Source organism: Sorex araneus, chromosome 6 (assembly GCF_027595985.1).
Source record: "Sorex araneus isolate mSorAra2 chromosome 6, mSorAra2.pri, whole genome shotgun sequence".
NCBI lineage: Eukaryota > Metazoa > Chordata > Mammalia > Eulipotyphla > Soricidae > Sorex > Sorex araneus.
The window spans coordinates 152,907,141-152,979,229 of NC_073307.1; the positions used below are offsets into that span (position 1 = coordinate 152,907,141).

The 72,089-nt window shown below is 36.8% G+C and overlaps 6 protein-coding genes across 6 annotated transcripts; 1 reads left to right on the forward strand and 5 right to left on the reverse strand.

The window, feature by feature from the left end:
• Nucleotides 1-4,651: 4,651 nt before the first annotated feature.
• On the forward strand, nt 4,652-16,462 carry LOC101550736 (olfactory receptor 1094-like). Its single transcript, XM_012935743.2, has 2 exons — nt 4,652-4,676; nt 15,438-16,462. The coding sequence occupies exons 1-2, from the start codon at nt 4,652-4,654 to the stop codon at nt 16,460-16,462; spliced, it is 1,050 nt and encodes a 349-aa protein (XP_012791197.2).
• An 8,744-nt stretch (nt 16,463-25,206) lies between these two features.
• LOC101551267 (olfactory receptor 5T3-like) lies at nt 25,207-26,175 on the reverse strand. Its single transcript, XM_004621736.2, has one exon. It carries the CDS (start codon nt 26,173-26,175, stop codon nt 25,207-25,209), a length of 969 nt encoding a protein of 322 aa, XP_004621793.2.
• Nucleotides 26,176-35,688: 9,513 nt separating this feature from the next.
• Nucleotides 35,689-36,642, reverse strand: LOC101551535 (olfactory receptor 8I2-like). Its single transcript, XM_004621737.2, has one exon. The coding sequence runs from the start codon at nt 36,640-36,642 to the stop codon at nt 35,689-35,691; it is 954 nt and encodes a 317-aa protein (XP_004621794.2).
• A 9,508-nt stretch (nt 36,643-46,150) lies between these two features.
• Nucleotides 46,151-47,107, reverse strand: LOC101551799 (olfactory receptor 1052-like). Its single transcript, XM_004621738.2, has one exon. The coding sequence runs from the start codon at nt 47,105-47,107 to the stop codon at nt 46,151-46,153; it is 957 nt and encodes a 318-aa protein (XP_004621795.2).
• Nucleotides 47,108-60,489: 13,382 nt separating this feature from the next.
• LOC101552064 (olfactory receptor 8I2-like) lies at nt 60,490-61,443 on the reverse strand. Its single transcript, XM_004621739.2, has one exon. It carries the CDS (start codon nt 61,441-61,443, stop codon nt 60,490-60,492), a length of 954 nt encoding a protein of 317 aa, XP_004621796.2.
• Nucleotides 61,444-70,988: 9,545 nt separating this feature from the next.
• On the reverse strand, nt 70,989-71,960 carry LOC101556138 (olfactory receptor 1094-like). Its single transcript, XM_012935941.2, has one exon. The coding sequence runs from the start codon at nt 71,958-71,960 to the stop codon at nt 70,989-70,991; it is 972 nt and encodes a 323-aa protein (XP_012791395.2).
• Nucleotides 71,961-72,089: the final 129 nt, after the last annotated feature.

Below are 72,089 nucleotides of genomic sequence, written 5' to 3' on the forward strand. Positions count from 1 at the left end.
AGAGACCTAATCATGTAAAAGGAAATGAGTAAGTATAGATTTTAAACAATATTTGAAGTAATTTCCTTTAAATGAATTAATTGTTATATAAATAATATAATCTATTGATATAATTAGACTTGCACCATTACATAGTGTATTATCTAAAAATTAGATAATATGGACCCAGGACAATATTTTTTCCAGGATAACATTACTAAATTCATGGGATAAAAAGGTAGTTGCAATATTCAGTAAGATATTTTAATTTTTACATATATGTAGTATGCATACTTTACTAAATTTTAATAACCACTTTCATCAGATTAAATCCCACAGGTATCATGATGTGTATTAATTTTATTCTATATTTTAAAAGAAATGTATATAAAAGAGAAAATGTTTCAAAACATACAAAGTTTATGACCTGATGTTAACAATGATGAACTATAGCAACAAAATCACATCCAGATCACCACAATCTCAACTACTATGTTGCAGTGAGCTTAATTTTGCTTTGGAAATATGAAAAGCTAAAGAAAAGTTGCATGTTTGTTTTAGTTGTTCTAAAAAAGATGATACAGGTTATCTATTACTATATCAATATCACTATATTGAAAATGTTGAGCATGATATAAATGACTATGACACTTAGAAACTTTTATTATAAGGTCAACTTTTAATTTATATAGACATGCATCAAAATCACAACTTTCATGGAACTTAGAATACCCAAGTATCTTAGGTTCAAGAGTGAAACAATTTAAATAGGTGGAGAAAATAACAACAGCCTTTATGCTGCAGTGAAAGTGGACTGGTGCACACATATTATTTCTGCTTGGTATTGGGAACTGGAGCAATCGCACAGCGGGTAGGGCGTTCGCCTTGCATGTGACCGACTCAGGTTCAATTCCTTGGTCCCTCTTGGAGAGCCCAGGGAGCTACCAAGAGTATCCCGCCCGCACGGCAGAGCCTGACAAGCTACCTGAGGCATATTCAATATGCCAAAAACAGTAACAACAAGTCTCACAATGGAGACGTTATTGGTGCCCGCTCGAGTAGATCGATGAACAATGAGAGGACAATGCTACAGTGCTACAGTGAGTCTCACAGCTACCAGGAAGTGCCAGAGACAAGATTCCATTCAGAGTTCCATTCAGAGCAAATACATTCCCCCCTGCCTCTGGGGCCAAGAGATACAGCAATGCAGTCAGGGTGTTTGCCTTGCATGCAGCCAACCTGAGTTCAATTTCTGGCACCCCATGTGGAACTTTGAGCACCTGAGCATCGCCATCAGTGACCCCAGGAATAAGAGTTCAATAAAGCTAGTATGTCACTGTCACTGTCACTGTCATCCCGTTGCTCATTGATTTGTTCGAGTGGGCACCAGTAACGTCTCTCATTGAGAGACTTATTGTTACTGTTTTTGGCATATCCAATCTACCATACGGGCTCAATACTCTCGGTAGCTTGCCGGGCTCTCCGAGAGGGGCGGAGGAATCGAACTCGGGTTGGCCGCGTGAAAGGAGAACACCCAACCATTGTGCTATCGCAAGTTAGTATGACCCCAAACAAAAACTAAAACAAGAAAAAAACAAACATTTTCTCTGCCATTTTTTGTCTGTCATAATTGTTATTATTTTTTTTAATTTTTACTGTATACTGTCATCCCGTTGCTCATCAATTCACTCGAGCGGGCACCAGTAACGTCTCCATTGTGAGATTTGTGGTTACTATTTTTGGCATATTGAATACGCCTCAGGTAGCTTGCCAGGCTCTCCGAGAGGGCCAGAGGAGCAGAACCCGAGTCATCCGAGTGCAAGGCAATGCCCTACCGCTGTGCAATCGCTCCAGCAAATTTTTTATTTTAATTTTTAAATTTTTATTAAAGAACCATAATTTACAATGTTACTGATAGTTGCATTGTTACACACACAATAATTCAACACCACTCCTTTCACCAATGTCAATTTCCCTGTACCAGCATTTCCACATTCCCTCCCCACACCAACATCCGCTCCAGCCTATCAACTTGACAGGTGCATAAAAAGCTTCAGTGGCTGCAGTTCAGATCTCATGTTTTCAGTCTTTTTGAGTCTGTGTTTGGGGCATATGGCTCTACCCCTTACTCATATCACTGGCATAACTGAAGCCCTGATGCCTGTTCACCCATTACTTGATATTCTCTCCCTCCCTCCCCCAGTCCTGAATTATTTCCTTCTCTGTCCATTTCCTCTCTAAATACTGGGGTCAAGAGTGATCTAGGCAATCTCTTTGACTACTATGCATTTCCTTATCCAATATTCTATAATTCACAGATAGGTGATATCATCCTGTGTTTGTCTTTCTTTTTCTGACCTCATTCAATATCTTACTTTCCCGTTCCAACTATTTTGCAGCGACTTGCATTCTCCTCTTTTAAAATTGCATCCCTTCATTCTGTTACTGACCTTACTCCCACCTCCGGTGAAATGAGTAATTCCAAGTGATTTCTGCATCTCTTACTTCACAAAATAAACTTAACATAATTCTTATTTCTTTATTATGTCAAAATCAAAAGCATCAGATTAGTTGACTGGTCAATATTTTGTTACTGTCTCTCTATAAATGTTCTTATTCTTTTATTTTTAAATGTTCTGCTATCTTCCGTAAGATAACTAAAACACAGAACTCTATTTAGAGTGTTTTCATTATTCTACAATCATAAATTTAAAATTTTGGATTGACTTTGTTTTATGTAGATTTAAAAATAAAAATTAGAAAACACTGCCCATGTGTCCTAATAATATATTCTACTCCTCTATGCAATGGTGATTATTTAGTACTGAGGAATTAAAAATATATTTCACCTTGATATTTTAGGTTCTATCTCTTAAAATATTTAGCAAATAATCTCAGAATTACTCTTACCTGTGGAACAGCAACTCTATAGTTCGGTGCATTTTTATTTCGCTTCTTTTAATTTGCTTATATCTATTTACTCCACCCTGATATAACCCACAGGGGACAGTCTCATGTGAATTTGTCCCAAATGCATTATCATTCAAAACAGCAATATGAAAATCAACTAAATAATAAAAAATGGTTTGGGAATAATTTATAATATGTCTATATGTATAAAAGATGCCTTAAGAAAAAAACAACATGTGTATATTTAACATCCAGAGAAAGTGCAGTAGATAAAGTCCTTGCCTTGCATATAGCTGAACTTGGTTTCATCCCTCTCATGTATATGACCCCTGGATCACCTCCAGGAAAACCCCTGAACACAGAGCTGGGAGTATTTCCTGAGTACCACATGTGTGGCTTAAACACATCCCACACAAACACTGTGTGTGTGTATTTTAAAAACAGATAAGTACCCTTAAGACCTGAGACATACTCGATAGCTCTAATACTGGCTTAGAATTAAGTTCCTGAGAGTCATCTTCCAAATCCTATCAAACTCAGGTATTTTATATCACAAGATAGGTTAATATGGTAAACTATAATATCTCTTACAGAATCTAGAAGACAGAGTTAGAATCGAACAAATCCATTATCTGTCCACTCAAATGATATTATGCTGTGGTTTATTTGACTCATTTGAGGAGCACATTCAGTGGTGCTCTGGGACTACTTTCAACTCTCATCTCAAAGGCCGTTCCTGATGATGCTTGGGGAACCGTACAGATTGGGGACTGAGCCCAGGGCTTCAACATGCAATATATGTTCTCTAGCTCTTTGAGACATCTCGCAAGCCTAGACTCTGTGGTTTGAATCAACAATGGGACCAATGACAGAGAGATAGAGCAGCAAATATGGTACCTGCCTTGTATGTGGCTCACACAGGTTCATTCGGCACCCCATAAGCGCCCTCAGTTTCAGCAGGAATGATTCTTGAACACAGGCAGGAGTAAGTCCTGACTATCTCCAAGTGTGCACCCGTCCAAAGAAATTAAAAAGAAACAAGTTATATTCTGAGCAAGTAGTATATAGGCAAGATATATTTACATTTAAGAAACACTGGCTAAGTAAAATAAGTCAAAATAGAAAGACAAATGTCAGAGTACTTGATTAACATGTGAGATGCTGAGAATAAAACCAGGCAATAGACAAAACCAATGAAGAACAAATCCTTGGCTACAGAACTGTGGTTATCAGTGGGTGAAAGCAGAGAGAGGTATTGAAAGTCCAGCATATTGGGCTTGAAGGCTATTGGTACATTGGTGGTGGGCGCAAAATATAAACAGTCTTGTAACCAATGTTACAACAGAAACATAAACAACAATTTCAAAAATTGAAAAAAAATAGCAGGTAGAAAATGTTCCTGAATAGTTTATATTTGATAAATAAATTTAAAATGATATAGAATTCATTGAAATGTACAGAGTAATAAAGTATTAAAAAAAATCACCCTATCACTGTATCACTGTCATCCCATTGTTCACCGATTTGCTCGAGTGGGCACCAGTAACGTCTCCATTGTGAAACTTGTTTGTTACTGGTTTTGGCATATTGAATATGCCACGGATAGCTTGCCAGGCCATGCTACAAAATATATTAATTTTTTAATGCTTCAATAAAATAAAATGTTTCAGAAATGTGATTGCTAAGTGACCGAAAATTTTCAAAGGTGACAGAAAACTTAGAAGTATCCCTCAGAAAGAAATTTCCAGAGTTACTTGATTAAATGACAAAAGTGAGTAATGACAAAAGTGAGTAGTCACAATTGAAATAATAATTAGGAAATAATCACTATCATCCTGTTTTTCATTGATTTACTCAAGCGGGTGCCAGTAATGTTTCCATTTGCCCTAGCCCTAAGATTTTAGCAGCTTCCCCTTGCTCGTCTTTCTCTCTTAGGGTCAGGGGAATGAGACCTGTTATTGTTACTGTTTTTGGTATAAATCAAATATGCCATAAACATGCCATAAATCAAAAGCTTGCCAGGCTCTTTCTTCTGGTCGCGATACTCTCAGTGGCTTGCCAGGCTCTCCAAGAGACATATGTATATATTTCCCTCTATGATTTTATAGAAAATGGGTAGGGAGTGTCTTATGATGTGTCATGCGGCTGAAGGAAAATAATATATATATATATATATATATAAAAAGATAAACTTGTCTCAAGCAAACAAAGAATTTGATAAAAACAGAGATCTAAAAGTACTTTCTAACTTCTTAAATGATAAAAGTGATAAAAATGAAGAAAATAGGAATTTGATAAAAACAGACCTAAAAGTACTTTCTAACTTCTTAAATGGTAAAAATATGACCTGTGATAAAACATTACAATAATTAGTTTAGGCTTATTGGGTTACTCCCTTCACAGTGCTCCCATTCCTGTGTTTATTTGTAGCTTCTTTCTTAGTGTTCTGTTGACTTGTAAATATTGTTTTTCTCTTCTCCTTGAGTCTTTTGCATAGTTTATTCAGAGCAATGTCCTTTTTGTATGGACACTGGAAGACTTAGCAAATGCTATGCTTTTGTAACCTGGGAGTCATTTGACTCTACAGGATATTTTCCTCCTGGGCATCTGTTTTCTCGACCTAAGTGAGTTGTATGCTACCCTGGCATCGAGATGGGCCTGGCCAAAGTGCCTAATGCTTAACTACAAGTTAAGAGCTTGATCATCAACAAATGTTGTCATGATCCAAACAGTGATAACTAGATTCGGACCCTGCTAGGTTTAGGAATGATTAATCTGGCCTAAGTGCTATGGTCTCAGTCTGTGACAAGATGTTGCCAGGAGAGCTGCCTTGCCAGCCTCAATGTATCTCTTGCTATGTCCATACAAAAATAACTAGGATTAAGATGTTAATGAGTGTTTGGACTATGGAAAGGAGAAAAACACTTAAGAGTCAGGAAGGGCTTTGGAATGCCCAGCCCTCAGGAAAGGCTTTCTTATGATGATTTGCTACCTGGCTGTGTGTAGCCTAGGGGCAAGGGGGAGAGAGAAAGAGGGAGGAGAAAGACAAGAGAATCCAGAGATGCTGCAATAGATCCAGAGAGAGGATGGGGAGCTAGGAGTGCGGGAGATGAAAAAGATGGAAGATCGAATAAACGGTAACTAATCAGCAACCAGCTTGGTCCTCATTCTTCCTTCACCTGTCCTTGACCACCGGCTGTCCCGATCGATCCAGCCCATACACAGCGGTTCCAGAGCACCGAATGTGGGCAGTGAGACAGAGCTGCCTGGTGAGCTTGCGAATGCACACGCCCATTGGCGAGCTTTAGTATTTTACTGTTGGTATATAAGAAAAAGATGATAAACTGATACAGAAGTTTTCAAGAAATATGAGTTTGAGCCAGAGAGAGAGAGAAAGAGAGGGAGAGGGAGAGAGTTCAAAGGCTGGAGTGCATGCTTTTGCTTTGTATGTTTGTTCCTTAGTACCACATGGTCCTCAAACATTACACTGGAAGTAGTCATGAGCACTTCTGGGTATACAAACACATACTAAATATATATATATATATATATATACACATATATACATAATATATTCCACCTGCACGGCAGAACCTGGCAAGGTACCCGTGGCATTTTCAATATGCCAAAATCAGTAACAACAAGTCTCACAATGGAGATGTTACTGGTGCCCACTTGAGCAAAATTGATGACAGTGGGACAATAGTGCTACAGTGCAGTGCTATTCCAGCAGGGGTTGTAATTTAATTATGCTACTGGGGCCCTTCAGTGCCCAGATCCACCAAAGCCACCTCAGTGGTTCTCAGGGGCCTCCAGGAACAGACTGAGCAGTGATTGGGTGACTGTGATGCTGAGGTTCGATCTGGGCTTGCCAGCCAGCACAGCATGCACCATTAGTCCGGACTATTTCTAAGAGATAACATGCCCCTGGGATTGCCTTTAATTAACTGATCTTTTTACTCCGAATTAAACTACCAATACTATTGTCTTCTTTGTTTCTTTCTTTAATCCTGTTTTCTTTATTCTTAAAATTCAAACACCATTACCAGTATTTCATTTTACTAATTTAAAGTCCTTGGATATTGAGTTGAGGCTTTTATGGATTCTCTAAACTGTTTTGAAACATGGTAAGACACTATTTCACAGATCACCACATAGAGTTTCTAAGACAAATTAATCCTCAGTAGATATCAGAGTTTGTCTTTCTCTCTTCCATATTTCTCAAATCCTAATTTTTCATTGCACAGTAATTTTCTAGAAAACACCATCCCATGCTATCAGTTATTCATCATATATTCATGTCCTATCTCCTTTTTTCTCAATGAGCTTGTTTATTCCTAATATCTGAGCAGCAATTGCAATGGAGTTTTCTTTATTACAATGTGTCTGAATTATGTCACAGTTCTCATATTTTGTTATGCATTTGTACACACAAGTCTGAGTGAACTAGGGTTTGTTCTCTAGAGGAGAAAATTCTGGATTTCAGGTCATTTGTTGTTGATTCATCAGCTCAGTGTACCAGAGTTAGAACTATGTCTTGTGTCATTAAATTTACTTGCCTGTCTTAAACATATCTTTTTTCTGTCAGTGCTCATATTATTTTTTTTCAATTTTATTTGAGTCACTTCGTTTTACGTATGGCTAATGGCAGGGTTTCACATGCACAATATCCCTAGACCTTGCAGTGTACTTCTCCTTCTGCCCTTTGTCATAGTGACACCCTTTGCCCCACCCTGCACCCACCCACTGAGATCAATGACCATTTTATAGCAAAGTTTAAAGTGCTTTAATAAACATTTTAATTGCACCGTTCATTGTTTCAGAATATTCACTTGTGCTGGAAAAAAAATAAAATTCTCTTGCTATTTTCCTGTCCCAAAAGAGAATTAATGTGTTTTCTCCTTGGAGCATCCCTATGGACTTTAAGAAGAGCTCTAGGATGTGATATAAGAGTTTGAACACTTACTATTCAGAAGGTGTCTTAACTTAACAGTTTATTGCTCAGGTAAGAGGGGAAAATGTGGGGCTGGAGTGATAGCACAGCGGGTGGGGTGTTTGCCTTGCACACAGCTGACCGGGGTTTGATTCCCAGCATCCCATATGGTCCCCTGAGTGCCACCAGGGGGTGATTCCTGAGTGCAGATCCAGGAGTAATCCCTATGCATCGTGGGGTGTGACCCAAAAAGAAAAAAAAGAGAAGGGAAAAATGTGATTTATAAAATGTCACAACCTAAAATTTTGGATCTCTTACTAGCGTCTGTGTTTAATATTATATCTGTGTTAGTTCAGAACTGAATTTAAAAATAAATAAAGGAAATTTGGGGACCATAGAAGAGATAATAGGAAAAACTGCATATATAAGTAAAGTAATTGTGAGTTAGCTATTTTTCTTAACTTACTTGAAGAAAGATAATTTTCAGAATAAAGAAACAGAAATAAGGGTCATACTAAAATTTAGGAGCATTATTAAAAGGGCACATATTTAGTTTGTAGCCCCAAACTGGGTATTTTGAGAATGTAATTTTATATTTTGCATAGGTGTATAAACAAATTTCAATTTAATTCTACAATTAACTAATTCATCAAGAAGCCACTTAAGGTGTGTGTGCTTTTAACTTTGTTTGATAAGGTTTGATGTCTTTACAAAAAAAGATTCAAAAGCATGAAGATGTTATTTTGTAATGTTTGCAAGACATAATGTTTCCATACTTGTGGGGGGAGGGGCAGGAGGCTCAGTTTACAATGCTCAGGGCTTAATCCAAGAATCACTCCTGACAGTGTTCAGGGGACCATATGGGATACCAGGGATCGAACCCAGTTGTTGAGTAGCCTACCACTATATTCTATCTATGGCCCTACTTCTATACTTTTGATATATATTAAAAAGTGCCTTATCAAGTGTAAATAGCTTAAAAAGTAAAACATATAAACATAGACTTCAACCCCGCCTAATTTGTAATCATGTGACCTTGACTAAATTATTAGTCACACCAGTTCTCAGTTTTCACCTCTATAAAAGGATACTAAATTAGTTTGTTACCAGGAAAATATTGGATCATATAAAATAATGTATACAAAAATTTTAACTGTGGTAATGGTTCTTAATATATTTGTTTTTCTGGCATACTCTGATAATCACAGGTAAACATGATCAACCTTGTGAGCAATCACAAGTAAACGAACAGCCTGCTGGGATGTGGGGAGCTTGGGGAGCCGACCCTTATTCCCAACATTGTCAGACATTTGATTCAAGGGGCCTCTTCTATCTTTTCAAATGTCTTTCTATACACAGTAAAGTTCATTTAAACTGTTTCCAGTAGGGGCCAAAGAGATAAGACAGCAGGGAGGACATTTGTCTTGCAACAGGTTTAACAGGGTCCCAGAGCACCACCAGGAGTAATCTCTGAGTATTTCTCTGTGTGACCCAAAAAGAGGGAAAAAAAAAAAAAAAAAAAAAAAAAAAAAAAGTTTAAAAATTTAAAAAACAAACTCTTCTTTTCACTCCAGTAAAGAACCTTGTCAGGGCCCTTTCCTAAGATGAGACTTTCAAAAATGTTTATCCTGTATACTTACACAGTGCTAATCAGATTCAGATCTGTGTAAATGTCAAAAAAGGCTACAAGGTGACCAGTATAATTGGTCACCTTTAAAGTATAGCAAGTCACCTTCTCCAGATGGAACCCTGGCGCCACTGAGCAGCAACTAACACGGCTCCAGGATTCGGGACTGGGACAGATCCGAGCCGCGGGGGCCACTGGAGTGGGGCAGCGCCAGCCCAAAACTCCAAGTGGTCCCGGCCGCTGGAAGTCACGCCCTCGACCCACCCTCGGCGCCATCTTCATGCCACAATCCACAGAGAAGCGGCAGGCATTCTGGTGAGCAACGCGGCCTGGAAAATGCTCCGGACCCGAGTCGGGGCCAGCAACACCGGGGGGCCGGAAGGAGGAGGTGCCGCCAGCACACCTTCTCCAGATGGAACCCTGGCGCCACTGAGCAGCAACTAACACGGCTCCAGGATTCGGGACTGGGACAGATCCGAGCCGCGGGGGCCACTGGAGTGGGGCAGCGCCAGCCCAAAACTCCAAGTGGTCCCGGCCGCTGGAAGTCACGCCCTCGACCCACCCTCGGCGCCATCTTCATGCCACAATCCACAGAGAAGCGGCAGGCATTCTGGTGAGCAACGCGGCCTGGAAAATGCTCCGGACCCGAGTCGGGGCCAGCAACACCGGGGGGCCGGAAGGAGGAGGTGCCGCCAGCACACCTTCTCCAGATGGAACCCTGGCGCCACTGAGCAGCAACTAACACGGCTCCAGGATTCGGGACTGGGACAGATCCGAGCCGCGGGGGCCACTGGAGTGGGGCAGCGCCAGCCCAAAACTCCAAGTGGTCCCGGCCGCTGGAAGTCACGCCCTCGACCCACCCTCGGCGCCATCTTCATGCCACAATCCACAGAGAAGCGGCAGGCATTCTGGTGAGCAACGCGGCCTGGAAAATGCTCCGGACCCGAGTCGGGGCCAGCAACACCGGGGGGCCGGAAGGAGGAGGTGCCGCCAGCACACCTTCTCCAGATGGAACCCTGGCGCCACTGAGCAGCAACTAACACGGCTCCAGGATTCGGGACTGGGACAGATCCGAGCCGCGGGGGCCACTGGAGTGGGGCAGCGCCAGCCCAAAACTCCAAGTGGTCCCGGCCGCTGGAAGTCACGCCCTCGACCCACCCTCGGCGCCATCTTCATGCCACAATCCACAGAGAAGCGGCAGGCATTCTGGTGAGCAACGCGGCCTGGAAAATGCTCCGGACCCGAGTCGGGGCCAGCAACACCGGGGGGCCGGAAGGAGGAGGTGCCGCCAGCACACCTTCTCCAGATGGAACCCTGGCGCCACTGAGCAGCAACTAACACGGCTCCAGGATTCGGGACTGGGACAGATCCGAGCCGCGCGGCCGCTAACGCGGCCGCGCGACCTTTTCTAACACCTGAGAACATACAATCTTTGAATGGAAAACTAATTATCAAATGCCTCCTTATTAGGGTTATCTTTTTTGGGGATATAACTTCCACAACAATAGTGAGTTTTGTGTTGAAATATGGAACTTAATCAAGGTGAAGAGAAAATAAAGTGAGGTTCATCAGTTATACAGTTGGGGTGGAGGGCGGGGGGTATACCGGGGATTTTGGTGGTGGAATATGGGCACTGGTGAAGGGATGGTGTTTGAATACGGTATAAATGAGACATAAACCTGAGAACTCTGTAACTTTCCACATGGTGATAAAATTTAAAAAAAATAAAATAAAATAAATGAAAAAAAAAAAAAAAAAAAAAAAAAAAAAAAAAAAAAAAAAAAAAATAAAGTATAGCAAGTAAATAATTGCTGCCCATTAGCCTCCATTCTCCATTCTTGGAATATACTCTAGGTTTATATATATATATACATACCTGTACGTAAATACAAAAATATGTAAATTTGATATATATGTAATTTATATGATGTACTTATACGTTATATATAACACAAATATTCCATACATATGCTTGTGTATGTATATATATATGTATATATATATATATTATGTTTGTTGTTGGGCTGGAGTGGTAGCACAGTGGATAGGGCATTTGCCTTGCACACAGCCGAACAGGGTTCGATTCCTCCGCCCCTCTTGGAGTGCCCGGCAAGCTATCGAGAGTATCCTGCCCGCATGGCAGAGCCTGGAAAGCTCCTCGTGGCATATTCAATATGCCAAAAACAGTAACAAGTCTCACAATGGAGACATTACTGGTGCCCGCCCCAGCAAATCAATGAACAACAGGAGGACAGTGCTACAGTGTAGTACTACTCTGATGGACACCTAGTCCCTCATGCTTTTTGACTTTATGATAATTTAACAAGTAATTTTCTTTAGCCTTGAATATTAGCAACATTTGTTAAAAATTTAAAACGTCTATCTCCAAAAGGGTACATTTTTATCTCTCTGGTCTCTTTCTCAAAGTGAAATCACTGTATCACTGTAATCCTTTTGTTCATTGATTTGCGTGAGCGGGTGCCGGTAACATCTCCATTAGTCCCTGTTGGGTTCAGGGTCAGGGGAATGAGGCCCATTATTGTTACTGTTTTGGGCATATCGAATACACCATGTGTAGCTTGCCAGGCTCTGCTGTGCGTGCGGGATACTTTCAGTAGCTTGCCGGGCTCTCCAAGAGGGACAGAGGAATAGAACCTGGGTCGGCCACGTGTAAGGCAAACGCCCTACCTGCTGTGTTATCGCTCCAGTCCAGCGAAGTCCATGCTCAAAGTGAAATAGTTGGGCATGATCACAGTTTTCTCTTCTGAAAATATGTTGGAATTTGTTTGAATAGCTTTGATATACTTCTTCAATGATGTAGATACACTGTCTATTATTCTTTCAGTTCCCTACAGCCAAGTACATAATTGCTCTAATAAGACATGATTGGATGAAAATAAACCTTTATTCATAAACTAACTTCTTATACCACATCTTGAATTAGAGAAGAGTTAAGCAAAAAGGTTTTACAGATAGTATCAGGGAACTTTAAGCACACTATTATTTTACTAATATATCCCAGTCTAAAATAAAATAAGAGAAATGCATTTTTAAGGTGTTTGATGCCATAGACTATTTGAACTCATGGGGTTAAATCCCGTGAGAATGTCATTATATACACTGCTTCATATAGAAATGCTATGCAGAACTATAAAGAGCAAATTTTAGGTGCTGGGGAGATAGTACAGACAGTAGGGCATTTGCTTAGCATGTAGCTCACTTTGGGTTGGATCACTGCCACTCCATAGGGTCCCTCAAGCCCTCCTAAATGCAATCCCTAAGTTCCAACGTAGGAGGAATCCGTGTGTACCACCCAAAGTGTGGTTCAAGCCAAAACTAAAAAATCAAATTTAGCTTCTACTTTTCAGTGAATATTTATTTCCAAACGCTTTAAGAAAAAGCATTGCCTTTATAACTTTCTATTTTATTATTAACTAAAATTTGGAAGTCATATTTCACATGCATATGTCCTTGACATAAAAATGAATATTTATTAAAGCTATTATAGTTTTCTTATTAAAATTTAAATTTTCTTTATCTTCTATCAAGGTAACATAAGTCTACAAGAGTGTATTCATTTATTTTGTAGGCGCGTATTTCCACATTACACCTACCATTAACGTGGCAATATTGTCCACAGAGGTCCAATATACATAGTGAAAGCAAATCTTTCTTTCCGTAGCCTCTGCTCCTCCCTACTTGGAGAAATAACCTCAATTCCATGCTTAGAGTCTTCAAGTTTGCTTTTAGTATACATTGTCTTTATCTGGAGTTATTTTATATACACATATGAGTGAGATTTTCCCATATCTTTCTCTTTCTGACTCAATATCAGAATGAGTCTCTCCAGTTGCATGTCAACATACCATATCATCTATAGCAATCATCTGTTACTAAAACTTGAATTGTTTGTACAGAGCTTGGCTATTGTAAAGAATTTAGCAATAAACATAGATATGCATATATCTTTTTGGGGTTAATGGTGCGTTCTCTGGACAGATATCTAAGAGTACATTGCTGGATTGCTTGGTGGTTCTATTTTAACTTGTTTTGATACTCAACATTGTTTTCCATAAATGCTAAGTCAGTTACATTCTAATAAATGGCAAAGGAAGATTCCATTTTCTCTACAACCGTCCCCTCCGACACTTCCCATTTCTGAGCTTTTTCAAATAATTCATTCTTACTGATTTGAGATAATATTCCATTGTCCTTTTTATTTGCTTTTCTGTGATAATAAGTGAAGATGATAATTTTTGCTATTTTGGGCCCACACCTACAAGTCCTCAGGAGCTACCCTTGGTTCAGTGCCTCAGATCACACATGGCTGAGCTCGAGGGGACCATAAAGTGCTAAAGATTGAAATAGGGTGTTCCGTATGCAAAGAATCGTGTGGTCATTGATAGCCCCATAATGAATATTTCTTAGAGCCTCTATTTGCCATTTTCATGCCTTCTTTGGAGCTCCAAAAATCTCCAAAATTTCCTTGCATACTTTCATTTTGTATCACTATGCTCTTTTCTCTCTGCTTAATTCTATATTTTCTCCTTGCCATATTTAGTAAATATTTTATATACAATGCAAAGATAATTATGGGGGTGGGACAAAGAAAGAGATAAACAGACACCAGAAGACAGTGAAACACATGGAGGCAAAAAATAAAGAAATAAGGGGGCTGGAGCAATAGCACAGTAAGTAGGGAGTTTGTCTTGCATGCAGCCAAACCAGGTTCGATTCCCAGCATCCCATATAGTCCCCCGAGCTATCCAGGAGTGATTCCTGAGTGCAAAGCCAGGAGTAACCCCCTAAACATTGCTAACCCAAAAAGCAAAAAAAAAATTTGGGATACCCTCAAATGTACTGACAAATATTATTGATGATTTTATAGGATATTTTATTAATGTAAATATTTTATTAGTATAACCAGAAATGACAAACAGTTTTAAGTGTTCCTGACCCTGTGAATGATAAATATTTTGTTTTTTTAAATACACTTATGTCAACAAACACTGAAGGCATAAAATGATGATACAAGCTGAAAATTAACCTGAAACATTTACTTTGATTTACTTTGGTGCTAAATCTGCAAAACATATAAATATAATAAACTCCACATGGATGTTAAAACATAAAACTTAGTATATAGAAATCAAGAAATAAAATATGAACAAAAGAAAAAAATGCAAAACAGTACTGTTTTTTCCTTTGTATCCCAGAATAATATCTACTGTCTGCTCACAAATGTTACAGAACTACTAGTAAAGCAAAATACTAACTAAAAGTAACAACATAAAAACCCTTTTTTTCTCCACTCCAAATATCAGGTGGAATTATCAATCTCAAACCCTCTTCTATTACCATGTGATATTGTAAAATTCATAATTTTCAGGGCTAGAGAGTTAGTATAACAGGTAGGGCAACTTGCTTTGAATGCAACTGACCCAGGTTCAGTCTCCAACATAACATACAGACCTTCAGCACTGGCAGAATTCTGAATGCAAAGCTAGGAGTAAGCCCTGAACATTACTAGGAATGCCCCCAATTCTCCACGAATATAAAAATGAAGTAATTTTCACCTTTTTTTCATTTAACTATAAATTAGTCTTGTAATAAATGTGTATGTCTTCCATTTAAATAATTTTGAACACTAGGGATGCTTATCATGTAAAATATAAGACAAATTCTTAGTTGTATAAGTTGGGGGAGAGTATTTTAAGATTTTAATATTCTATCCATTAGTACTTTTGAAATTTATAATGATGCATACTAAAGTTGGTAGTATAACTATTTACATTAAATGAATGGGAAAATTTTAAAATCTGCTCATACTGCCAGTATTTTTAACTTGACAAATAGAGTTTACAATTGAATAAAATAATTTCTCTATTTTTTTTGCAGGGCAATTTATCCAACTTTCTCATCTCTACTTAAGTCTTCCTTCACTGAAAAGAATTTCCTCATAACTTCCTAAGAAATAAGCTTTCTCAGATTTTCCCTTAAAATTTAAAATTAAAACTGACATATCAGAAATGTCATCACATGTAGATTTAGCCAGAATGCAGCTGAAAAATGGAACTGAAGTCACTTTTTTTATATTAATGGGCTTCACGGATGATTTTATGATGCAAGTCTTGCTATTTTTAGTGTTTCTTTCGATCTATCTCTTTACTCTGATAGGAAACTTGGGTCTGGTTGTGTTGGTCATTGGGGATTCCAGACTCCACAACCCCATGTACTATTTTCTGAGTGTTTTGTCATTTTTGGATGCCTGCTATTCCTCAGTTGTCACCCCCAAAATGTTGGTCAATTTCCTATCAGAGGATAAAGCCATCTCCTATTATGGCTGCGTAGCACAGATGTTTCTCTTTGTCACATTTGGGTCCACAGAGTGCTTCCTCCTGGCTGCAATGGCTTATGACCGCTATGTGGCCATCTACAACCCTCTCCTGTATACAGTGAGCATGTCACCCAGAGTCTATGTGCCACTCATTGTTGCCTCGTATTTTGGTGGCATTTTAAATGCTTCTGTACATACAGTAGCTACATTTAGCCTGACCTTCTGTGATTCCAATGAAATTAAGCATGTCTTTTGTGACATCCCTCCACTCCTCGCTATTTCTTGTTCTGATACTCACGTCAACCAGCTCCTACTTTTCTACTTTGTGGGATCCATTGAGATAGTGACCATCCTGATTGTCCTTATTTCCTATGCTTTCATCCTGGTGGCAATTCTGAGGATGCGTTCTGCCGATGGGAGACGAAAAGTCTTTTCTACATGTGGCTCTCACCTCACTGGAGTGTCAATCTATCATGGGACAATCCTTTTCATGTATGTGCGACCAAGTTCCAGCTATGCGTTGGAGCATGACATGATAGTGTCAATATTTTACACCATTGTGATCCCCATGCTGAATCCCATCATCTACAGTTTAAGGAACAAAGATGTAAAAGAAGCAACAAAAAAAGTCTTTGGGAAAATTTCATGTATTAATAAAATACACTTTTCATACTGACTATTAAATGTTAAAAATGAACTATGATAATGAACATAATGATAGTTATCAGTATTATCAAAATTTAAAAGTGTGTCAGTTTTTCAGTCTATTAGTTTTAAATATTTCTTTATAAAGAGCATTAGCTATTACATCACATCTATGGTCCAAAAAAGATGAAAAACAGTAATTGCAGAAGATAAAGAAGAGAACCAGTGTTATGTAGAAAAGTTGATTACTGAGAAAGTCCATTGTTTGAGGATAGATAAGAAAGGTTTGGCATATATACAAAATAGACTATGTCTAAGCTTTAAAGAAAAATAAAATTCTTCCATTTACAATTACTTGGGAAGATTTAGATATTGTCTTACTTAGTGAAATAAGCCAAAGAGAAAAAAAATAATATGATTTTTAACATGATTTTATTCATTTGAAGTATTTAAAGAAAACAAGCAAACAGATGAAGTAAAGAAAGCAAAAATGAGCTTTTGACCTCCAAGTTCAATTTGTAGTTACGAGAAGTGAAGAGAAATTGGATGGGGAAGAGATGAAATGTAAACTGGAACAAAAGGGGATAAAAATCTGGTGAAGAACAAACTTGAACTTTCAGTGAAGTTAAATCAATAGGTTTCCACATGTATATTCAATATTACATACCAGAAACATAAAAATTTTTCATGTCTGGCAGGTGATAGGGGCTGAAGTCAATGAGTTGCTTGAGGAAAACTTGATCCCCATTTTCACATAGCTCCTTGGCATTGTATGGAGCAACTTCTGAGCAATGCACAAGGAGTAACTCTTCAGCATCACCAAATGGTTCCTCAAAAATGTTAAAAATAGGGGCTGGAGTGATAGCACAGCAGGTAGGGCACTTGCCTTGCACGCGACCGACCTGGGTTTGAATTCCAGCATCCCATATGGTCCCCTGAGCACTGCCAGGGGTAATTCCTGAATGCAGAGCCAGGAGTAACCCCTGTGCATTGCCGGATGTGAAAAAAGTTAAAAATATTTACAAGGCAGAAAGAGAGTTGGTACAGGGGCATGGTGATTTTCATGCATGATACTAACCCAGTTTTTAATCTCTGGCACCTCATATGGTCCCCTGAGTTCCACGAAAATTAATTCCAGAGCTCAGATCTAGGAGGAAGACCTGTGCACCACTGGGCAGGGCCCCCAAATTCCCTCTCTCTCTACATATACATACATATATCTGTGTACATATATAGTAAAAAACTGTATATGTGCATATACAGTTCAAGAGTTTGTATGTGTGTGTATATGGAGAGAGAGAGAGAGAGAGAGAGAGAGAGAGTTCAAAAAACTTTTTAAAAATAAAATAACATAGCTATACTTCCTCCAATGAAGTTCCCATGTGTGCAGGAAAATCTATCAGCCATCTGCTCCTTAGTTCATTCTGATATTCTGCACACATAAATATATGCACACATAAGTCTGTATGTAATTATCAAAATGTACTGAGAGTGATTATACTTTGTTTTGAACTGCCACAACAGCATTCCAGAGAATGATGACTTCAACAACACAATTTATTTTTCATCATTCTTACTTCTAGAAGTTTAAATTTAAACTGAAGGAAAAACTAACTTTTCTGAGGTTGATCCTCTTCACTGGTAGATATTTATTATGTCTTCAGAGTCATTTCTCTATTTCTGTCTTTTGATCTTAATAGCCTTACGACGCTAATCTTATTAGTTAGGACTAAACTAAAGATTTAATTTTAAATTAATTGACCCTCCAAATCCACCAATCTTAAGAATTAGGCTAAACTTAAGATCTAATTTCAAGTAAATGACCCCACAAAATTCTATCATCAAAGACCATGAAATTCTTTGCATTCTCAGTTATAGGGACTTAGGCCTTGACATAAATAATGTGATATGGTTATATATATGAACACATATGTTTACATGCATTATAAAAACTATATGTTTAAACAAATGTACATAGATAGACATATGTGTATTTACACACATATTCACATTTAATTTAAAATAAGCCTTTTGAACTTTCAAATACATGATAATCAAATGGGACAAACTCATCATTACAATTACAAATGAAGTCACGACTATATCACCAGCGTAAGCATTTATCACCAAATCAATAGCAAAACCACAGCTGACTTGTCAACTTACTTCCCCAAAGAAAATAGCACTTAAATTAATCTCAGAGTACTAGGCTACCCGTTGAACTCAGCTTTTCCAGCAGTCATATCACAGCATCTCAAGAAACAAAGCACATGGATCCGAATTTATGGTGTCGTCAGAATACTGATTTTTGGAGGATGCAGTTCTTTACATTTTGTTATACAGTTTTGTTATACAGTTAATTTGAAATTAAAATTAAAATTCATTTTAATTTCAATGCATTATTGCAACCCCCTATCACAAACACAATATTTTCACATTTTTTCCTCCATGTTGGAAACCTCTCTAAATTGCTAAACATATGATTCACTGCATCACTGTATCACTGTCATCCCATTGCCCATGGATTTGCTCGAGCGGGCACCAGTAACGTCTCCATTGTGAGACTTGATGTTACTGTTTTTGGCATATTGCGTACGTCACAGGTAGCTTGCCAGGCTTTGCCATGCGGGTGAGATACTCTCAGTAGCTTGCTGGGCTCTCTGAAAGGGGTGGAGGAATCACACATATGATTACCTCCTCTAAATGTGTCTATTGTGATAACTGTTCATTGAAGAAGATAACTACTGCAATATGCATTCTAAGTTTCTCATCACATTTGTTCTTTAAAAATACTTTTGTAGAAACCAGGAGATGCTTTAGTGGTAGGCAAAACATCTTTAGATGAAGTAAGTGAGTTTGAGTCCTGACACTTTCTATGTGTGACAAGTATAATCCAGGCAGCTTTGTAGTTCAAATTTGGCAATATCTGCTCTCTGTGTTCCTCAATATCACAACCAATTTCTCGCCCTATTTTAATCATATATATGCAGGTACTTTCAGTAATGAGTGTGTCCCAGACAAGCAATACAACTAAAATCTACACTAGTCATCAAAGGGTGCACGCACCTTTGGTGAACCCCATAAAAAAAAAGGTTGGAGCACCGTGCACATCTGACTCCCACCATTACAACAACATCAGAGGGAAAGAAAGAGGTGATATAATAAAAATGTAAAGAAAAATGCATCCAGTGAAATCACTACTATTTGACAGACTATTTGCTTTAATTTATGTGATATATTATTTCAATGGTGTTTCTGATTCAAAAATGTAAACAATTGCTGCTGAACATATTATTGAGTATATTTTTAAATACCCTTTAAGATATTTAGGTAAGGGGCTGGAACAATAGTACAGCATGTAGGGCATTTGCCTTGCATGCAGCTGACCCGGGTTCGATTCCCAGCATCCTATATGGTCCCCCAGCACCACCAGGAGTAATTCTTGAGTGCAGAGTCAGGAGTAACCCCTGAGCATTGCTGAATGTGACCCAAAAAAAGCACAAAAAAAATTAGGTAAGAAAATGTAGAATATATTTTATTTATATTTTATTTAAATTTTGTTTGGCTTTGGTTTGGGGTTCATACCAGCAGTGTTCAGGAATTACTTCTGGATCTGCACTCAGAAATCACTCCTGATGGTACTGGGAGACTACATGAGGTGCCAGGAATTTAACTCGGGTCGGCCTCAGGCAAGGCAACCCTAAGTGCTCTGTGCCTCTGTGCTCTCTCTCTCTCTCTCTCTCTCTCTCTCTCTCTCTCTCTCTCTCTCTTCTCTCTCTCTCTCTCAGGTCCATATTTTATTTTATTAAGAAATATGTGAAATTGAGAAGGCATTTAGTGTAACTATTATTTGTTTCAGACATTCTGTGTATTTTTGTTTGTTTAAAATATTTTTTCTATCTTTTCTTTTAAGTTTTTTTTTGTTAATTTTTCCTCAGTTTTCTAAGTTGTATATGATGTGGGATAAATTTAGGTACAGGGAGGTTCAGTTTGCAGAAGTCTGTTGAAGCGATCTGAAGAGAACTCCTGCCCTTTCAAATTGGGATGTTTGTAACCCCTAACCCTTCTATGTTCTACTCTTTTGCTGGGTCTCATGCAGAGAACAGAGTGTCCCGGGTGTCTGTTATGACCAGAACCAAACATGCACCTGATCAAAGATTATTTTGATGAATTGTTATTTCTTTCTTTGCACTTCCATGCATCCAGAATGATTACTGCTGAGATTTCACAATCCAGAGGCTAGTTGAAAATAACGCAAGTCTTCTTGTAACTTGCAGACTTTGCATTATCTCTCATCCACATGCTCTTCAAAGACAAATGACTTATTACCTTGATTATTGCTTTAATAAAATATTTTTTTCTATTAAGAAAAACCTGACTATATGCAAAGCACAGAAGTTGGATCCGTCCTGAGTGTGTGCACGCACTCCCGTGTGTATGTGAGAGGTGTGAGGACACTAATTAGAATTTCCTGTATTTGAACTTCTCTGGGATACCCTTCACTAAAACTCAGAATGACAGAATGATAGAGTTTCTCCGCTTACTGCCCTTGTTCTTCCTTTCCTCTATCATGCATCAGTGGTATTTTATTTAGCTAGTAAAAGTTTTTCTACTGAAATGCGTGACTTGCATCTATACATATTTAGTTAGACCATACATTCATTTTCATCAACTATGCTTTCTAAATTTCTATTTCACTTAAGAGTTGCTAATATCTTATTTTTTTTCTAAGTTCTTATTTTGTAATGCTTAAGCGGGGAGAGTTTTAGAAATTTGCTATTTATTTCAAATCATAATGCATTTTTTTCCAGTTATATTTATATAGACACTAGTTCTCACTGATACAGAAAAGTTTTGATAATGTTTTTTACATATACTTGAAAGCATAAGGTTCTTTTGTATTTGTTGAAAATACAAATAAAATTAATAAAATAAAATTATAATAATAACAAAATTATTGTTTTATTAACAACAGATTGTTTTATCATTTTATTTATTAATTTTACTAATATTATATTAATTAATTAATATCTTAATGCAGTCTTATTAATAAAAATAATCTTTTTGAATGTGTTTTAATTATTTTGTACCCTAATGAATATTTTGTTGACTAAAAATATTTAATACATGTGTATTTGGTTTTCCTAATGTTTGATTTATCTTTTCCATGAGAAGATTAGTGAACTTCTCCTAATTATGTTTATTCATGCCTTGCTATATACATAGATAAAATTCATTGCTAAAGCTTTATTGCAAATGCATATCTATCATATAATGAATTATTTCTCTCTTTGGTGCTCCTCCTGCATTTAATATTTGTTGTTTGTTTATATTGCATTGCATATATGTGAATTGTATATTGTATAAATATATAATGTTATGTATTTTCTTTTCATGAATATTATGTAAAACTATATCCACGCCTACTCTAATTAGTGTCTTTGTGCAATATTCTATAACATATAAATTCTAATAAAAATAGTGATAGAATGTTAATGCATTCACAATTACTGTTATATGTTTAGTTTTGAATTTGTCATCAAGTTCATGCTACAAATATGTCATACATACACATTTCTACAGACTTATATGCATTAGATCATGTACACATATTGTCATTATCTTTTGTTTTATTTTTTATCATTAGATTTCAAATTTTTTTATTTTTTATTTTTAAGGACACATTACAATTTCTTTCTTTTATCTATATATTTTCCATTAAGATATTGACATAATAAACATGTAAAGCTCATTCAGAAAATCTTTACTTTGTGGTTGGAGATAAAGTACAGCAGGTAAGGCATTTGTCTTGTACACAGTTGAACCAGGATCAGTCTCCAGAACCCAGATGTTCCTGTGAGGCCCATCAAGACTGATCCCAGGGCACATAGTCAGGAGTAAGTCTTGAATATTTCTAGGTGAGAACCAACACCCAATCCAAAAAGAAAACTTCATTTTGTATTTGTATTTGAATTCTGTTGAATTACACCAATTTAATTTCATCTTGGTCTGAAGATGGCACTGAGAAATGTAGTGTAGTCTTTTTGCCAGTTCTGCAGTCTCAAGATATTATAAATTGTATTATATGCAAGATTTTGTAAATTTAACACAAACTTTAGGCACTAACTTCAATGATGTTGTCCTTAACACTTACATATATAGAAATATGCAACACATATATGTTTATATATGTTTATTATGAACATATTCATATATGAATGCCACTGTCACTGTCACTGTCACTGTCATTCCTTTGTTCACCAATGTGCTCGAGCAGGCACCAGTAACGTTTCCATTGTGAGACTTGTTGTTACTGTTTTTGGCATATCGAATATGCCACAGGTAGCTTGCCAGGCTCTGCCGTGCAGGCGGGGTATCCCAGGAGCTTGCTGGGCTCTCCAGGTCAGCCGTGTGCAAGAGGAAATGAACTACTTCATTTCTTGGACGTAATAAATAGGATTTTTTTTAGACTTAACAAGCCAATAATCTGGATAATGATCTATATGATGCTAAGAATTATATGAATGCACTTTGGTCTTTGGTCAAAAATGATCCCTTGGTGGAAAAAAATATATGATGAGTTCAGACTGATTCCTAGATCTAATAATAAATAGTTAAATGTCATTAAACAGATGATCTAAATTCTCAAAAGTCCTCCTTATCTTCCTGGGTATATGACACATGAACATCCCTGAAAATTTTATAATCTTGTATGCACTGTAGCACTGTAGTACTGTCGTCCCATTGCTCATCAATTTGCTTGAGCAGGCACCAGTAATGTTTCCATGTGAGACTTGTTGTTACCATTTTTGGCATATTAAATGTGTCATGGGTAACTTGCCAGGCTCAGCCATGAGGGCGGGATACTCTCGGTAGTTTGCCTGGCTCTCTGAGAGGAATGGAGGAATCAAACCCAGTCGGCCACATTGAAGAAAATGCCCTACCTGCTGTGCTATGGCTCCAGTCCTATGATTTTAAAAAATAAAAGTATAATTCACAGCAGATTAATAATTCTTTAATAAAATTTACTATGCTTCTAAAAGTTTTACATAGGATACTCATAATCTGTATGAGAAATAGAATTCAGCTCATTAATGTTTTAATAGGTGACATAAAATATTTATAAAGGCATAAGCATTATTGACAAGAGGAGATGGGATGTATAAGATATCAGTGACATTCTCTGCAATGTACTATTAAAATAGACACAAGGCAGAGACAAAGTCAAACATTTTGAGTTGCAAAGGGGCCTGTGTTCTCTTACTGATCCCACACCAATCTGTATATATCTGCTCAAGATACATATATGAGTCACTACACAAGAAACCTGTGAGGAAATTATACAAAATATCTGAGGGACAAAGATCTACACACATATTATATGTTAATATACAGGAGCATTGGCAACTGCATGTGAATGTGAATGGAAAATAAAAGAGTACTCATAGAAAGCCCACCAGTGAAAAATTCATCTATTAAATGAATATAACTCTAAACTGACCTAGAGTCACAGTGACCCCAGGTAAGTTCCAACAGTGTATTTGTTGAAATTGGCCCTCCAAGTCTGCCATGTCCATGAGAATGCAAACAAAACAAAACAAAGATAAACATAGAACAATTTTGAGAAACAGTTCTGAAAACAAAAGTGGTAATATTCACTAAATCAAGTTTAGGAATTTAACATAAAGCTAAAATTTTCAGAAAGTAAAGCATAGGTAAACTGATATGAGACTGAAGATGTGGAATAGCATAGAGCCCTCAAAAATTTGTTCATACACATTTTATTTCAATTTATTGGAGAGGGGTATGTGACTTACTCAGCAATGCTTGGCAAACTCCTGGGGAGGTCCCATGAATAAGTGCCATGGGCCTGACAGTCTTGAGCTGGCACACCAGGTGGTACTGGAGCCACAATAACTCACAATAACTACACAGGGTCAAGGAGAAACATGCAATGTCTGGGAGAAAGCTAAGTATGAGCTCCTGCACTATGAGTTGTTACCTGGCCATAAGAAATAATTTTTGAGACAATATCTGGGAAAATCCTTGGAAAGAGCTTTTTATAAGTTACATTTGAAATATAAAATAGCTTTATTTCACCACCATCACCCCCCCAAAAAAAATAATTGACTCAGTATTCAAAGCACATGTAGTACACTTTTAGGAAATGTGTTGTAGTAAAGGAGGATTCCTGGATCACCCCTGACGCCAGTGTTTAGAGAGAAAGAGAGGGAAAGAAATAGAGCAGGGAGAACAAGAAGTGATGGGTGAACAGGCATCAGTGCTTCAGAGGAAATCTATAAATCTGATAAAGGTGTTTCTACAAGTCTGGAAATAGAGTGTGTTTGAAGACAGGAAAAAAAGAGATGAGTAGCACTTTAGATCTATGTCATAGGAATTCTAGAAAGCAGAAGCAGATTTCAATTGAACTTGAGAACTTGAGAACTTGCTATAAATGATAAGAGGATGTATCAATCTACAAAATGCTAAAGATATAATTTTTAGTTAGGGTGAGTTAAAATCGAATCATACATCATTGACAAAAGCCATAAACTTAACAAGCTTAATATGTATCAGTTTAAACATAGTAGATAGCATTAAAATGCAACTTATTTTATACATTTTTTCTATTGTGATGGTTTTAATTTTTAGAACATTACTCTAGATGTACAGGAACTGTGAAATGAGACCAAGACACTTTTTCCTCTAATTTCTAATTTTTAAGATATAGATTTATCTCTGACAATTTAGTTTGATGCAATTCTGAATGTCTACTTAAAACCCAATGTCTCTCAACAACTTTTTCATGGCTTCTTTTACATCTTTGTTTCTTAAACTGTAGATAATAGGATTCAACATAGGGATCACAATAGTGTAAAATACTGACACTACCATGTCATGAACAGACGCGTTGCCTGAACTGGGCCTCACGTACGTAAATAGAATTGTCCCGTGATAAATCGACACTCCAGTGAGATGAGAGCCACACGTTGAAAAGACTTTTCGTCTTCCTTCAGCAGAACGCATTCTTAGAATCGCCACCAGGATGAAAGCATAGGAGATTAGAACAATCAAAATGGTAACCACCTCAACAGCTCCCACAAGATAAAAGAGCAAAAGCTGGTTAGCATGTGTATCAGAGCAAGAAATAGCAAGGAGTGGAGGGATGTCACAAAAGACGTGTTTAATTTCATTGGATGCACAGTAGGATAGGCTAAAAGTGGCCACCGTGTGTATAACAGCATGCAGGATGCCTGCGATGTAGGAAGCAACAATGAGTGACACATAGACTCTGGGTGACATGCTCACTGAATACAGGAGAGGGTTGTAGATGGCTTCATAACGATCATAGGCCATTGCAGCCAGGAGAAAGCATTCGGTGCTTCCAAAAGACACAAAGAGAAGCATCTGTGCTGCACAGCCATAATAGGAAATGGATTTGTCCTCTGATAGGAAGTTGACTAACATTTTGGGGGTGACAACTGTGGAATAGCAGGCATCCAAAAAGGACAAAACACTCAGAAAATAGTACATGGGGTTGTGGAGCCGAGAATCTACAATGACCAACACAACCAGACCCAGATTTCCTATCACAGTGAAGAGATAGATTGCGAGAAATAGCAGAAACAGTAAGACTTGCATCTCAAAATCATCTGTGAAGCCTGTTAATATGAACACAGTGACTTCTGTCCCATTTTTCAGCTGAACCCTGTGTACATCTACAGCTGATGTCATCCCTGACATTTCAACTTTCTTACATAGAGGTGCAAAGGGAATATCTTTGAAAATAGTTCTCTCAGGTTTCTTCTCAAGCTTGTCTCCTAGTTGGACACAGTGATTTTCTCTGTAGCGATGTTAGATGCAGTGATGTTGACATTAGACACAATTGGTGCATTTTTCAGTCTATACAAATAAAAGAATTGATTCCATTCAGGAGATTGCTGAAATTTATCATATCAACACAATCATTGTCACTGTCATCCCGTTGCTCATCGATTTCTCAAAACAATCATACCAGTTTTAATATTTTGCTTCCAATTAATTTTTCTGTTGACTTTTTGAAATGGTGTTGTTCTTTATGCATTGTCTTACTGCTCACAGAAACCATGAATCTAGAAAGATTTCAATCTGAAAATAATACAATGGAATTTCATAACTACTCGTTCTAGGTTTCATGCAACGTATATTAATGCTAGCTTTTCACTTAGTAGTTACAAATGTTAAATGAACAAGAGAACATCTATGTCACACGAATGTGTTGAATTCAAAGAAAAATAATGAAAGTCGTTTAACTCTCAAATGATCTTGACGTCTGAATGTTGGGATAAGTTAGCTTTGCATCAAAATTTGTCACACAGGATTCACAGTTTTGGAAACATTTTCAAAAGTATTTCACATGTACTTTTCAAAACTTTTTCTCTCCCTTTCTTGGCAATCACCCTAGTTCTTTATATTTCATCCTAGAGAGGTGGCGAGCAGAACAGCAGTATTCTGGAGACAAATACTCTTTGCTTGCAAAAGAAAAAAAAGAGTGCCATATTGTATTTTTGCTTTTCTATACATATCCACAAGTTGTGACAATTGCATTCATTTTTTTGCCATTTTTCACCCTCATACACACAATACAATTCACCAAGTATTAACATACTTTGTAAACAGTTCAGGTAATTGTGCTGTTATTTTTATATTTATATTCATAACAATGTGAGGCATTTTTAAACTGTTTTTAATCATGTGGTCTTCAGATATATCTTTGATAAACAATTCTGATGAATGTTTACCATATATCAAATGTATGTCAACTGTGTATATTTACCCTTTTAAATGCTAAGTTGCTCAGCAAAGTTTTAAAACAACTGTGAAATGTATGCTCTGATTATGGACAATTAAGTTCTTCCAATTTTTTTTGAAGAAATAAAAGCATTTTTAAAATTTTTGCTCCTTTTTACTGAATTTGTGTTTTATTTGCAATTATGCTATTTTCTTTTACCTCTTAGGGTTTCACACTCTTTTTAATTTAGTGGATGAGGAATAAAGAAAAGTCAATGATTTTTTAAAAAAGCTAAGAGTAGCTTGTATTTTAACTGAATCTGTTGCTAAGCACTATAAAATATGTAATAGTTCGTATTTAAGAAGATATCAGTTTGTTGACTTTAGTTTATCCTTTATTATGCCTAAGTTAAAAACATAACGTTTAAAATTATATAAGAATCTGCCAAAAAACATGCACTGCTGAACTGAAGACTTACAAATAGCTGAAACCCATGATGTCAAATATGCTTTAATTTAGCTATATGAAGAGAAGAAACATTAAAAATCAAAAACTGCTGCTCCATAAAAGAGAAATGGTGACATCAAATGAAAGGTGTTTCTAATCAGTATGATAAAGACACACCTTGGATCAAGAACTGTTCCTTTGAGTCACAGAAAATTATAGGGTAAAATATAAAAATTAACATGATTGCAATTCTGAAATATAAGAAATAAAGAAATGGAATAAGTAGATAATATAAAATAGTTGATGTTATATTTATGCATGAATCCAGTCTACTTGTTACTCATAAAGTACATAGAATAAAATATTTTAGTTTGATTTTTAATCTTAGTAAAATATTTTATAAAAATATCTCATGTATTTTAATGCATTCATTAGAGGTATAAAATTATATTTCTATTTTTCAACTAGACAATTCTAGCCTTAAACAAATTGGTGTGCCTGAGATAAGATAATTGTGGAAAGGTCAAGAACATTATATTGAATTGTAAAATCTGATAGTGAAATCTCAGAAAGAACATAAAAGAAAAAGTTACTTCTACTTTGAAAAAAGGAAAACTGATACTAACCAAGTTTTTCTGGTTCAGTTACAATATATCAATAAGTGCAGTATTTACTTTTAAGATCTGTGATAATATTAGTGTTAGTTTAATGTGAAATATGTTGCATAGAAATATGCATTTCAAGTTTTATTTAGTTTCTGCCGTGCAGGCAGGATACTCTTGATAGCTTGCCGGGCTCTCTGAGAGGGACGGAGGAATCAAACCTGGGTTGGCCAAGTACAAGGCAAATGCCCTACCAGCTGTGCTATCGCTCCAGTCCATTTTTTTTAAGATAAAAGTATTTATTGTATTATGTCTTTTTATATTGGAGAAAACTGAGATATAGACTAGACATATAAATTTATCAAGATCATAACACAGTTTATAAGATGTCAACTATTCACTCCAAGATTTCTGTTACTCCTGTTTTATACTATTTCCGCTTCAACTTATAGCAACCCCATTGTGTTCTGCCAAAAAATTTAGCACCCAGAAAAAATATAACAGTTGCATTTAAAATCAAATACATTTTAAGCAATTAGGCTTAGACTTTGAAAAAATGGTGCTACTCTAACGGACATTAGGTAATGAAAAAAAAAAGTTACTCTATTTTTCAATTTCTATGTTAGAGAATAATATTTTTCTTAGGTATCATATACTCAAAAGCTAATAGTTTATTAAGTTTTCTTCACTAAATCATTTATTTAAGCTTTAAGTGTACCCTTCAATTCATTACCTATTTTCTGAACATTATCTTTCATCAAAAAAATTAAATCAAAGTTCTAAATGATAAATTCAGTAATAAATATGTGTAGAAAATCCTATTATATTTCTTTTAAAATTTATTTCTGAAAAAAAATGTTATCTAACTTTAAGTGCAAATGTGAGTCAAGTAGAATCCTCTCTTAAATAAGAAGAAAGGTATTTGTTCTAAATTCAAAAACCAAAAGTGTAGTCTGTAAATTTTTTTATAAATTTATGTAAAACCTTTTCTCTTACCTGTAGAAATGAACTGGCCACTCAACTGAAGTACACTATAGTTTTTATAAGTTGGATTCATATCATCATCATCTTAAGTTGCTTTTAAGGTCATAGTGATATCCCTGAGAGAATTCACATCAATTCTTGGACATAAATATATGAAGATTTTTTGTTTTCAAAATTAAGTTAATGGCTCCGGTTAATGAACTACATGATAAAAGTAGTTACATGAGTAAACTTTGGCTTCTGGTCAAACTATGATCTCCCAATGGAAAAATAAAGATGAATCCACCTTGCTTTTTGCCTCTAATACAAAATGATCACTAACTAGTAACAGGATGATTTACTTACATTCTCAAAATTTCCAGTTTTTCTTCCTGAGCCTATACCTGGAACTTTTGTAAATCTCTGAGTATAATGAAATGATATATTAAATAATTATATAAAATTTATAATGATGTTATTAAAATGACTATTAAGAATGAAAACTATTTTATTAGGTTTACAGAAATTGGAAATCCTGTTTTATTATTAGAAAAGTCAAAGCATTACCTTTTATCTTCTTGACGTCTTTAACATTTTTAAGAACTGTTTCTTGGCAAAATGTTTGCATAAATCCAGGAAATATTTTTTTTCTCTTTATAAAATATAATTTGGGAAATCATTATACCACTGAGAGTTTATCTGCAATGTAATTAAATTATAATACTATTTCAGAATTTAATATCAACCACAACCCCCCAAAAAAAAGTAGTTTAATGCCTTGTTTAAAGGATTCCAACTTCAAAGGTTGAATAATTAACTCAAAATACACATGAACCTAATAGCAAGTAACAATTTCTTATAAGGCCTTAGCACGTGGGCTTAGAGAAGAGTGCATGGGAATGACTTGGGTTCAGTCTCTGGTACCAACAATGGTCCTCTGGATTCTACCAGGAGTGATCCCTGAACACAAACCAAATGTTAAGTTTTAAACATCACAGAATGTGGCCCAAACACCAAAATAAACAAATGAACAAATAAAATCCAGGCATTTGTCATACTAGCTTAATTTAAGAATTTGCTCAATTGCCCAAAATTGTGAGACTTACTCACTCTTTCATATCTGGCTATGAGTGCCTTGATGGATTAGAAACGTTATTAGCTATTGCAGTCCTGAGATTCTTATGGCTAAGAATATGAGTGCTGGAGAACAGATGACTGGTTAAAGAAATTTTGGTACACCTACACAATGGAATACTATGCAGCTGTTAGAAAAGATGAAGTCATGAAATTTGCATGTAAGAGGATCAACATGGAAAGTATCATGTTAAGTAAATGACTCAGAAAGAGAGGGACAGACATAGAAAGATTGCACTCATTTGTAGAATATAAAGTAACAGAATGGGAGACTAAGCTGACCTCACATGCTAGGTGAAGAAGCAGCTCTGGTAGAGAATGGATCACCAAGCAAAAGGTGCTAGGCGGGCCCACTAGGGATGGGAGATACGGGCTGAAAATAGACTACAGACCTAACAAGATGCCTACTTAATACCTCTGTAGCAAACCACAAAAAGAGAGAGTGAGCAAATGGGAATGCCCTGCCACAGAGGCAGGGTGGGGTGAAGGAAACAGGGTGGGGGATGGTGGGAAGAACGCTTGGTTCATTGGTGGTGGAAAATGGGCACTGGTGGAGGGATGGGCACTCAATCATTGTATGACTGAAATGTAAGCATGAAAACCTGAAAGTCTGTAACTTTGTCTCATGGTGATTCACTAATAAAAAAAAAATGTTAGTATAAGGGCAATATCTTTAACCAGACTGGGGAAATATAATATACCTTTTTTCTATTCTTATCTTTGACGGTTGCTCAGTCCCGCAAAAAAGAATCAGAATAGGGATGCAGGGGAGGGACACTGAGAGGAAGTGGACAGCCTTGGTGAAGCTGTGGTGTGGGAATATCTGATGTCCTACCATTAACAGTATTATAAATCATGATGCCTAAAATACAATAGAAATATTTTTAAAAAAATGTTTAAAAAGAATCTGTATAATCATATCCAGCATTACTTGGATTAGGCAGAATAGCTGACCACATTTATTAGTCCCTGTAATTATTTTGTAGATTATAAGTGAGATGATAAAAATCTGTTTCAATAACATGGTTTTCTCAGAGATCAGATAATGATGTCTTAGAGATCAGATCAATCAATTTTTGAAATGTGTGCTTGTAAATTAGACTGCGTCCTTAATTTTCAATATCTGGCAGTGGACCCATCTCAATCATTACAATTTGTAAATTAGATCACTTCTATAGTGGAGATTCTTTTCTTCAGTCTGATCCAATGGAAAAGACTTTTTTCATATCTGGGACTTGACATACACGAACACGCTGACTGGGTCATAATTAGCTCTATTGAATAGAGAATAATCAATGAAAATAACGACATTTATATACGAGGATAAAGTTAGTGAGACTTTGTTTAATTTTCTTAAACAGGTTGCTTCTATTGGGTCATGAGAGTTCATATTTATAATTTTTTCTCTAATAATAAAATAAAATAGAATTCCAGTTATTTCACTCCCATAATGACAGTCCTTCTTCAGGAAACACTACTAGCTTCATAAACCTATGAAGATGCTACAAGTTATATGCTTGTAGCATCTAATATCTAAACAAAGCTACAATTAGAATTTAATAGACTTTATGGTTTTCAGAATTTCTCCAAATCAAAATTAAATATCAACTGGGATATTGGAACAGCTTATATTACCAAAATTACATTCTGAATTTCTCTCTTATAACAGAACCTATTTATCCTCAATTGAAATCAAAATCTCTGATCCAAGTTTAGTGAGAAAAGTGTTCAAAATAATATCTATGGTCTAAAGTTAAATTTTATATTCCACCTGTCCTTAGACATCCCAATTATTAGAATGTCTTCTTCATTTTTTAATATGAAAAGGAGTTGAATTCTTCAAAACACTCACCAATAACAGGGAGATCACTATCAATGAATAAACATGGGAGCTGATTGATCCAGTGGGTAGAGCTATGCCATCCTGCCCTTGCTCTTTTAGTGGAAATCATTTGGTAAAGCATTGAGGGATCCTCTTTAACATTTTCTTAATTTTCACTGTATTCAATATTTTGCCTCATTTGTTTAAGCACTGTCACTGTCACTGTCATCCCGTTGCTCATCAATTTGCTCTAGCGGGCGCCAGTAACATCTCCATTCTTAGACTTGTTACTGTTTTTGGTATAATGAATATGCCACGGGTAGTTTGCCAGGCTCTACCATGCGGGAGAGATACTCTCAGTACCTTGCCAGGCTCTGCGAGAGGGATGAAGGAATTGAACCTGGGTTGGCCTCATGCAAGGCAAATGCCCTTACTCTCTGTGCTATGGCTCCAGCTCTTAGGTAATAGTCTGTAAACATCATGATGGAATTTATGTTTTATGGTTTGGGTTTTCTTTTGAGTTTGGTGGGCATTCCAGGTTGTTCTCTCAGGGCTTACTCATGGCTCTGTGCTCACGGATCACCCCCTGGCAGGCTGGGGGACTTTATGGGATGCCATGTATGGAACCTGCATTAGTTGCTTGAAAGACAAGCATCCTACTTGTTGCATTATGTTGTCAGCACTTGGAATTCGCATTTTTTAAAATTTATTTATTTTATTGAATCACCCTGTGGACGGTTACAAAGCTTTCAGGCTTATGTCTCAGTTATACATTGCTCGAACACCCATCCCTTCATCAGTGCACATATTCCACCACCAAAATCCCCAGTATACCTCCCACCCCTCCACCCCCACCCCCATCTTAATAGGTGATAAATTTCACTTCACTTTCTCTTTACCTTGATTACATTCCATATTTCAACACAAAACTCACTATTGTTGTTGGAGTTTCCCCCCCAAAAAAAAGAGCCCTGCTGAAAAGGAAGCATTTGATAATTAGTTTTCCATTGCTGAGAATGAAGAGATATGAAGATGTGCGGCCCCGATAGAGGCAACGCGGTTTGGGAGTTCTGTATTTTAGTATTTTAGTAACTATGCCCAGGGACATTTATGTTAGAAATTGCATCATTTCCCTTTCTGGGGCAGCATGGGGCTATGACTTATTTCACAGTCTAGAGACATTTCTGCAAGCAGCTGCTGGTACCAAAAGTAGTCTAGCTGGCCTCTAGATCGTGGTCAATCAGCCGCAGAGCGGTCACACAAACGTGTGGCCACCCAGGTCGAATCTCGACGGAGAGGGCGCCGTTATCGCCCTCGTCCTGAGATCACCCACGAGTCCCGCTGTTTGCAATGCATTCATACCTCTTTTATTTTTCCCCTTCCCACGCCTCCAAGTTCATACCTCCTTAATGGTCCTTACAAAATGGCAGGCTCCACGCCGTTTTTCCCCGAAAAGGGGAAAAAAAAAAAAGAAAGAAAGACCTTTTTCCTCGTTGGCCAGCGTGGGGCTATGGCTTAGTTCACAGTCTAGAGACATTTCTGCGAGCAGCTGCTGGTACTCAAAGTAGTCTAGCTGGCCTCCAGATCGCGGTCGATCCTGGAATTTTCATTTTGACACGGTCTGATTATCTTTGTAATTTTAGAGGTATTTATTATACTTAATTTTAAAATGTAGTTCTATTTTCCAAAACATATTTGATTTTGTAATTGTAACCATATGTGTAGATGTTTTTCTAACATCCATCTTTATTTATTTATCTTTATCTACTTCTACATATCTTCTCTAATAGCTTCTTGATATTTTAAGAAGGAAATATCATGTAGCAAATCCTGACAGGCTGTATTGCATTTGCTCAAATTATCAAATAAAAGTTCTTACTTATTTCTGAATAATTTTCTACCTATGTGTGTGAACATAAGAGTAATTCTGACTCTGATAGCAAAAAAACATATGATTTACATTATTTTATTTTCCTTCAATAGTTTTTTTTCTAAATTTACTGTAATATAACAAATTTTATTTCAAATGGACATTTTATATAAAGTGTATTTTCACATGCTAACAATAATGTGAAATAAATAACAAAAGTGATGACCAGTGAAACATGTATTTAACAGAATGAAAAACAATAAGCTCAGTTTATTTTGAAATATAATACATCAAGCATATTTTAAATCTTTTTGTCCAGTATAATAATAATAAGTAATTTTGAGCAAATTTCATAGACTAATGGAGATGCCTTTATAAGATTGACTGCATCACTGTTATCCAGTTTCTCATTGATTGCTCGAGCGGGGGCCAGTAAGTCTCCATTCATCCCTGTCAAGTGCTAGTGTAGCCCAATGGCGTCTGCTAGCTCCAGGAACCTGAAGAGCACATTCTTGTTATTGTTTTTGGCAAATTGAATACAACACGGGTATCTTGCCAAGCTCTGCCATGCGGGCCAGATATCCTCGGTTGTTAGCCAGGCTCTCCGAGAGCTATAGAAAATGAGTAGGGAGTGTCTCCCTAGATTACCTTCAGTAATTTCTAAGACCAAAGAAAAATTATTCTCCTTACAGGTAGAGTATTTACACAGAAGTAAGAACGTAACCAGTTTGTCCAAATTATTTAAAATCATTTCTAAGTAGCACAATTTTTATATACATATTTTCATACATATTTTCATATCCTAACAATTTAGAAGAATAGTATAATATTTTAAAAACCCTACTCAATATTATGTTATATTAAAAAGTAAATAAGGCATATTTATGAAAGAATTTTACAAAATTACATGTTGAGCATGTTATGCACTTCATAGTTGCTATGAAAAAGAAAAATATCATAAGCAACCTCTTCTCGCAGAGATATTACAATCTTTGGAAGCTAGGGCAATAGCACTGGGTAGGGCGTTTGTCTTGCACTCTACAGACACAAGTTCGATTCATGGCTGCTCGTATGGTCCTGAGCACCACCAAGAGTAACTCCTGAGTGCAGAACCAAGAGTAATATCTTTGAGTATCACTGGGTGTGAGCACCCCCCAAAAAAAGATAAAAATGATAAAAAAATAGGGGCTGGAGTGATAGCACAGCGGGTAGGGCGTTTGCCTTGCACGCAACCGACCCAGGTTCGAATCCCAGCATCCCATATGGTCCCCTGAGCACCGCCAGGGGTGATTCCTGAGTGCAGAGCCAGGAGTGACCCCTGTGCATCGCCGGGTGTGACCCAAAAAGAAAAAAAAAATGATAAAAAATACAAATTTTTTTTTCAAGTTTCTCGTGGACTTAATCTTCAGTTTCTTACCATATGCTTTTTAAATAACACTAGCTAAACTTTTTAATAACTAGTCAATAAAGCATGCAGAATATAAGAAGATCTGAGGAATACACCATATCCAATGACAATTTTGTACCAATGCCTGAGGAAATTTAATAAACTGGGTTGAAAATAAAGTGTTGCTTGTGGCCAGTACTTCCTCAAACCCAAATTCTCCTTAAATACACATTACTTAGCAATCACCCAAATGCATTTTGATTATAATTTCTGTAGATTTTTCATAGAAAAAATTTTTCTGTGCATTACTCTAAAAAAAGCATTTTTCACATCCTTGTTCCTCAGACTATAGATGAGGGGATTCAGCATTGGAATGACAATGGTATAGAACACAGAGGCCACCTGTGCCTGGGTCAGGGATAATGAGTTATCAGGCTGCAAATACGTAAACGTCAGGGAGCCATAGAAGATAGTTACCCCCATGAGGTGAGATGCACACGTGGAAAAGGCCTTCTTCCTGCCTGCTGCGGACTGGATCCTCAGGATGGCTGAGATGATGGCGATGTAAGTGACAGTGATAATGAGGAAGGGAAAAATAATAGTGCACCCAGCTAACACAAAGACCATTATGTCTGTACTGAATGAATCGACACAGGCAAGAGACATAAGAGCTGTGGTGTCACAAAAGAAGTGGTTGATGTTGGAACCACAGTAGTGCAAGCTGCTAATCACACAGGTTGGTGTGATAGAATTTGTGAAAGCAATTGCAAACGTAATCACTGCCAACCAGTGACACATTCTCTGTGACATAACTACTGAATACAGTAAGGGATTGCAGATTGCCACATAGCGGTCATAGGCCATGGAGCCAAGAAGAATGCATTCACTACTTGCCAAACTCACAAAAAGGTACATTTGAACAAAGCATCCAGCAAAGGAGATGGTTTTATGACTGGATTGGAAATTTACCAGGGCCTTGGGTGTTATTGTAGAGGAGTAGAATATGTCAATGAATGCTAAAAGGCTAAGGAAAAAGTACATCGGTGTATGAAGCTGTGGGTCCATTCTGATTAACACGATGAGACCAAGGTTCCCCAAAACAGTGAATAGATAGATAAAGAGAAATATCAAGAAAAGGCTGACATGTAGTTCAGGATGATTAGAAAATCCAGACAGTATGAAGAAGGTCACCTGAGTGAAATTGTTCTCAGCCATTCTTTCAGCTCAGGCCATTGGTAGAGCTGCTAAGACAAAAAAAGAACAGTAATAAGTATTCAACAGAAGTCTACACATCAGTTACCTGGGTAGACCGAGATATAATTTAATAGTAGCAGGTTGGAAAAAATGTTTACTAGCTTAAAGCTACTTGACAATTTAAAATTATTTACATTCACCCCACAGAAATCTGAAAGTTTGAAAATTCAACTTAGTACTTTTATAGATTATAGTTCTCTGATACATATCTAGAGTGACTTATTAATAGATTCACACAGAGGTGCAGCATCCTCTACACCACTCTATACTGGTTCCAAAATATACTGCAGTTAATACATCTTCATTTATAAAATATAAATCTAATATAAGCTAGACTTTCTTATTATATCTTTGTGGTTGTCTTTTTTATAAAAACCATTAGAGATTATTTCAATAGCTTAAGAGGATATTAATAGACACATTTAATGGCTCCTCAAGTAGATAAAAGTCTTGTTAAATTGTTTTAAAATGTATGTTTAAATGGTGTATTTTAAGATATACATTAAACAAAATAAAATAGAAACATCTTTTTATATTTAATATAACATAGTTATATCACACATTCAATGTAATGGTGAGCTCCGATCAATTATGAAATCAAACCATGTTAGAACTGGGTAACATGCTTCTTTCCAATACATAGTTATCTATAACATCTAGTGAGAACTCATGTACTATTGAATAAGAATTTCACCTTAATGAAATGACACAGAGCATTTTTCTCAACGCCAATTGAAATTTACAGAAATGTGAAAGCAGTATCTCTGATAAAAGTACACAGAGACATAGTCACAATTGTGGAAAGAAGATCCTTAAATTTAGACTTACCTGAAACAAAGGATACAAAGAAAACTTCCTTCTCTTTCAGCTTTCTTTTCTGCTACCCATGTTCAGTCTTATAATTAGACAGCACATAAGAGAACATATTGCTCAGTGGCCACAAAATTCACCATTACTTATTGCCATCTAATTCTTTGTGCCATATGTACAAGAGTAAATCATATGTAATGTCAACATGATGGCTTAAAATTAAAGATATCTTTACTGTTTATATGAAATCGTGATTGTCATTTAGTATGAGCACTATATCCTACAAAATAAGAATTTCTATTGTTAGGACAATGTTGATGATGGAAATTTTGGTAATATTTCTAAATAAGATATATATAATCTTAAATTAATATGGTATAGCTAATATAGGAATTATTTCCCTATGTCACTGAGCATTGATATTATATTTTAGCAAAAACTTGGCATCATATTCAGATTTAATTTTCTTCTTAGTCTTTTTCTAAAGCACTCCCATGATAAGAATTGTCTTCCAATATTGTCCTGATTGTAATATGTCAAGCAGTTGTTTTATATCAGGTCTACTCCTCAAATACTCAGACTTCTATAATAAAGGGTCTAGTTAATTAGCATCTTTGATCTCTTGAGATTTTAAGTTTAATTGTACCCAAGGTCCATTTTTAACTTTTCCGGAATGTCTCAAGTGGAAACAGTCCAAAATTCACATCACTCACTTTTGTACATATTGGTTTAAACCTAATTTAATACTCAAGGTATTCAATTTAAGCTGATAAGATTTAGTAATCATGTTTACTTTGATATTTATCATTAGCATAGATATGCATGTTTATAACCTCACTAAAGACATTATATAAAAATAGAATTCCTTAATGTTAGAGAATATTACATAACCTCTGTCTTTCTTGAATGTCTCAGATAATTCTAGCAAATTTAATGGAGCTCTTATGCATATAGTTTAAAACGTTTTCATAAATTTTGAAATTGTGTTGCTGTCCACATCAAAAATTTATGCATGTATGCAAACATTCAGTGATTTCTAGTGATTTCTAAATGAGAGTGTTACAAAATTATTGATCTATATAGAACAGTGAACACGAAACCCAGAGTATAACTAAAACTCATGTTCTCAGTTTTATGTTCAACATATGGGTCAGTATTTGTAAGAATTCAGTTTTTATTATTATTCTACTATTTCTTGATTATTCATTTATTTATTTATGGTATCTGGCCCATAGCTACAGGTATTCAAGACTTACTTCTGGATCTACACTTAGAAGTCACTCCTGGCTTTCAAACCATCTCGACTGCTGGGAATCAAACGTAGGTTCTCCCAAGGCCTTACTACTTCTCTGGTCCCTTTCTGTTTTATTATACTAGGAGTTTTTGGAGTCTCTGGCTCAACCTTCTTTTATTTATTTTGGGAGTTTGAGTCAGAGCCAGCTGTGATCAGGGCTTACTCTCTGCTCAAGTATCACTCCTGGCAATGTTTGGGGTACCGTATGTGGTGCCAGAAACCAAATCAGGTTCAACCACGTGCAAGGAAGTGCCTTAATCCACATACAATAAGTCCTGCTTGCTTATTTTATTCAGAATCTTACAATCATAAAGTTTCTGGTTTGATGATATATGTTTCAGTATACTGAAAATCATACTGTACTGCAAATCATAATGCCATAAATGAAAGAGTGTAAAAAAGAAAAAAAGTGCCTCTTATAGAGGTAGGTTGGAGGGTGGGAGGCTGGTGGGGGGAGGGAAACTGGGGACATTGGTGATAGGAAATATGCACTCCTGGAGGGTTGGGTTTTGGGACATTGTGTAACTGAAACCCAGTCATGAACAACTTTGTAACTGTGTATCTCATGGTGATTCACTTATGTAACAAATTATGACTTAGCAATCTTACATGGGTCCATTAAAGTCATTTTACAAAATGTTCCAGATCTATGAAGTATTGATTGACAGACTGCCAAATATTAGCCTCAGAGAACCTTATTTTAAAGATTTTTAGGCATTTCTATATATATACATTTCTATATATAATTTTATTATTCCTTTAATATAACATGTAGGTATATGTTAAGAATCAAACCTGGGTCGGCTGAGTGCAAGGCAAACACCCTACCCTCTGTGCAATCACTCCAGTGTATTGGGGAATAAAAGCTTGGGAGGATTCTCAACCAGGCACATCTGTACATCTGTGCTAGTATTGACAAGAGCCAGACCTGGGGGTTCTAGGGATGGAACTTGGGGTTTCCTGCATGCCAGACAGTGCTCCTGCTCTTTGAGTTTGCTTCCTCCTCGCTGGTCCCATATATATATATATATATATATATACATATATATATATATACATATATATAATATATAATATATAATATTTCCCTTTATGATGATGTGTCACACAGCTGCAAAGTGGCTGTGCGGTTCAGGAATATGTTCACTCATGCATGAGGCTTGACCCGAGCATGTGGAAAGCAGCCTGTAATGTGGAGGCACTGGGGTAGTGGAGGTCAGCTGCCGAGACTGGGTCCCTTGGGGCAGGGAGGGCTCTCACCCACCCCGCTCTGGGGCACCCCTGGTGTGGAGTCTGGTGGCATGGTTATGGGGGTCTCATCTTATCCTCCCTTCTGGAAGAAGCAGCTGTAAGTTCTGGAGGGTGGCCGATGAGGAGATTATCTGGCACCGGCAGGAGGTGGCTTATGGGTGTGACCCCTGGGTCCCTGGAGATTGGGGGAAGCAGGCAGAGGATCTCTGCTCCCGGGTCCCGTTGAGCCCAGAGTCCAAGATCACTAAGTTCCGCATTACCTGGGTTCTGTGGGACTTCGCTCATGTGTGAGGCTCGGCCTCATACATCGATATAATTATAATTAAATAAATATATAATTTATATATAATTTGAATGGGACTCTGTTCCAGGCCATCTCCCCTCCCCAAGGGACCGAGCCCCAGCAGCTGATCTTCACTACCCAACCGCCACCACACTCCAGTCTGCTTTCCGGAAGCTCTGGCCGAGCTCCACGAATGAATGAAGTCCCGAGGAACCCAGATAATGCCAGATAATGTGGAACTTTGTGACCTTGGACTCTGGACTCAATGGGACACAGAAGCAGAGATCTTCTGCCTGCTATCCAGTGACCTTGAGATCACACCCATAAGCCACACCCTGCCACACCCTGCTGGCACCAGATAATCTCCTAATCGGCCACCCTCCAGGTCTCAAGGCTGCTCCTCCCAGACGGGAGTATAAAATGAGGCCCCCATAGCCATGCCACTGGACTCTGTGCCAGGCTGATTTCACCTGGGGCACCCCAGAGGGGACGGGTGAGAACCCTACCCACCCCAGGGACCCAGGCCTGGCAGCCGACCTCCACTACCCAACCACCACCATGCTCCAGGCCACTTTCAGGACTGCGTGGCTGCAACACTCTATAAGATACTTCCTACCCATTTTCCATAATTACCACACCATAGCTGATGGAGTTCAGATAGTAGGCAACAAATCATAGAGAGCAATATACATATATACACACACATATTTGTATATATATGTGTGTGTATATAAATATATATATATATATATTTGTCACTGTCACTGTCATCCCGTTGCTCATCAATTTGCTCGAGCGGGCACCAGTAACATCTCCATTGTGAGACTTATTACTGTTTTTGGCATACCGAATACACCACAGGTAGCTTGCCAAGCTCCTCTGCCATGCATATGTATACATATGTGTGTGTATACACACACACACACACACACACACACACACACACCTCTCAGAGAGCCCAGCAAGCTGCCAAGAGTATCCCGGCCACACGGGCAGAGCCTGGCAAGCTATCCATGGTGTATTTGATATGCCAAAAACAGTAACGATAGGCCTCATTCCCTTGACCCTGAAAAAGCCTCCAATCATTGGGAAAGACAAGTAAGGAGATGCTGCTAAAATCTCAGGGCTGGGAGGAATAGAGCTGTCACTGCTGCCCGCTCCAGTAAATCGACAAACAGGATGACAGTGATTATTTGAATATATATTCTTCTATATAATTCATGTATATTTGGCAAATAATTTAAGGCATGCTAATATTTATTCGAATTAACTTACACTTTTTGTCATTTGCCACTGTTACCCTTACCAACGACTAAATTTGCATGTTTTATATAAGAAAAATGTATTTCCTTGTTTCCAACATAATTTAACCCAATTTACTTTTATTTATATACTTACATTCAGTTATCCTTACATGTTTATTGATAGCTTTTTTTTTTCTATAGGCTATTTTTAATAGCAAGACCATTTAGTTTATTGCTCAGCTTGTTCTAAGTTTGCTATGGAATTATCTCCTAACATTTTTATCAAGAAAAAAATATGAAAAGAACAAAAGATTGAATGATGAAAAATATTGAATTTAAGAGTCAGGAATACATTATAATTTTATTTTATTATGAAGAAGCATCATAAAGAGAAGGACTATGTTCTGGTACAAAGACAGAAGTGAATTTAATTTTAAATGTTATTTTTGAGACACTTAAATAACACTCAAAGAAAATGCAATTTTAGGGGCCATGATATGTGAAACGTACAAGTGGGATGTAAAATGTACAAGTTTCAAATAAAAGTATATATCTTATTCATACTGTAGCACTGTAGCACTGTTGTCCTGTTGTTCATCAGTTTGCTTTAGTGGGCACCAATAATGTCTCCATTGTGACACTTGTTGTTGACTGTATTTGTTATTTTATCTTACAAAATAATATGTCTTGTGTGTAGTGAATGGAGAACCATGATGGCTTTCACAGTGATGATTCTTATACAGATAATGAGACTTAAATATATTGAAACAAGCACTGATTGTGTATCAGTGCTTATTTAAATCTCCTTCAGGTCTTGATTTTCTCATTTAAGAGCAGAGTAGAAGCCCCACTTGATGCTAAATTTCTTTGATTAAAAAAGTGGCATGAAAATAAAACCACTTTGCTACTTGGTATTCATAGTGTAATACAGAACTCAAACCTATTCCACTTGTGAAATTTTTATCTGATAACTGTTTATGCAATCCCTAAGGAATAGGTATATATTTAGGCATGTAAAATATTTCCTGGTAATCATAAATAAATTTGTTTTAAGCTCATACTTTAGCATACATATTAGTTCACAATTTATTTATTAAAGGTGAAAGTACATACAATGAAAATGAATGTGCTTATTTTTACATAAAGAATAAATTATGCTGTATGGATGTAGAGTATTTTCAATGCTTTACTCAGTTGATCAGTATGTTTATTTTATGAGTCAATGCTAAGAATGCTGCATGGCATAAATTTATATTATGTAAGGCAGAAATATCTTTAAGTCTATTTAAGAAATTGTGGAAATTCTCTCCTGATTCGAAGTCCAAAATCACATAGTGATTTTTCGAGATACTCAAGTTTTAAATCTTTGTCACTTGATAACTCAGCAAATTCTTTTAATGGTAGATGGCTGACTCTTTTTTCAACTGAGCACCAAAATTAACCAAAATTAATTTTTTAGAATCAAAATTTGAGGTGGAAACCTTTTGATACCATGCCTACAGGAACTTCAGAGCAAACACAACTCTTACAATGAGTTCTTAGGGAACATTACTGTTCATCTTAAAATCATTTCTAACTGTAAATATTTTAAAGAAACGACTTCCCACCCTATTCATTTATAAGTTAACAGATTTAGTAAACATTTTCATTTTATCTTTAAACTTGAGTATGTTTTATTTTTTCTAGATTTCACATGATTCAGTTATTGAATTTTTAAAAAGCGTAATAAAGATCAGTTTCAAAAGCTATGAACCATTACGAAAACTTTATTTTTACTGTATATTTTGATGAGAACCACACTCTGGTGTGCTCAGGACTTACACCTAGCTCTGTGCTCGGTGGTAACTCGTGGCACTGCTCAGAGGACCTTCTGAGATGCCCTGGGTTGAATCTGATCAGATGAATGTAAGCAATTGCCCTACCTGCTGTTCTAACCTATTTTGCTTCTATATGTAGCTATAGCCTGTGCGTTCCCTGAAATCTCTCCTGCCCGCGGAGAGGCAATAGTGGAAAGCGCTTGTCATTAGTGTCCACAACTTTGCAAAAGCATGAAAACAAACAACTAAGAGCACATCTATTCATGAAATTGATTATTTTTATGCTGTAAACCACATCTCTTTTTGTTTCTTTTGCCTACCAGTGATCCTCGATGAATCAATCACATAGCAAGAAAAAGTGATATGCTTATTGCCAGCAGATTTAACTTTTTCTACAAATCCAGCATCCTCACTCAACATTTCTCTAGCACTGTCTATACAGACTCCAATGCAGTATTCCACTGTAAAACTTTTTCTGTGAAAAATTCTTTGATTTTTCAGATTTCATGTCTTTCCCTCATGTGCTCTTCCAATGGTTAAAAACCACAGTCCCTGATGAATACTTCTCTCATTAGCATATTTTAGGATGGGGGAGATAGCACAGAAGGTTAAAATATTCCTGACAATCTTGACTGATTAAAATCCTCTGCACTAAATATGGTCCCCTAAGCAATGCGAGGGGTCACCCGAAGCACAGAGCAAAAATAATCCCTGAGCAGTACAGTACTGTATGGCTAAACATCCCTTCTCCTCAAACTGAACATAATTTATTTAATAAGAAGAACTGTTTCATGCTTATAGAAAGATCACTCTCATCTGTGGAATATGAAGTAACAGAGTGGGAGACTAACACCTAAGAGTAGTAAATATAAGGACCAGGAGGTCTGCCCCACAGCTTGGAAACTGGACTCACATGCTGGGGGAAAAGGCAGCTGAGATAGAGAAGGGAACAAGTAGAGGATGTTGGGAGGACCCATTCGGGTTGAAAGATGCATACTGAAAGTAGACTATAGACCGAACATGAAGGCTACTCAATACCTCTATTGCAAACTACAACACCCAAAAGGAGAGAGAACAAAAGGGAATGCCCTGCCACAGAGGCAGGGTGGGGTCGTGGGGGATGGGGTGGGGGTGGTGAGAGGGATACTGGGATCACTGGTGGAGGAGAATGGGCACCGGTGGAGGGATGGGTAAATGATCACTGTATGAGTGAAATACAAACACGAAAGTTCAAAAGTTTGTAACTGTACATCACAGTGATTTATTAATAAATTTTTTTTAAAATAACAATTATTTTATCCAACTAAATTGTGGATATTAGCTGCCCTTTAACCTGGTAATAATGTTAGAACTGCCTATTGCTTCTTTCAAAATAATCTTAGAATCGATATTATTCTATAAAGGAATCTTACAAATTTTTCTCTATACTTTTTCCTATGAACATATTTTGCAATGGACATAGTTGACATCAAATCCTCTTGTTTTGCTGAGCTTTTTAGCTTTATCAAATCACAGTATCACTGTATCACTGTCATCCCGTTGTTCATCGATTTGCTCGAGCAGGAGCCAGTAACATCTCCATTTGTCCTAGTCCTGAGATTTTAGCAGCCTCTCTTTACTCGTCCTTCCCAATGGTGCTGCATTGGAGACTCTTTCAGAGTCACGGGAATGAGATCCATCATTGTTATTGTTTTTGGCATATCGAATACACCACAAGGAGCTTGCCAGGCTCTGCTGGGAGCTTGCCAGGCTCTGCCTAGCTTTTTCAAATAAATAAAAAATTTTGTTAGAGATCAATAAATATTTTTATTGACACTAACAAATTCCTAAACATTCTTATGATTTAATAAATATTTTCAAAGTCATTCAAAGTGTTCCTTTGTATGTTGAAGCACACACATGCTTGGCTTTATTTGCTTGTTTAAGATGTAAATTTAGTTTGCCTGATTTCAGGCTCTCTAAAGCCAAAATTTTATTTCAAATTAAGCAAAGAAGTTTTCCACACAATCTTGATTTTTAGACTGAATCCATATGGTAAAATAATTCATATTTTTCCTATTAATTTTGATGCACTGAAATCTCATAGCAAAGACTCTAACACATTGTCAGCAATATGTTTACCTCTTCTCTAATATCGTCACTTATCCATACCTCCCAAAATGTTATGACCAAAATTTGTTTCTTTCAGAGCTTTCATCCTTGACAAATTGCAAGTTTCTTAAAGGGAAACTTGTCACAAACCCACAAATCATTTTTTTTTTTTTTGCTTGCTAAAAGAAGACAAAAACTTCTGTAAGTGCATTCATGAATAAATAATTTCACAATATTTCTTATTTGCATTTTGTTTGCTTAATAGTCCTTGTTCTTTCTATAAAAACTAGTCTCCCCAGTCAGTGAATGTTTTTTGTTTATTATGTTTGGAATATAAACTCTATTTCCAATTATTGATGGATTTTTTTCCTACACATGCAGAAATGAATAAATTTTGGGTATTTTTCCAGTTAATCCATCATTTGTTAATTTAACCTGAGTGCCCTCATATAATAAATCTAAAATAACATAAAAAAGTGTTCTTCCTAATGGAATCCTTAGTATATGTATATGTGCCTGTATGGATATATACCTGCACATATATTAATATAATGCATGCATTTTTATTTCTAGACACCAACAAGAAATATATCTTTGTACCTAAAAAAAAGCGAAAACTCTTTTTGTCAACAAGTGATATAAATGATTAGCAATGTACTTATCTAGTTCTCAAATATTACTACTTAACATTCACGATTGCTGAGCAAATTATTTTTCTCCGAACAATCCTTTTCATTGCATCTTTGGCCTCTTCGTTTCTCACGCTATATATCAGAAGATTTAGCATTGGCAGGAAAAGGGTATAAAACACAGAAAGAATTTTGGCTCTGTCCTGAGGGTAGCTGGAACTAGTACCCAGGTAAGTAAATGTCACCGTTCCATAGAAGAGAGTAACCACCGTTAGATGGGAGGCGCATGTGGAGAAAGCTTTGTATCTGCCCGTTATTGAGTGTATGTGCAGGACAGTGCGAAGGATGCCCACATAGGAACTGACCACGATCAGAAAGGTGGTCCCTGTGGTCGTCGTAGAGAGAACAAGAAACAAAGCCTTGCTGTATCGGGTATCAGAACAGGAAAGCTGAAAGAGCAGTGGAATATCACAGAAATAGTGGTTGATGACATTGGGCCCACAGAAAGACAGACTGAGCAGGCTGCTGAGGTGGGTGACTGAGTTGGCACAGCCCAGGACATAGGAGGCGGTCACCAGGTGAATGCAGAATGTGGGGGTCATGAGGCCTCTGTAGTGCAGCGGACGGCAAATAGCAACGTAGCGGTCATAGGCCATGGCTGCCAGGAGGAAGCACTCGGTGGTGAGAAACAGGTTGACAAAGGAATACTGGATGAGGCAGCCCCCGTAGGAGATGGCCCTCCGTCCTGCTAGGTAGCTCTCCAGCATTCTAGGAATAAAGACTGAAGAATAGCAGAAATCCAAGAATGCCAACTGGCTAAGGAAAAAGTACTTGGGAGAATGCAGCTGGTCGCTCGCCAAAACGACTGTGATAATCCATGCGTTGCCCACCACATTAATGAGATAGATCAAGAGAAGCAGGACAAAAAGGACAAAATTCAGTTCAGGATTATCAGTCAGCCCCAGGAGGATGAATTCAGTTATCACACTGTCATTTCTGTCAGCCATTTAGGTAGCATCTGCAGGGAATAGACGAACAAAAAAAGAGCCGAAGAATGCAATGTCAGTATATCAGAACTTGCTGGTATCTGTAGAAAGCTGCATGATTTTTATAAGCTATGCTGATAATCCCCAGTAAATTCAGTTCTTGTTAAATGAAAATTGTTTTCCTGACTTTGGTAAACTAAAACTTCTTATAATGAAACACAAACTGTACGGATCTCGCAAACACGTCCCTGGTGAAATAAAAATCCCCTGTGAGAGTCTTATTAGGAATGTTTGTTTAACAAAGAGCATTCAGGAGGCTGATGGTGGCTAACGATACATCTCCCATTCAAGAACACAAGGCAAGGTTTTTTTTCATCTTTTAAAGTAGAACATGGGTCGGAAGAATAGTACAGCAGGTAGGGCATTTGCCTTGCATGACCCAGGTCCTATCCACAGCATCCCATATAATCCTCCAAGTACTGCCAGGAGTAATTCCTGAATGCAGATCCAGGAGTAACCCCTGAGCATGGCTGGGTGTGACACAAAAAAGCAAATAAATAAATAAATAAATAATAAAGTAGAACATATATTACCCAAGAAAAAATACCTTTTTTTTAGCAGCCAAATTTTATAGCATTTATGAAAAGAATCTTTATGACGTAGTTGTTAGTTTGCCCAATAGTGTCAGGACACATTGTTAAACAATAAAATAATCTCCAAAAAAAGACACTTATTAGTATGTTAGAAACCAGGCTTCAGTTCCAGGAACCTCAGAGATCTACAAATACTATAAAACTGCTTCTAGTCATAATAGTATCCTAAATTCAGAAAATCAATGATGAAACTCTGAAGAGAACCAGGATGGAAAAACTTTTATCTTTAAATCTAGCATTATTTAATTCTTAGATATGTTTACCTACATTGTATGTATGAGCATGTTTTTAGTGTGTTTATATATTTGTATAGATAAACCATGCTTAATGCATATTATTCCAAAAAAATAAAAAATAAGAATGACTAACATCTTTATTAAAGCTTGTTTCTTTCAGGAAATCATTGTTTGCTTTTCCAACTATTGGTTCCCCTTTCAAGAATTTGTTTATTATAGTGTATATTATCCAATGCTTGAATTAGTCCACATCATATGTTTTCATTACTATTTAATCAGGAAACAATGGGACTTTGGCCACACCTGAGTGTGTTTACGTGTGGCCCAACCTTACCTAGCTCTGGTTCTATACTCAGGAATTACCCCTGGCAGGATTGGGTAACCAGTCATAGTGCAGAGGATCAAAGTCAAGTTAGCATCTGGCAAGGAAACCACCTTTCCCACTGTAGTAGTTCTGTGAGCTCACTAGAAAAAGTATTAGCACTTTAATCCTTGCAGTCAAAAGGTCTAAAATCTTATTCAAGGACAACCCATATATATGTTTTTTGGCACACTGAATCGCATGCAATCTGATATTTTGAATCTAAGAAAATGTATATCATTCATTGTTTTAAGTTATAACATTAAAGCTAAAATACATAGAAAGTAAGGGTTTGGAAAATCTTAGCTAAATACTAAAAACAACTTTAAGAAAAGCTTTCTTTATTACAAGACTAATGGATATACACAATACTTTTCCTATTTGGGAGTTACAAAAGAAAAGAAGGACATAGGGACAGTGTTTCATAATAGCCTGACATCTAAACACTGATAATTTGTTATGTAATGTTCTATGATTCATATTTTGGTTATGTTTTCTGACACTGAATAAAGAAAAACACAGACTGACATTACTTTAGCTTAAACAGTGTTATTAAAATGAGTTATTTGATAAGCAAATACATACTGAAAACCATGCTATAAGATAGCTTTAGCAATGTCCATTCTACAGAAATTTATCAGACTATAGAGAATGACTAAATAGTCACTTTTTACTATATTCAGCTTTGATTTCATGACTAATGATGCTGTAACCTTAGTGTCCTATTTCTTTCATTTATTAACTGGCTTCAAGCAGTAGTTCTAAATCAAGTAAGAAAATTGAGGAAACACATCTGTTATCCCATAGATGCTCACTAATGCTCACTGTCAATTCAAAGTGAAACAATGTTTACATATGGAGAGATTGATTTTGACAGCAAATTTAATTTCTTTACCTTTGCCTTGATTGACTTCGTTAACAAATCAAATTGTTACTTTGACAATTCTGAATTTCTCCTATTGCATAAATTTTATTTTTAGTAGTTACTTACCTATTGATTTTTTGACTGTCTTGTTTTGCTATAAAGACAGTTTTGTACCCTAAACTAATCTTAGAATTTACAGACTGTTAAATTCCTTCTTGCAACTTACATAATTCGATATAAATTATTATTGAAGCTTTAAATACATCTGCTTGAAAGAATATAGAATTAACCCCTTCATTATTTTGAGAGAAACTGTTGAGTTGATAAGGATCTTACTTATTATTTGACATAAATCTCTGTAAAAGAAAGTCATTTGAGGGAGATTATATTTCTTGATAGCATTTATTGAGTTGCTATTTTTTGAAAGTCAAAGAAACTATCAATCCTTTGTTAGAGAATATAAATGTGATACTCACCTGGTATTGAGAAGAATTGGTCTTTTCTGTCAGTTTCCTGACTGGTGCTTATATTTGGCTCAGGGCACTTTGGGGGATGAGTCTCCAGGGATTCCAGAATACTATTTTCTTTGAAATCATTAAAGAGAGTCCTGGGAAAAGCCAGATCCCAGCACTTCCGTCCCCAAGTAGAGCAATTTGCCCCTTTAGCACTTTCTCACTTCTAGAGAAATTGCTACTCATGTTCTTGTCTCACTTTCAGAAAACTATACAAGGAAAAATTGACCTGTTAAAAAAAACTCTACCAGTGTTTATCCCTATGCCATATGTAATATAAAATGATATCACATGTAGTACATAATTTTTTAGCTTTGAGTCCCAAAGTCATTTGTTGATTTCCATTTATTTCTGTAATGAGATGGTCACTGTGGTGATCTTGGGAAAAGCATGCATGTTTGAATGTCAGACAACCCGAAGTAAAAACTATATTACATAGATTCAGCTGTGTATTGTATATATATTTGGATGTAGGTGTATGAGATATTTTCTCAGACACTCGATTGTCCCATGGCTTAAACTATTTAAAAATACTAAAATAAATACTCTTGGAGAGTCTGGCAAGTTGCTGAAAGTATCTCACCCTCACGGCAGAGCCTGGCAAGCTCTGTGGTGTATTTGATATGCCAAAAACAGTAACAACAAGTCTCACGATGGAGACGTTACTGGTGCCTGCTCGAGCAAATTGATGAGCAATGGGATGACAGTGAGTCAGTGAAAATAAATGCTAATTTCAAGATATTACCTTTTTATTGATTGCACATAAAAGCAATAGGTTTTTATGTGCTTTTTGTTTGCTTCTGGCTCCTTTTATTCAGTATTGTTTTATTTTAATTGAATTATCATGAGAGTTTACTCAGCTTTCATGATTGAGTTTTAGTCATATAATGTTTCAACACCCATCCCTCCACCAGTGTATATTTCCCAACACCATTATCTCCCATATCCCTCCCTCCTCCTCTCAGCCTGCCTCTACATCAAGCACTTTTCTTTTCCTCTCTCTCTCTCTCTCTCTCTATCTATCTATCTATCTATATATCTATCTATCTATCTATCTATCTATCTATCCATCTCTCTATCTCTCTATCTATCTCTCTCTATATATATATCTGTGTTCCTTTCTCTCTCTTTCTTTCAACTTTTGGACATTATGGTTTGCAATACAAATGCTGAGAGGCTATCATGTTTGGTCCTTGATCCACTTTCAGCACATATCTCCTTTCTAGAGCAATCCCTTCCAAATATCACTGTCATAATGGTCCCTTCTCTATCCCAACTGCACCCTCCCCACCTTTGAGTAGGCTTCCCACCATGGACCAGTCTTCCTGGTCCTTGGTTCAACTGTCCTTGGGAGTTAGTCTCATACTATGCTGTGTCTTTTTATATATCCCACAATTAAGTGCAGTCATTCTATGTCTGTTACTTTATTTTTGATTTATTTACTCAGCATGATTATCTTCATAGCCATCCATTTATAAACAAATTTCATGACTTCATTTTTTCTAACAGCTGTATAGTATTCCATTGTGTAGAATTTTCCATAGTTTCTTTAACCAGTCATCTGTTCTGGGGCACTTGGGTTGTTTCCAAGTTCTGACTATTGTGAACAGTGCTGCAATGAACATACAAGTCATTTTCACTGTGTGTCTTTGCACCCCGGGGGTTTATTCCCAGAAATGGTGTTGCTGGGTCATGTGGAAGCTCAATTCTCCTCTGTAATGATGAATAGAGTTACACTTTGAGTAACTCTAATGAAATATTGCTTATAAAGTACATAACTTAAACTTATTCTTACAATGTTATCAATAAGTTTTCACACTTGCATGCCCACAATAGCAAGACATCGTGCCCACATCACCATACCAAGATCCATCCACTATTATCCCAATGTCCTCCCCTGTCATGCCACTTGGTTTTGGGAAGAAAATATATACTCAAGGGCCACTCCTGGTGAGACTCAGGGGACCAAACTGGGTCCCAGAAATCTAATCTGGGTCAGACATATACAAGATAAACACCCTCCTAGCACGATTATCAGTCATTATCAATGGGACTATCTCTCCTGTTCTTCAATGTTTAGTTTGATGATGACTGTTCAGGTTGTTCTCCACAAATGTTGAAGCAGTCTACATTCACACCAGCAGTAGATGAGAGTACCTCCCACAACCCCCGAGACACACACACACACACACACACACACACACACACACACACTTGCGCGCGCACACACACACACACACACATACACATACATCCTCACCAACACTTGTTGGTTTTATTTGTGTGTGTGTGATGTATATCAGTCTTACTGGTATGAATTGATATCTCATTGTTTTGGTTTGACTTTCCCTAATGATAAATATAGCAGAGCATTTTTTTCCCCACATAGTTCTTGTTCATCTGTATGTCTTCTTTGGAAAGATTTTACTCGTCTTCTTATTTTTGGCTCGAATTGGTTGACTTTTTCTTGTTAAATTTTATAAGCACTTAACTTTTTATGGAAATTTATGTCTCCAAAATTAATTTTGGTGAAGCCCCGTGAGTTAAGAGTTATTCATAGTTGTTTTTGACATACAGTGTTCTATCACAAGTGTCAATGATCCCCAGCCACCAGTGTCAATTCTCCTTCACCAGTGTCCCCAGGTTCCCTCTCCTACCTGGCCCCCAGCTTCAACCCCTGCCTGCCATATTGAAAAGCATCTTTTAAATTTTGTTATTAAAATTTGGGAATTGTGATTTCAATGTTGTTGACTCTGTAGTTTGGAAAAATTCAGCTCTATTATTCTTTAACATGACCTCTGTACCTGAATCACCTTGAACTCTGCCCCCATTACTTCTCATACATCTCTTCTCCCCCTCCCCTTCATTCTATTTCTGCTTCCTTCTTATACTCTGGGGCCAAGGATGATTTAGGTATCCCCCAGCCCCTTAAACGATTTCATTTCCTTATCAAGTTACTCAAAACACCACATGTAAGTGACATCATACTGTTCGTACTTATTCTAACTAACTTCAGTTAAATGGTATCTTTAAGTTCCATCCACACTGCAGCAAATTACATGATCTCATCATTCCTTACAGCTATGTAGTATCCCATTATGTAAAATATCACAACTTCATGATCATCATGATCCACTGATCTATTACAGTTGGATATCTGTGGAGAGCCTCCACAGGACCGTGCTTCGTAAACAACACCTGTTTCCTGTTTCTTGTTAATTGCACGGCGCTTCGAAAATAACTCCTAATAAGGAAACAGGATGTCCTGTCACGCCCACAAGGTGTAACTAGCCTATCAGCTGCAGGCACTTGGGCGTAAACAAGCAGCAAGAGATATATAAGGAGGGAAGCTGCCTAGCTAGTTTTTTTTTCCCCCCTGGTTCCTCCGAGCTACTCGTTCTTCGTCCTTCGTTTCTCCTCTTTCCCGTTTTGAATGATGAGAAGGTCTCTGAATAAATCGCTGCAAGAAGAATCTCCGGGTTGCGTGTTATTTTACAGATATCTAGATTAATTCCAAATCAACCTATTGTACTTAAGTCTGTGGCACTGTTGTCCCATTGTTCATAGATTTGCTTGAGTGTGCACCAGTAACATCTCCATTGTGAGATTTGTTGCTACTGTTTTTGTCATATTGAATGTGCCATGGGTAGCTTGCCAAGCTCTGCCGTGTGGGCGGGATACTCTTGGTACCTTGCCAGACTCTCTGAGAGGAATGGAGGTATTGAACCTGGGTCTGTCGTGTGCAAGGCAAACACCCTACCTGCTGTGCTATCACTCAGGTCCATAAATAATTGTGTGCATATGTCCTTTGAATTAATGTTTTACTGCCCTGCTGGTAAATACCCAAAAGTGAAATTTCTGGGTCTCTCAGTAGCTCAATTTTAAGTTTACTCTTTTCCATAGGGGCTTAATCAGACAACATTCCTAACAGCAGTGGATAAGAGTTCCTTTATCACCATATCCCTGCAAGCAGATTGCTCCCAATATTTTTGATATGTGCTATTCTCACTAGTGTGAGATGGCATATAATTATTGTCTTAATTTGGATTTCCCTAATACTAAATGATGGTGAGAATTTCATGCAGATGTAGTATATATACACAATAGAATACTATACAGCTCTGAAAATGAGGAAATAATGCAATTTGCTGCAACGTGAATGGAACTAGAAGATATCAGTTTAGTGAAGTCAACCAGAAGGACAAACACAAGATAATATCACTTAGATGTGGCATTTAGAGCAACTGGATGAGGAAATATGGTAGTTTAAATCAGGGATGCTTAGCTCACCTTTGCCCTCCGAGTATAGGGAGGAGAAAGAAAGAAATAGAGTGCATACAGAAGGGGAGAAGAGATAGACAAGAAGCAATAGGGGGAAAAGTGAAGGGTATTAAGGATACATGATATTATTAGGGAATGAAAAAACTAAACATCTAAACTGCAAGGTCAACGACACTCAAACCATAATAACAAAAATTTAATAACTAAGCTTAAAAGATGTCTTTCAACATGGTAGGCTAGGGCTGGAATTGAGGTGGAGGTGGAAGTGGGTGAGGGAATCTGGGAATACTGGTGTAGTGAAGTTGACAGTGATGGCAGGATCAATGATGAAACATTGTGTGCCAAAATCCCAACTATGAAAAACTTTGTGACTCACGGTTCTTTCATGAAATAAAGTTTGGGGAAGAAAATTAATTTGCAAATAGAATAGTAAAAAAAACAAACAGACAAACAGCAGTTAAAGTGCTTGTCTTGCACATGATCTACCCGAGTTCTATCCCTAGTATCCCATATGGTCCCCAAGCCCTCTAGGTGTGATTGATTCCAGTGACAGGGGTAACCCTGGATTATCACCTGGTGTGACCCCCCCCCCAAATTTTCTTAAATTAGTTATTTTATTTTCATGTACTTAAACACTACTTAAGAAAATTTCTGTAAAAACTGAGCCAGAGAAATGAAGAGAATATATTTTCCTAATATGTGGTTGAACCCAATTCAATCTCTGGCACACATATGGTCCCTGGCACACAGAGTAAGGAATAAGCCCTGAAACCTCCAGATATGGCCTCAAAACAAAATTAAAAACTTTTGCTGAAGTTTTTATTTTGACACGGTTTGATCATTTTATTTTTTAAAGGAATTTATTGTAATAACACATTTTTAAGTTATTTTCTGTAGCATTTGAATTTTAGGATCCTAATATATCTATTGATTCTTTTCTGAAATTTTTGTTTCATATCCTTAGGCATTTCTATATCTGTTAGGGAAATTCATTCAATTCTCCTCCATTCCATGGTGAATTTTTTAAATTTTTATTTTATTTTTATAAAATTGTTCAGAATAATTTACTGCATTTAATATTCCAACACCAATTCCACCACTATTATATTTTCCCACCACCATATTTTGAATGTTTCCACCCCGACCCCCAGAGCCTGCCTCTAAAGCAGGACCTAAATAGTTTATTTTGCATTACTTATTCTGAATAATAAGTTAAAAATTATTCAAAAATTTTCATAGAGGAAAGTGTATAAAGATTGTTGCATTCCACCTTAGAGCCATTAAGTCATTAAGCCATTTTCTTGGTACATTAGTAGTATAGGGTATGCTCCAGGAATTCTAAAATTTTAAATATAGGGATACAGCTGAGGTTAATTTAATTTTTTTAAATGAATGGTGACTATGGGGTCCAGAGACATCTAACACCTATTGCTCTATTTCAAGAAATCCTTAGTGAATTGAAAGGCAAATATTCTACGTGAAATACTAACATTCTATTTCACTTTCTCAAATTATCAGATACTAATCTTGATTTATTTCTGAATAACCCTCTGACTTTTTGTATTGGCATAAGGTGAGCCTGACTCTAGTGGAAAACATAATTTTATTTTATTTGGTTATGTAATTTTCACTTAATAATTTTTCTTCTGAAATTTCTATAATGTTTACTATGATAAAAAAAGTTTAAAATGATATCTTGGATATAAATGGCATTTTAAGGTGCTAAAATAGAACAGAAAGTAAAAAATTAAATTCTAATCAAATATTGATTTAACATACTAAAAAACTAAAGATTTATTTTAAATCATAATAATGGATATATTTTAAATAAAATCTCTTTGTCGAATATAATATTCTAGATAAAAACATTTTGAAACATTTCATAAATTATAGCATTTTGTAAACCATAGTCTATAACTATGGAGACTATTGACTGAATTATGGAAGAGTCTGAGTTCTTCAAGAGGTTAATAGAAAGGAAGAAAAATTTAAAAAAGAAAAAAGACCAAACACCAATATATGTATTGTCCATGCTGAATAGTTTTGCATTACATAATAATAGTTGCATAAAGTGTAGATGAGTAGAGGATGACTTTAGTTATATAAAGAAAAAATACAAAAAGCATATTTAAAAAAATTGGACATTGGTAACTTCAAGCAAAATTTCTTACTTCTGATGTGGGTATGAAAGTGGTATGGGTTTGCTCCAAGAGGACAATCAGAAAACACAAATAAAATAAAAATAACACTTCAAGTAAAATATTTTGTTTGAGGACATAGATATATCTGTAGAGGAGTGTGTAGTCAAACATCTACCTACCCTCAATTCAATTTGCTACTGAAGTTATGACTTAGGGATTTGAATCTGCAACTTCCAAAACATGTCATTTGTCATGTGGCAAAAATCATCATCATTTAACAGACGCAGGAATAAATATGTATTTTTCTTAATTTCCTCCATAAGTAATCTAAATTAGTTGATAAAGGGGCCTATAACAAGAACAAACCCTATATAGGGTTTAATTTATAGGTAAGAAAGAAGTTCTGTGCAATGCAGGAATCCTTCATATACCAGATATTTGCTCTTCCTTCTTCTTGTGACAATTCTTTAACAGTCTTCTGCTACTTCTGGTTCCTCTATAGGCTTCTCCTTATCTTATGATGAATGTAAACCGCAAATGGCACATTTAGTCAGGCTCATCTGTCTTTTAAGGACCTCCTTATAAACGAAGTTAATTTTTACTCTGCTTTATATGTTATACATCAGTTTAGATATTAAAATCCTCGAAGAGTTTATGAAAGAAGGAAAATATTCCCTCAATAAATAAATTAATGGATAAGTATGTAGACAATTACTGTAGGATGACATTGCTTTGTCCTTAACCCCCTTGCCACAACAAGGTTAGGTTTATCCTAGTCACACCCATCAAGGTGCTCCCGAGTCACTCCCATTCCTTTGTTTATCTGTAACCACTTCTCTTTGCTCTCTTCCCCAAACAGTTAATCAGCTTTTCCCCCTAATAAAACTGTTAATTTATAAGTTCAGATCTTTCTAGGACACTGAACTTATATTGTAAGTTAATATTGCCTTTCTCCTCTTCTTATTTCTTTTAAATAGTTTACTTTAAAGCAATTTCTTTTTGTACAGACATGAGAAGAAAATATTATACTTTTGTAACTTGGGATTTAATTAGCTTTGAATATTATTCATTCTCAGCATCTCCTTTCTCGACTTAAGCCTCAGTTGCCATCAGTGCCTAGCACCCCAAAAGCGGGGTCCCGACAAGGGACAGGACAGACCCAGGGCAAACAGTGAGTTATGTGCTACCCTCGTATCGAGATGGGCCTGGCCAAAGTGCCTAATTCTTAACTATAAGTTAAGAGCTTGGTCGTGGACAAATGCTGTCATGATCCAAAAGTAATGACGAGACTAGGACACTGCTAGGGACAGGAAAGAGTAATCTGGCCTGAGCACTGTAGTCTGAGATCGAGATGGCCCCAGGAGAGCAATTCTATAAGCTTTAATACATCTCTTATTGTGTCCATACAAAAGGATTAATATTATGAATGCTTATATGTTTGCTGGACGAGGAGAGGAGAAACACACTCATGGGATTCCGCCCTTGGATGGGTGGTCCTGCTGAAAGAGGATCTGTCCTAGAAGCAGCATCCCCTGAGGGAAAGAACTTTAATCCTATTGATGGATTAAACCACACCTATGCTTAAACCCCAACCCCCTCATGCTGGGGGGATTTAATTAGGCTGGAAGAGTGGGTTGGGGCATAAGATCTGGGGGAGAGGTCAGAACTGGCAGAGAAGCAGAGAGAGAGACAGGAGAATGGAATAAACGGCAACTGATCAATCAACTGGCTTGGCCCTCATTTCCTCCTCTGTCTGTCCCATGGCCCTGGCCGTTGCGGCTGGGCGAGTGGTCCGAGACCAAATCCCTGTACCTGGGGGCAGTCGACTGGGAGAGCTGCCAGGGCTCCCCAGTCGCCCCCAGCATAGTTTTTACAAATTACCTCGTATAGAAATAGCTTTAAGTCATGTTAATCCTGAAGACCAGCTTATTCTCTTTATTAGAAGAGTCTTGTCAATTTTTATTAAGGCACCACATTTTAGAATTCTGTTAATAGTAAACAAATAGTAAACAATAAGATTATATTAAATTAAATTTCTGCATAGCAAAGTAAAATAGTGTTTTCAGGTAAATGTGAACAATAACTGTTTTTTTTAAATTATTTAAAATCATTCACACAATAAATATATAATCCTTTGTATACTAATTTGTAAAAAAAATGAAAAGATTATATCTTTTTATTATTGTATTATATTAGCAAATGAGAAAATTTTTGAAAGAATTCAAAAGTTTATGTACAACTACCAAAATACCAGAAAGAAAAGAGCATGGCAAAAGTAGATTCCTTCTCACACCACCTCATCTTTCAGAGCCCTGGCAACCACCCACGCCTCACCTCTGCTTCCAGGCAAGTTTATCTAACAGCCCTATTCTAGAGACTCATAATTAAATTTTGAAAGAGATCAACTAGCCTTAAAAATTTCCCAGGTACCTGCTACCTGCTGGACTGGAGCAACAGCACAGCAGGCAGGGCGTTTGCCTTGCACGTGGCAGACCCAGATTTGATTCCTCCGTCCCTCTCGGAGAGCCTAGCAAGCTACCAAGAGTATTCTGCCTGCATGGCAGAGGCTGGCAAGCTACCTGTGGTGTATGCAATATGCCCAAAACAGTAACAAGTCTCACAATAGAGACATTACTGGTGCCCACTCCAGCAAATCTATGAACAACAAGATGACAATGCTACAATGTTACAGTGCTGATACCTACTGAGACCTCCTGGGCCGGATATCTGGAGGGGATTCAATCAATTCCATGCGCTGCTTGAGCCCCTGCAGCTATACTCAAAACCCAACAGCTGCTGCATTGCTTGTGGCAGGACTGCGCAGTTAAATATTCTGGATTTTCTGGAGTGATATTTCCAAACTCTACATACTAACATTCCAGTAGGACTGTACCAGATTGAATGAGAATGTAACAATATAATGTAGAAGCCAACTAATCTCAACTAACAAAAACATTAACACAAAAGACTTATCTAGCAACATAGACAATGCCCCCATGGTGAAATACAATAATTTCACTTTCACTTTTTTTAAACTAAAGTAATTTTTTATCATTCCATGAACCATCTAGTGGTAACAAACTCTATAAAATAAATCACTGTGGACTTTCTATGGGGCAAACCTGAAAGGTGGTTGGGAAAAAGAAAACTTTGGTGGAGGGAAGGTGACAGTGGTGGTGGGATTGGTTTTGGAATATTGAATGCCTATAAAAAAAATTGCCATCAACAACTTTGGAAATCATGGTGTTTAAGTAATGGAAAAAGTAGAATGAATTCACAAAGTAGAAGAATCCACAATGGATTCTTCACTGTGTTCACAAGCATAAAAGTGGCTAGGAAATGTTTACAGATTACTTCTTTTGTACTTAGTCAATGATGCATGTAGAATATAAGCAATATTAAGGGACATATCATGTCTAGTGATCTTTTTGTAATGACGGAGATAATGCCATAGAATTGAAGATGAAATCTTTAAGAGAGAAAAAAATACCTTATATGAATTTTTTTTTCATTTAGTACTATATACTTTAGAGCGATCCTCTCAGATTTAGAGGGAAAAAAGTGAGAAATTAGTAATTTTAGTAATTCTAAAAGTGAGAATCTATCTGTGTTTTCAAAATGCCTTGAGAATATGTTATGGTTACTGTGTTTTTATCTAAATAACTTAAATGCACAACTAAATCTAGAAGTATAAAGTCTTTGGATTTTGAGAGACATATATTTTGTTTCCTAAACATCACTTTTCCCTCTAATTCTAGGTCATGATAAATCAAAGATCACAGTAAATTAGAAATTTTAACCACTACGGTGAAAAAAATTAGACTAACAATGCATTATCCAATTACCCAGTTTTACCAAGTATTATTATCTCCCTTTGTCCCACCTACAGATCCCTTTCTGACATACTTTTATTCTTTTCTCTTTCCTTTACTCTCAGCCTACTGACTTAAACATTGTTAATATACTTCAGTTATTACCACTTAATCTCTTAATTTTCTACTAAAATTCACTGATGACAGATAAAACCAATGATGCATTATGTGAAGTCACTTAAATAATTGTTATACATATTTTATAAGTTGAAGAAAGAAAGCTCAGGATTGGATCCAATAATTAGCCAGATAACTATTTAGTTCTGTGGCATCCTTGACTAAAAAAAAATGTATTCACTTAAATAAATTTCAAATATTTTTATTATTTACCATCACATATAAACAAATGAATAATAATCATTTCTAAATTATAAGACTCTAAGTTATAATTTAGTATTATTATGTAGTGTGGGTAACTCTAGTATTTTCGTGCTTCAAGTTATGGTACATAGTAATACATGCTACCAGTGAGAGAATTTTGACTATAATTTCCATAAATTTTTCATGGAAAAAAATTGTCTGAGTATGACTCGCAGGAAAGCATCTTTCACATCCTTGTTTCTCAGACTATAGATGAGGGGATTCAGCATTGGAATGACAATGGTATAGAACACAGAGGCCACCTGTGCCTGGGTCAGAGATAATGAGCTATCAGGCTGCAAATATGTGAAAATCAGGGTACCATAGAAGATAGTTACCCCCATGAGGTGAGAGGCACATGTCGAAAAGGCCTTCTTCCTGCCTGCTGCGGACTGGATCCTCAGGATGGCTGAGATGATGGCGATGTAAGTGACAGTGATAATGAGGAGTGTAAACATAATACTGAACCCAGCTAACACAAAGACCATGATCTCTGTATTGAATGTATCCACACAGGACAGCGCCAAAAGCGCTGTGGTGTCACAGAAGAAATGGTTGATGTTGGAACCACAGTATGGCAAGCTGCTGATCACACAGGTAGATATTATAGAATTTGTGAAAGCAATCACAAATGGCATTATTCCCAACCAGTTGCACACTCTCTGTGACATAATTACTGAATACAGTAAGGGGTTGCAGATTGCTACATAGCGGTCGTAGGCCATGGAGCCCAGAAGAAAGCATTCACTACCTGCCAAACTCACAAAAAAGCACATTTGAACAAAACAGCCAACGAAAGAGATGGTTTTCTGGTTGGATTGGAATGTTACCAGAGCCTTGGGGGTTATTGTAGAGGAATAGAAAATGTCAATAAATGCCAAATTGCTAAGGAAAAAGTACATAGGACTGTGAAGCTTAGAGTCTACTCTGATTAACACAATGAGACCAAGGTTCCCCAAAACAGTGAATAGATAGATAAAAAGAAATATTAAGAAAAGGCTGACTTGAAGTTCAGGGTGATTAGCAAATCCAGAGAGTATGAAGAAGGTCACCTGCGTGAAATTGTTCTCAGCCATTTCTGTCAGCTCAAGTCTTTGATTCAGCTGCTGATTAACATAAAACATTGTTAGGAAGTAGTCATATATATGATTCTTTTTTTTTAACCTCAGCTGCCCCATGTATTATTAAAGAATAACATTAAAATATATTTAATTATTTGAAGGTATTTGAAATTGTCCATAAATTTTATTTTTCACCCCCATGAAACTGAGAATTTAGATGAGAATCACTGGAATCACTAGTTAAAAGTTGATGTTCCTGAATTTGGGGGATTATGGCGCTTTGCCAACATGTCTTTGGAACAATTTTTTAAAGCATCCCTTGGATGATTTATGACGAACTCTACACCAGTCTATCTTTAGTTCCAAAATGTCATTAACTATATCTTACACTAACAAAATATCATTTTGAATATAAGTTCTAACTTAATCATTATAAAAATCTTGGCAACTTTTCAAGAGGTTTTATAGGAACTTAAAAATGTTTAATAAGACATTAATGTCATCCCTAACAGTTCCTCAGACAAATGCAATATATGTGAAATCGTGGAAACTGGATATATTTATGTACTGTATTATAAAATAGATATTGTATTTGCATAAAATGGATAAAAATAGAGGCATCGTGACTGCATGCTATGATAAGAATATTTATACTTATTTTGGGGCCGGAGCGATAGCACAGCGGGTAGGGCGTTTGCCTTGCACGCGGCCGACCTGGGTTCGATCCCCGGCATCCCATATGGTCCCCCAAGCACCGCCAGGAGTAATTCCTGAGTGCAGAGCCAGGAGTAACCCCTGAGCATTGCTGGGTGTGACCCAAAAAGCAAAAAAAAAAAAAAAAAAAGAATATTTAAAAACTAAGTTTAGAAAAATACTATTATTGTGCCTTTCTATAATGCAGCACATGGTTATATATGACATTCAGTGATAGCAAAAAAATTACCAAATGATAACTTTATGTCAATGATAGCACAGCACAGTTGTCCCGTTGTTCATCGATTTGCTCCTGCGGGCACCAGAAACATCTCGCAACGGGGTTGTGAGACTTCTTGTCACTGTTTTTGGCATATCAAATACGCCACAGGTAGCTTGCCAGCCTCTGCCATATCGGGCGAGATACTCTCGGTTGTTTGCCGGGCTCTCAGAGAGGGGGGGAGGAATCGAACCCGGGTCGGCCGCGTGCAAGGCAAACGTCCTACCCGTTGTACCAACGCTCCAGCCGTCAATGATAAAAAGGTAAAAAAACAAATCACCTAGCACAGCACTGAGTACTACCTGAGTACTACCAAGAGTGAGGCCAAATAACAGAGCCAGAGGTGTCCACAAGTATCACCATGCAGCCAACCAGATCCTGAATCCATATCTCATAAAAAGAAGTAACTAATGTCAGTAAAATTAGTGGGATGTTTCACATTTGAAACTAGGAATTAATGTATGATGAGGTGGTACTATGATTGTCCATCTCACTAAAAATTGAAAACCTTACTTGACTAACTCATTTGGGTCTAATAAATGATATATAACTGAAGCTTGAGACTGATACAAGTTTCTTTCAGATAGTTATCACAACCTTAGTAATTAATGTACATAAGTATTTAGTTTCACCTTTTCCTACTTGTCCATTTGGTTAATAGGTATTTGCTCAATGAAGGTACTTGTCTTATATGTATTAAAAGTATTTTTCTCAATGCTGATTAGATGTGGAAGAAATATAAAATAGTTTTTTTGAGAAGCACATGAAGATATGAAAGCAATTGAAAAACAAAAGGAAGAACACAACATTAGGCTTACCTGCAATACATGATCCAAAGAATTGCTCTTTTTCTTTCATCTTGTATTTTCTGCTACGTACGTACATTTTTATAACTTGACAAAGAGAAAAATCATGGTACAATATTTATTGAATTTACCATTAATTCTAGGCATCTGATTCTATTTGACATACCTCTAAGAGTAAGCCCATAAAATAACTTAATACTGAAGTTATCTTTGCTACTTATGTGTAAAGGCTGTTGTTATTGAGCAAACAGCAATGTTTTTTATAAAAAGAATTTCTGTAACATAATGATGTTAATGATAAATATATTGAGAATTTTAGTGACATATCAGGGTTATATAAATTACATTCTGATATTATGATTTAAAAATAAATTATTCCAATATTATTTTGAAATCTAGTGTGTTAAGAGCTCTTTTATATCATCCTAAAGCACTCAAACTTCTACATAAAGTAGTTAGCCAATTAGCTTCCTTGACCTCTTGAGATTTGAAATTTAATTGTACCCAAGGTCCATTTTAATTTGCCTGAAATAATCTTCAGTAGAAAATTTCCAAAGTTTGCTTTGCTTATTTTTGTGCATACAGGTTTAAATGTAGTAGAAGACATTGTTATGATATAGAAACAAGAATTATTCTGATATTATTAGCATGCACATGGATATGTATAGGCTGATGGGAAACATTATGAAAATATATAACTATTTGACGTTGGAGCATATTAGGTAATCACTTCCTTGAATGAACATTCAGATAATTCTCCAAATAAAGAGAACTGACCTTTCTCTACAGAGATTTAATTTCTTTAGCATGTGTTGAAATGTTATTATTGCATACCAGCAATTCATGAATGTATTATGCAAACATTGAATGGTTTAGAACTGACAGTGTTTAGTTTTCACTTGACAAAATATTGTTTCGTCCAGGAGAATTTACAAGAAAGCTGGATATAAATTAAACGGATGCTTTCATTTTCTTACTCAGCAGATGTTGAGATTACTTACAGAAATTCAGTTCCCATAATAATTGTATAATTTCTTCAGCCTACTAAGCACTTTCTCAGTTGCACCTCTTAAAATGTTGTTAGTTTAGTAGATCTAATATTGGTCTATAATTATTCTTCTAAATGTTTCACATCCATGAACTTTTTACAAACTCTCCTAAGTATGAGGATCAGAATCCTCACTATAAGGAAACTAAGGTACTTGTAGGAAATTTTATATTTCCTTCACATAATTATTTAGAGCACTTTAATATTGCAATAACAGAAAAAAACAGATTATTAAATACACAACTGTAATTCTACTTGTCATATGACACAATTTTAAAGAGAAATAAAATCTGTAACAGATTATCTGCATACATCACTGTCACTGTCACTGTCATCCCATTACTCATCGATTTGCTCGTGCCGGCACCAGTAAGTCTCCATTGTGAGACTTGTTGTTACTATTTTTGGCATATCAAATACACCAGAGATAGCTTGCCAGGCTCTGGTGAGCGGGTGAGATACTCTTGGTAGCTTGCCGGGCTCTCCGAGACAGGCAGAGGAATTAAATCCAGTCGACAGCATTCAAGGCAAACGCCCTACCAGCTATGCTATTGCTGTATACATATTTAGTATATTTTACACATGATCGTGTAAAATATAATACTATATAAATATATAAATATAAAACAATACTAATGAATTGTTCTCCCTTAAAGGACCAATAGCACAGCAGGAAGGGCATTTGCCTTGCACGCGGCCAACCCGGATTCGATTCCACCATCCCTCTTGGAGAGACCTGCAAGCTACTGAGAGTATTCTGCCCACACAGCAGAGTCTGGCAAGCTACCTATAGCATATTCGATATGCCAAAAACTGTAACAAGTCTCACAATGGAGACGTTACTGGTGCCCGCTCGAGCAAATCGATGAACAACAAAGCGACAGTGCAGCAGACAGTGCAAGGATGCCAGAGAGATAGTACAGTAGGCAAAGCACTTTTCTTGTATGTGTCTGATCCAGAAGTAATCCCTGAGCCAGGAGTAGGCCCTTAGCATAGCCTGGTGCGGCCCCCAAACCAAAACAAAGCAAAGAGTGACTTTAGAATATAAAAATTTAAAAGATTAGGTTATATCCTTGAAATCTCTATTTCATATTGTCTATTTTAACAATACATAGATTTGTACTCTCTTGGGGAGTAAACATTTATATATCATACATTATATATAACAATATGCATTTGGTAAAGATGTAAATTACACAAATGTTTTATATATTTAATTTATACCTTTCACCATTCATTAATGTTACATATGCCAATCATTAAAATTTTAAAATGTTTTGGCCAAACTCAGAAATGCACAAAGGCTGCTACTGGCTCTGCACTCAGAATTTACTTTTGGTGGGGGTGCAGGAGATATTATGGAATGGTTCGGATCACACCTGAATCAGCTGAATGCAAGGCAAGCATCCCCCACCCTGTATTAGATCTCCCCCCAAATTTGTTTATTGGGCTGGAGCAATAGCACAGCGGTAAGGCATTTGCCTTTCATGCAGCTGACCCGGCTTTGGTTCCTTCTTTCCTCTCAGAGAGCCCGGCAAGCTACTGAGAGTATCTCTCCCGCACAGCAGAGCCTAGTAGGCTACCCGTGGCATATTTGATGTGCCAAAAACAGTAACAACAAGTCTCACAAGGGAGATGTTACTGGTGCCCGCTTGAGCAAATCAATGACAGTGACAGTGACTCAGCAGATGAGTCAACACTTGCAGAAATTCAATTTTCACTATTTCAGTGTGTTTTCAGTCTACTAAGCAACCTTTTTCAGTTGTGCCTCTTATTATGGTGCTGGTTTAGTAGATCTAACATTCGTCCATCCATTCAACATTTTTCAATCTTTCATAGCCATGAGCTATTGTCAAACTCTCCTGAGCATGATGGCCAGAGGTCTTCACTATAGAGAAACTGAGGTACTTATAGAATCATTTATAATTATTTAGAAGAATTTTAATATTTTAATCACAGAACAAGTCTGATAAATCACTTGAGAAGGGGATTGACAGCCCTACTTCTGCTTGTCACATGACAATTTTTTAAGAAGTAAAATTGTAACATATCGACCATACTATGTGCTTAGCATATTTTACACATGATCATATACTCATATTAATTTATTTTTCTCCCTTTAAAAGGTGACCTCAGAATGGAAGGAGGGACACTATGGGAGACAAAGCACCTGTCTTGTATGTGGCTGACCCTGCATGATCCCTAAGCACAGAGCCAGGAATAAGCCCTGAGCAGAGCCTGGTGTGACCGCCAAGCCAAAGCAAAACAAAAGACACTTCAGAATGCAAAAAGAAAAAAGTTAGGTTATATACCTGATATATCAGTTTTATAATGATTTATTTTAACAGTATATAGATTCATACATGTTAGGGGTAGTATATATTCATATATTATACATTATGTAATAATATGCATCCTGCGAGTTACCGAGAGTATCCTGCCCACGTGGGCAGAACCTGGCAAGCTACCTGTGGCGTATTCGATGTGCCAAAAACAGTAACAATAGGTCTCATTCCCCTGACCCTGAAAAAGCCTCCAATCATTGGGAAAGACGAGTAAGAAGAGGCTGCTAAAATCTCAGGGATGGGAGGAATAAAGACGTTACTGGTGCTCACTTTAGTAAATCAACGAACAATGGGATGACAGTGATACAGTGATGCATTTGGTAAAAAATATGGATTATATAAATATTTATATAATTAATTTAAATTTTTCATCATCATTAATGCTACATATATATATGTATATATATATATTTTTTAATTTTGGCCACACCCAAAACTGCTCAGAGCTTGCTACTGGCTCTGCACTCAGGATTTACTCTTAGTGGCACTTTGGAGGACTATATGGGGGACAGGGGTCACAACCATATCAGCTGCATGAAAGGCAAACACCTTACACACTTGGCTATCTCTCCAACCTTAAAAGTACTTATTAAAAGTAAAGATTTTTTCACTGTCCTCAATATAATTGAAATTAATTGTCTGTAGTTATATACTATATTCAGTATCCTAATTTTTCACATACTTATTCTTATAGCCTATTACTGAGTAACAATATTTATGTTATTCCCCAGGTTATTCTAATTTTCTTCATGATATAATCATCTAGTATGTTTTCCCAGAAACATATGAATAGAATGAAATAATGAATGTAGTTAAGCATTGAATGGAAAGAATAAGCTTATATACTACAATTTTCTGTACTTATTTAGTAGTGTCACATGAAAAGAAATGTGCTCTATTGCTCAAATGTATTGATATTTTCTTATGATGACGAATGATAAGACATTGTTGAAAGACATTCAGTGAAAAAAGCAATTTTAGGGGTCATATATATACATCCAGGAATCTAATAATTCTATGAATGTTTCTCACTAAAACTGTATTTTTGTATCTTTGCTTATGAAACTAAAATGCTTTGTGTGTAGTAAAAATGTAATTGTGCCAGATTTTAGCAGAGTGGTATTTATCACTTTATCACTTGTAAAAAACTAAAGCATGCGAAGGGGTGTGTGCACTCGCGGGCTCTCTGGGCAGCTCTGTCTCACCGCCCACATTGAGTGCTCTGGAGCCGCTGTGTATGGGCTGGATCTGGATGGCCGTTGGCCAAGGATAGGCAAGGGAAGAACAAGGACCAAGCTGGTTGCTGATTAGTTACCATTTATTCAATTTTCCATCTTTCTCATCTCCTGCACTCCCAGATCCATCCGTCCTCTCTCTCTATCTACTGCAGCATCTCTGTTTCTCTAGTCTCTCCTCCTACTTGTCTCTCCCACCTTGCCCTCTAGGCCACACCCAGTCAGGTAGCAAAATCAACATAAGAAAGCCCTTCCTGAGGGCAGGGCATTCCAAAGCCCTTCCTGACTCTTTTTTTCCTTTCCTTAGTCCAAACACTTATTAACATCTTAATACTAGCTATTTTTGTATGGACATAGCAAGAGATACATTGAGGCTTGCAAGGCAGCTCTCCTGGCAACATCTTGCCAGACTCAACTACAGCACTCAGGCCAGATTAATCATTTCTCACCCTAGCAGGGTCCAAATCTAGTTATCACTGTTTGGATCATGACATTTGTCCATGATCAAGCTCTTAACTTGTAGTTAAGCATTAGGCACTTTGGCCAGGCCCATCTCGATGCCAGGGTAGCACACAACTCACCTCTTGCCCTGGGTCTGTCTCGTCCCTCTTCAGTAAGGGCAGCTGAGGCTTAGGTCAGGAGAACAGATGCCCAGTAGGAAAATAACATGCAGAGTCAAATGACTCCCAAGTTACAAAAGCATAACATTTGCTAAGTCTTCCTGTGTTCATATAAAAAGGACATTGCTCTGAATAAACTATGCAAAGGACTCAAGGAGAAGAGAAAAGCAACATTTACAAGTCAGCAGAACACTAAGAAAGAAGCTACAAATAAACACAGAGGAATGGGAGCACTGTGAAGGGAGTAACCCAATAAACCTAAACTACCTGAGGCTATGTTATCCTACAATCACTGTCATCCCATTGTTCATTGATTGAGTTGAGCGGGTGCCAGTAACGACCCCATTTGTCCCAGCCCTGAGATTTTAGTAGCCTCTCCTTACTTGTCATTCCCAAAGATTGGAGTCCCTTCCAAGGTAAGAGAAAAGAGAACTGTTATTGTTACTGTCTTTAGCATATAAAATACTCCACGGGGAGCTTACCAGTTTCTGCTGTGCAGTGGTATTTATACACCAACCTAAATCCATCTGACCAAGAATACATACATAAAAATTCATTGCCTCCTTGAGCACTTATTTTTTTTCATCAAGATACAGATTCTAAGGTTCTACTAAGTTCTAAAATTCTTGCATTAAAGCAAATGGCCAATATTGAGAGAAAAAAAGAAAAGTGCCTGCAATAAAGACAGACGGTGATGGGGTGGTGGCACTGAAGGAAATTTGGGTCATTTACATTGGTGGTAGGAAATGGACACCTTGAACTGATTAAAGTTGGAGCGCTGTATCATTGTATCACTGAAACTTGGTCAGGAACAGCCTTGTTACTGTGTATCTCATGGCGATTCAATAAAACTAATACTACTAATAATAAAAATTATCACTGTATCACTATTATCCTGTTGCTCATCAATTTGCTCGAGCAGGCACCAGTAATGTCTTCATTGTGAGACTTGTTGTTACTGTTTTTGGCATATTGAATACGCTTGCCAGGTAGCTTGGTAGCTTGCCAGGCTCTGTTGTGCAGGAGAGATACTCTTGCTAGCTTACCGGGCTCTCCAAAGGGACGGAGGAATCAAATCCAGGTTGACTGTGCATAAGGCAAACACCCTACCCACTGTGCTATTTTTTTAATAGAAATTATTATTATTATTATTATTATTATTATTATTATTATTATTATTATTTTGCTTTTTGGGTCACACCCAGCGATGCTCAGGGGTTACTCCTGGCTTTGCACTCAGGAATTACTCCTGGCAGTGCTTGGGGGACCATATGGGATGCCAGGGATTGATCCCGGGTCGGTTGCGTGCAAGGCAAACGCCCTACCCGCTGTGCTATCGCTCTGGCCCCTAAAAGAAATTTTTAATAATTTTAATATCTTTTCATGTCCTTGGTGCTATTCTTTTTAATAATAAAATTAAAAGAAGAAAAATAAATGACAGGCCCAGAGAAATAGTGTATTGGGTAAGGCATTTGCCTTACACAAGGCTGACCTGGCTCTTGATCTCTGCCATATGATGATATGGTCCTCTGAGCACTCAGGTAGTGCAGAACCAGTAGTAACTCTGAGTATCGTCAGATGTGCCCCCCCAAATTAAATAAATAATAAATAAATAAACAGCAAAAAAAACCCAGAGAATTTTATTGCTATTCAGAAGTTACAGTCTAGTTTAATACTCTGAAATGTTCCAATTCATTACATTTTGATGTGTGAAAAATAAGACATGTTAAAAAATTTCCATAAAGTTACACAATTATCATTGATGTCTTTAAAAAATCATAAAATCAAGTTTCAAAGTGACAAGTCACATTGAATATGTGAAAAAATTAATTTCTGTTGAATCAAAAAAATATAACAACTCATCTTTACATTTTAATATTTTATTTAAACTTTAATGTTTTGTGAGCCACCTTATCTCAGCTGTAGCAGTAACCCTTGAAAATTAGAATCATATTTGCAAATGTTTAAGAAAAAACTGTTAAAAGTACATGAATTAAATTAATAATTTTGATATTATCACAAATATAAGCATCTATTTCAAATGATATTTGGTATAGTTCTTGCCTACAAGTTGCTACCAAAGAATCACACATTTGCACAAAAAATACTATGTTCATCGCCACCAGTGTTAACTTTTGTTACACGTCCAATATTTTCTCCTATCATTTCTCCAGCTCTGCCTCATGACAAAATTTATATTTAAAGTGACTAAAAATAAAATAATACTATTTGAAATGCCAATTAAATTACATAATTGTAACTTGGAAGTTGGAAATTTATTGTGGGTAAGTTTGAACACCATGAACAGCATAAAGAGGAACAAGTTATCTTTATTTGTAAAATGTTAAATTCAAAGTATGATCAACCCTTTCTTGGGAAATATTCTAGGATTCAGAGGAATGATTCACTGAAACAAAGATTATTTTCTGTTTATTGAGCATAGAATTGACATGCAGCAAGATGGACACGCAAATGCAGAATGACACACAGCATTCTTAGCAGTTTTCTTCAGTGCTAAAAAAACGTGCTTCACTTATAAACCAATTCCTCTCAACAATTTTCTCATGGCTTCCTTTACATCTTTGTTCCTTAAACTGTAGATGATGGGATTCAGCATGGGGATCACAATAGTATAAAATATTGACACTATCATATCATGACCTAAAGCATAGCTAGAACTTCTAGGTCGCACATACATGAAGAGAATTGTCCCATGATAAATTGACACTCCAGTGAGGTGAGAGCCACAAGTCGAAAAGACTTTTCGTCTTCCTTCAGCAGAACGCATCCTCAGAATCGCTAACAGGATGAAACCGTAGGAGATCAGAACAATCAGGATGGTGACTGCCTCGATGGAACCCACGAAATAGAAGAGCAGAATCTGGTTGGTGCGAGTATCAGAACAAGAAATAGCAAGAAGCGGGGGAATATCACAGAAGACATGCCTAATTTTATTGGATGCGCAGAAGGACAGGCTAAATGTAGCAAATGTATGTATACAAGAGTGCGAGATGCCACCGATATAGGAACCAACAATGAGTGACACATAGACTCTGGGTGACATGCTCACTGAGTACGTGAGAGGGTTGTAGATGGCCACATAGCGATCATAAGCCATTGCAGCCAGGAGAAAGCTCTCTGTAGACCCAAAAGTGACAAAGAGAAGCATCTGTGCTGCACAGCCATAATAGGAAATGGATTTGTCCTCTGACAGGAAGTTGACTAACATTTTGGGGGTGACAACTGAGGAATAGCAGGCATCCAAAAAGGACAAAACACTCAGAAAATAGTACATGGGGTTGTGGAGTCGGGAATCCCCGATGACCAACACAACCAGACCCAAATTTCCTACCAGAGTAAAGAGATAGATTGCGAGAAACAGTAAAAATAGCAAGACTTGAATCGCAAAATTATCTGTGAAGCCCATTAATACAAACACAGTGACTTCAGTCCCATTATTCGGCTGAACTCTGTGTAAATTTAAATCTGATGCCATCCCTGACATGTTAGGTTTTGTGTATATGTTCCAGAGGAAATGTTTTTGCAATTAGTCTCCGCAATTTTATCTACAAGATTTCTTTTGTAGCACTGAAAAATGTAGTAATGAGCATATTGGACTCTAGTTGTTGCATTT

What these genes read in the sequence shown, in the direction of transcription:
- LOC101550736 (XM_012935743.2), top strand. Translation starts at nt 4,652, where the DNA reads ATGACAAAAGTGAGTAATGACAAAA. An exon ending in AAAAGTGAGTAATGACAAAA is followed by an intron (nt 4,677 to 15,437) that starts GTGAGTAGTCAC and finishes AAGCTTTCTCAG; the next exon opens with ATTTTCCCTTAAAATTTAAA.
- LOC101551267 (XM_004621736.2), bottom strand. Translation starts at nt 26,175, where the DNA reads ATGTCAGGGATGACATCAGCTGTAGATGTACACAGGGTTCAGCTGAAA.
- LOC101551535 (XM_004621737.2), bottom strand. Translation starts at nt 36,642, where the DNA reads ATGGCTGAGAACAATTTCACTCAGGTGACCTTCTTCATACTGTCTGGA.
- LOC101551799 (XM_004621738.2), bottom strand. Translation starts at nt 47,107, where the DNA reads ATGGCTGACAGAAATGACAGTGTGATAACTGAATTCATCCTCCTGGGG.
- LOC101552064 (XM_004621739.2), bottom strand. Translation starts at nt 61,443, where the DNA reads ATGGCTGAGAACAATTTCACGCAGGTGACCTTCTTCATACTCTCTGGA.
- LOC101556138 (XM_012935941.2), bottom strand. Translation starts at nt 71,960, where the DNA reads ATGTCAGGGATGGCATCAGATTTAAATTTACACAGAGTTCAGCCGAAT.